Source organism: Patiria miniata, unplaced genomic scaffold (genome assembly GCF_015706575.1).
Source record: "Patiria miniata isolate m_02_andy unplaced genomic scaffold, ASM1570657v1 HiC_scaffold_3, whole genome shotgun sequence".
Lineage (NCBI taxonomy): Eukaryota > Metazoa > Echinodermata > Asteroidea > Valvatida > Asterinidae > Patiria > Patiria miniata.
The window spans coordinates 31,741,790-31,793,432 of NW_024037069.1; the positions used below are offsets into that span (position 1 = coordinate 31,741,790).

Consider the following 51,643-nt stretch of genomic DNA (forward strand, 5'->3'; position numbering starts at 1 on the left):
ACAGTTTTACTCACAGGCACGACGGTTTTACTCACAAACACGACGGACCTCCCCATACGCACGACGGACCTGCTCTCAAAGAGGGAACGGTTGTTATCGTCAGATGTACACTGGCGCAGGTCGGGATAAAACTCGAAATGAAACACCACAACTTTGGAACAGAAGACGAAAGCCTTCCAGGTAGTGACGTAACTAGGGTTAACATTCCGAGGGGGTGCCTGGGGCTGCGCACATTTTTCAAAGAAAGGGGGGGGGGGCACCCGAAGGCGAGTGATATATATATATGGTGGGGGAGGGGCACCCAGGTAGGGGTAAGTGGGGTGGTTGGGGTCACGGAAAGCCGCTGGGGAAAGCGTGCCCCCCCCCCCCCACACACACAGGAATGGATGGTTGATGGCAAATTAGACACGGCATGGTTGCTGACAAAACTAGCAACCAAAAGTGAAAAACAGATATTTTGCTGTCCGAGAAAAGACTGGAATGTTTCATCACGGTTTCCGTCAAACACTGGAGTGTACTTTCCGTTGGTTTCAGTGGAATCAAATTACTCACAGGGGTCTACTTTCATGACAGTTTATTCAATGCATGTTTCGAAATTCTCAGAAACATATTCGCTATAGACTGTTTTTAGAATTAATGTAAAATACTTGTGTTTTGAATCGGAAAGTGATTATATTTTCTACTCGTATTTTATATACCATTTCAATTAGTCAAAATAAATATTCAAACAACACACTAAGCAAAATACCGCATAAATGTAGATTAGAACCCTTCATAAATGCCCTTATACGGCAGCTGAAAGGTTAGTGACTTTGGTTGTTGTTTTTGTGTGTGAAACAGCCACTGTACCTAACTTCGGTATAGGATCTGATACACCGTGCCCACTGGACGGACATGTAAACAATAGGGAACAAAAAATTGTATCCGAATTTCAGCCAAGGAAATTAATTCTGGTTAAAATAAGAGCATTTTAAAACTGTACTTTCAAACTCGAAAACTTTAGTACACGAGAACAAAGAAATGTCTCCACAAGGATTCAAATTTCAGTATCTTGGAACAACAAACATTCTTTGTAAATTACGTTTATATCAAAGCTGACGTGTTTGTGTTCTACAAATAAAGTTGCTGAAGTAACATGTAATTTGCAAGTTAGTGCTCATAATGTAAACCTCAAAAAGCCTTAGAATAATTGAGGTGTATACGATCGTTATATGAAGATGTGAACCACAATGCATCAAAACTATGTTCATTTACTGCATGTTTGTAAAGCTTGATATTGATAACATGAATTAGTTGTAATGTAAAACTTTTAGATATAAACATTTACTAATTAATTCACCAAAAATCTCTGTGATATCAAAATTTTCCTTTGAGACACTCCAAAATGAACAACACGGATATACCAAGCGCTACCTATACGAATCCGCCGAAAGCAGCTATACTATGCGCTTTAAATTTTAATTGTCGAATAAACAGCAAGCGCAAATTGATTATAGGTGAATATATAAGAGACAGCTGACAGGAGCAGGGTTAACATGCGACCTCCGCAAAGTCGTACCAGTGCTCTGCAAACTTGGCTATCAGGCCCCATGTTGGCGGATACACGTTATTTCAATATTTATGTTCGAGGGTGCTAGCTCGTCAAAATCGCTTCAATCTCTCACAGTCATTCCAAAAAGCACAAATGCTCTAAGATAAATGTACCGTTTTCCGATTTTGTTTTGAAAAGAAACAACCAGTGATGTAGTGCCTTGATGCTGGGCCTTGGCCTTAAGGCTGCCTTAAGGCTGGATTTTAGGGCCTTGGCCTTGGCCTCGAGGCTTGAGGGCAAAAGCCTTGGCCTTGGCCTTAGCCTTGAGAGTTCAGGGCCTTGCAATTTTGAGTCAAGGCTCCTCAAGGCCCATAGATTTTTGCATTTTCAAGATAAAGCTGTTCGAAATTTTGCTGTTACCATTTTAATCGTATTACCATGGAGGAGGGAAGCAACCTATAGATTTGTGTGTTGGGCACACTTTCACTTTTGTAGCATCACATTTTGTTACCATTGTAGTAGATTTGCTGCAAAAATATTCCGTACACTTGTGGGGCTAATGAGATGATCACTTAAATTGCATATAACTATGGAATAGATCTGATTGGTTGTATATGTCTCCCTGATAAGTGCTACAGATTTGCATGTATCTGTTTTAGATAATGCTGATATTTCTGACCATGTTGGGCCAGCAAATAAAAATTTCCCAAATCAGTTTCTTGGATCCCCCTTTTGTTACACTTGGGAGAATTGTGTGTCAATATAGAAGTAAATCATTATTTTGTTTAGTTAAACCATATTGAAGACCTGAACTTATACTTTATTAGATACAGTGCAGTCATAAAATGGTGTAGGCCTACATGTATGCTAGCATGTTGATTGCAATTAAAGAAATGTTGTTCTTCGTAACGAGCAATTCGTGATGATAAGGGCGGATCCAGGAGGGCCAAAAGGGGCCATGCCCCCCCCCCCAAAAAAAAAAACGAAACCCCGAAGCCCAAGCCGTAATTTTTTGACCCACTTTTTTTGGGGGGACCAAAATTTCTTCCCCCCCTCCAAAAAAAAATTGTGTTCTGGATCCGCCCTTGCGTGATGATGTGTCACTCATGCGACTATAATTACAAATGTAGTTCTATATCAGTAGTCATTTCATAAAACAGGGCCTTGGCCTTGGCCTTGGCCTTGAGGGTTAAGCCTTGGCCTTGGCCTCGAGGCTTTAGGGTCAAAGCTTTGGCCTTGGCCTTGATGGTCAAAGCCTTGGCCTTGGTCTTGGCCTTGAGGGTCAAAGCCTTTGCTCCAACACTGGAAACAACAGTGTACCAGGGATCATTTTTAGGTTAATGAATGTCAATCCACATGGAATTAATCCATTGGACATTGAATCAACTCAAACCGAAGCACAGGTTTACCGATGTATACAGTAGGGTGAATGCGCACAGTAGACGCCATGAGGGACTGGTTGAAGTAGTTAGTGTGTGGGGTAGAAGCAGAGTTGACATCCCCGCCATCAAACAACTGAAAAGAAGAGAAAACATTTGAAAACGCTGTGAAAATTAACTGCTTAAAAAATCTTATAAGAACGATGAAGTTACTTTTCTATTCCACTTGGGATTGGGCGTTTCACAATGCAGTGTGCGACCAAGAGTTTGCCATAGAGAGTCCACTTTTCAAGTTGGACAAAACACGGCCCGGTGGACAAAACACGGCCCATTTTAACGAGTACCAGTAGACAACTTGAGCTAATTTGTTAAAGATTGGGGCATAGCGTTCTGCCACGTTACAAAACAACACCATATTGATAAAAAGTGACAGAAAAGGGCAAACAGATACTCGAACCATACGCTCACGAAACTACTGGCCGGGCAAATTTGTCGACCATCTCCCACAATGCACTGGCAAACTCTTGGTGGCGCACTACATTGTGAAACGACCGAATTACTTCAGGCTTTGCGATGCATTTGGAGGTGGATTGTTGTTAATCAAGTAGCTCGTGTGGTGCATATTTTTTTTTGAAGACACTAATCTCATTTTTTCGAAACTCACATAAACTGGATCTAGCTCAATATCAATTAAATGATTCACGTAATTAGTGAAGGACTTATATACTGTAAGCCTATACCTTGATATCACCGTTGGTTTCCTTGATGTACTCGTAGCTAGATGAAGGTGTAGGCTTGTAAGACACCTGGAATTCTGTCACCAGATGTGAGGCCCAGACCAGTTTATTTCCTTGTGTGATGACGCCAGAAACCCTAGTCGTTTGGAGGAGATCCACCCCAATCCAACAGGACGTTGGACGAAGGCTATAATGGGCATTAAAACAAAAACAAACAAAAAACAAATCAGCGTCATCAAAAAACGGGGGCACATTTAGTTATGAGAATGGGTTTTCCCGTGAAATTACTGCATATACATTGATAACCACGTGATATGTAAACCACGCAAGTGGAGCCGATTTTACACCATTATTGTTTCAAAGATATTTTCTGCTTTCATGGTACACATAATGTATATTATAATAATTATAGCGTTTATTCACAACATGCGGGCCCTAAATTGAGAAATGAACAGAATCACTAAACAAAGCGACGCTGACGTAGTAGCGAAACGTTATTACTAAAATTATTGAAGTCGGTGAGGATCCGCTCAAGTGGCAAAAGCTTGCCACCAGCTTAGTCTTGGTCCAAGGCTAAAATTGCTTTTTCGTTCCTCATATTCAGCCAGTCTGATGCAAAACGCCGTCAAACTGCGGCGGTGGTAGACGGTATAGTCAGAAGGATTAATCAAAGAAAAGAGCTACATGGACATTCTCAGGGTCTGAGTGTCAAACTTCCCAAGACAGAATTTGATCATCTTGTCGATAGCGCCCCAGCGCCGAGGTGGTTTAACGGCGCTCGTCACGGATCTGGACTATGCTTGTTCCCTGACCTGACAATAAGCCAGTTTTGTATTTCAATGACCCGAGGACATTCGGGATCAACCTCGTTCCCATGGGTACGAGATCTTGCTACGCCATCATGCCTTACGCGATCTCAAGTGTAAGGAACGCGCACGCGCCCATGGAGTCGAGGCTGCTTCGGGATAACATCGCTGATCAGGTGCGTTCGAGCATGCTACTCGTTTTAACGCGAGTATACTCCTGAGCGCACGAACGGCAGGAGTACGACCCGCGGGTTAGCAAGAGTATGCTCTCTGTCATACCGGGCATACTCCTGCAGCGAGAGAAAGGCCAAAAAAAGTCTCTGGTTTCTGGTTTGGAGCTTGCCCAAAAAGTGGTGCGGCGACGCGGCTTTTGTTTTTTTACCTGATTTTTGGCTTCAAATGTCGGCTGATGACTGCAAATGGTGCCCGACTAAACTTAGTGCGAATATATTGGAGTCCAGAGAGGCCACATAAAGCTTATTCTCGACCATAACCCAATCTAAAAACACGTTAAAATTGTGCAGCAGCAGCATTCCAGTCAAAACAGTGGGTTGGCGGTTTTGAGACATCATCTTTTATTGAATTTTTTTTTTTTTTGCATTTTGCTGACGTGCTTGGCTACGGCGACGTGCGCGCAAGCATTGACACTACGCACAGGCGCGCGCGGTTGCTATAATTCTTCGGATCAGCAACTTTTGATTTGAAATTAAGATCCTAGAATGTTGTTTTTCTCGGAAAATACAGCTGAAGCTGATCTGAAACTTCATCAGGTTAGTTGTTCAGTATGCTTCAAATAAACAAAATGCACAAATTACAAATGATAGATTATATCTTTAAATACACAGAAACACACATGAAATATGAACATTTAAGACAAAACATACACGGTACAATATTTAACCAGCTCCCGCTGGTTTACCCCAAAAGAAACATGGTTTCTGTCGAGGGGCTCTCAAACTGATTAAATATGACACACTAAAAACAATGTTTAATAAATCATAACTATGTAAAACTTTACAGAAATAAAACAATAAAACAAGTCCTTAAATGAATAAAACTATGAATAAAACAAAATACTGCATTGTGTCTTAAATTGAATTTATTACAGTCAGTGAGTAAAAATAATAAAATGATTTGTTATTTGTTGTAGATCAGGCAGCCTGCGTGTCTAAAAACATAAACATGGCGACACTGACAGCCCTTTTTAAAGCTCGGCTTCGTTACCGAATTCGCTTTATCACTTTCAGCTTTTAATGTTCCGATCGAATTTTCAATAAAATCACTTGCTTCATTTATCATACAGTCATCACATGCAGTTTGATATTTCTGTAAAAAAACATAGACTAATGTTGACCTGAAATCCGAAAGTTAGGCACCCGAATAGCACTGTTGGGCAGGCGGCGTCGAATGGAGACCACGCCAAATTTGGGCAAATTCCGGTAATGGTCGTTAAATTCAAAATAGCACATGACGCAGTAAAACGTTCGCCCCTCGTGAACGATCCGAGTGCATACTTGTTGCACAAACTCGTCGTTGAATTTCAAATTTTCGAAATGCAAGCAATGAGTATATATTATCAAATCATTTTTCAAAGTTTCAATTAGCAATTAGGCAGTTCATAAAACCTGTATTAGACTCAACAATACCCGGGCGCTATCCGATTGTCGACGAAACGAAATTAGCAAACTTTGGACATTTTCGGGAAAAGGAGGCATTCCTTCCGTTTTAGTCAAGTGACGTATAGTTGTAATACAATGTATTACTAGCTGCTACCTGACCTAAGCTTCATCAGGAATAGTCAGAATCTATAGAAACCAGCCTTGGATCGAGACCGGCTACAGGGAAAAAAAGGGCAAATCTAGTCTTTTAGACTTAGACCCAACCCAACCTCGCAATGAACCCATGGGAACAGTGACCTATAGCATGATGCGACGTTCCAATCAAGTTTCCAAGATCATGAGATGTCCCTCAGCTAGCTCAGGGGAGGGCCGGCGCTTGTCAGGGATCGAGACCGGCTGAATGAGGGCGGAAAAGTCAAAATCCATTCTTTGACTAAGACCCAACCTCGCAATGAACCCAGGGGAACAGGTACCTACCAGTATGTCGGACTCCAATTCGACGGGCCATTCAGTCGTCCCATGGCGGCAGGATTAAAGTCACCATCACTTGATGCTCGGATGCGCTCATCAGGAATGGTGCCGTCTTCAAGACCCAGTCGCTGACAACTATCTGATGTCAAGATCAACATAAAATCATGGATGAAAACTCATCATTTGGTAACACTTTCAATAAAGACAGCATTCACTCCGAAAAGGTGCACTTGTGCTTAGAGGTAGCAAAAATGTGAAGTTTAAATTTAGTGGTCCCGGAAAACCCATGTCTTATATTTAAGAAGGACTAGTGCAGGGCCAGTCGAAAATGTGCCTGTTTGGAAGGGGCAGTTGAGAATTATAGCTCGTGCAAACAACGCACATTATTCAATGATGCTTCCACAGGTTGAACGCACACTCGCAGGTTAAACGCACACAATGTCGCCATCCCCTGGCGCTGATATTTACCCCTACTTGACAATATGGTATCGCCCTGCAGTAAGGTTGCTCAGCCGACCGCCTACAATGGTCGCGCAGTCGACTGCACAAATAATGTGCCCGTGTAGCCACCACGTACGTGTACATACGGAAACAGGGTATGCAGTGCTATTCATCCATACTGGACAATGGTATCGCCCTACAATGCACGCGCGCGTGCCCACATCCTTTTTCCATTGTTGCGTCATATTGAGCACGCGCGCTTTAGCTTTACATGACGTAAACAATTGGAAAGAACGGCAGAGCGTGGTGTTACTGTTATGTCCTAAGCTATATACTGTCACGTTAGGACTTAGAAAATATTGGGGTTTTTTTGGCAGCTTTTTCGAGAACCGCTGGTCCAAACCACTTCAAACTTGCCACTGCACATTCTGGTATCCCGAGCAATACACCCGCCGATTTTCAACTTCATACGGCGCCCGGTTCTGGAGATAATCGAAGTACAGACAGACAGACAGACAGACAGACAGACACACACACACACACACACCCACCCACCCAGGTTTACGTTACATACCTTGTGTGGACATTCCTTTATTTTCGTGTAGTTAAGAAATTCTGTACAAAAAATAACTTTACTTAAACTGTGAAAACTCTTTTAACCCAATTTTTTTCCCTATGATTCCCTATAGTGTTTCTCTTCATTCTGCTACGGATAAACCTAACCAAAAATGCCTCTAAACCTGTTTTCCAGTAAGGGCAAAACGTTATGTGGCCACGGCTTAGTCCACAAAACGTTAACACAACCTGCATTATGTGGACATCTTTTGTTCACAAGTCCACATAGGGAATGTAAGACAAACTCACACGCAGTCGTGTTTTACTATACGCCTGAGGACAACCTATTGTGTTTCCCTTTGTCCCTCTAATATAACACTTTCCCATTGACTAAGCACATAACCATACGATCGAGGACCGGTTTTAACAATAGGCATCATCGTCCGAGGATCAAAGGCCCCTTTGTGCTCCTTTTGTTGTCTGTCCTCGAGTGTAATACAATACAAGAGCAGTTAGAGCACACACACAGACAAGTTTAATTTGCGATAACATGCCTTCTTTGGCGAAATGATCATCATTTGATGCTCCAGATGCACTGCATTGTCTCGGGCATCCTTTCCATACTAACTCCATGAACTGTGCCGTCCATTGGTGCATGTCTGCTGCATCCAGCTCCGGTGGTTGACCGAAGAAACAAACCCTCGCCTTGCTCTCCGCACAGTCCATGAATACTAGAACTATCGAATTAAGCACACAGAACACATTCACTGCAATATTCTTGGAGGTGATAATTTTGTCTTAAAATTAAAGTTAAGGAGTAAGATATTTCTATTGAAACCACACGATACAGAGACAGGAAACTTGGATTGTCGAAAACCACATTTTTTTTAAACTTGGCATATCAAAGTTTCATAATCAGAGTGTAAAATTTCCTACAGATTCGGATATGACTGAGTGACCGATAATCTTGGCAATCTTCAATACTTCAACATTCATTTCATTCTGAAAATCGCAAGGATTTCCTGTACTATAATGACCGCTTATATGAATGTGTTCCCAAAACTGAAACGAGAAGGCAACCTGAGGGGGGCTTTGTGGGCACACCGCCCCCCTCCCCCCTCCCCAGCCCGCAAGAGGCTTTGCTCCGTTCCCTTGTGCAACGGCCCCTCCCGCTCGCAATTATTTTTTTCTGCAACCAAGTATAGCCAATGACCACAATGTGCAGTTGGTGTATCGGAATGGTTCTCGGACTTAATTTCCCTTAAAAAATATCCTTTGGAGCCATGAGTCAGCCAAAAAATAGGAATTATTTTACAAATCAGTCAGACTTGATAAACACAATTCAAGAAAACAAATTGCTCAGACACAAACCCGCAACCTTCAGCATTGTGACCACCATCAACGCTTGTAAGCAAGCCATAGTGAAGCCACGCTTCCCACCGTGAAATCTAACTTACAATTCTCATGACATCACGCGAAATGTTGGCATACGTTTTAGGCCTAAGGTGAATGGGCCTTATTCACGAATCGGCCATATTGAATTGAACATTAGGTAAATGGAAACAAGTTAATGTTTGATAAATTCCAGTCTGCTTCAATGAATAATTTAACATTATTTTGTAATTAAACGTTCCCTAATGTTTAAAGCCATCTTAAAAAAACAAACAAATGACACTAAAAAAAAAAGGCTGCATTGTGCCTGCATAAAAAGTCTGGCGCCATCCCATTCAACAGTTAACAATTAATGAAATCAATTAAGGGAACTCGACAAAAATGGCCAAATCGTGAATAAGGGCTATGACTGTACTAGCCTGCAAAAAGAGAAATCTGTTGAGCAGCGGCAGTAATAGTTTAATTAATTTTAAACGAAAGGGGAAATATCGGATTAAAAAGAATGGCCCATGCAGACTGCGGAGAAGAGCGAAACTATTTTACAGGGAAACGAGCTGTAACTCCTATTATTGTTAATCGATTCTGCATGACCCCGTGAAAAAAAGACCAAATAAAGAGGAAAAAACAATACAAAACTCCTAGTTTTACAAGAAGGGGAAATTTTCAAGGGGTCTTGTCGAAAAAGGGGACGATTTCACCGACTTGAGCAAACTTACCACTGATGGTTGCAAAGAATGACACAATTGCCACGAACTGCGACATGATTTTTCACTTCCACAAATCTGGTCTACTAAATTTGCAGACAAAATTCGTTGGCTGTGCTCATCTACACCAACCGAGAAACAATGCTGAGTCTGTTTACATAGATTCGCGTCAGACTGAAACTTGCTACGAGAGTTGAACAAGAGTACTGACATTTCGATGTTACATCACCGGGTTTTTAACGGATTGCATAGATTGGGTGGACAAAGTCACTTTAAATAAATGAGATTTTTCACCAAAAATAAAATCGGTTGCGACATTGCAGGAAAAGAACCAGAATCAAATCAACGTTTGAGTGCCTCGCACTCAAGTTGATCAAGACAAGTCTGTTACCAGCTTGAGTAAACCAAGCATGAAGAACGTGGCGCCATACCACTAGCCAATGAGTGAGTAAACTCAGATAAGGTACGGTATACCCTAATAATCGACGGCGACATTGCGCCCATAGACCAATCCTGGCACGCTATCACTTATATCACGGAGGCCCCCCTCAGTGGCGAAATCTAGCTATTTGTTCGGATAATACGTACGTCATCGAAAAGTCGCTTTGTACAATAGCTATATAGAACGCCTTCGCCTGGTAAAGGGGGCCGTGAGAGTATCATGTGCCAGGATTCGTCTATATCTTCCACATGATGATACGCGACATAACTAATTATTACAAATACACACTATATGTGTTTGATTGTAGGCGATTTTTAAAAACATTGAATTTGGACGACGTCGCGTCCGGATGAAAATATTCAATTATTAAAAGACTTAGTAAGCATCTTCATCCAGCCTTTCAAAGGAAGCTGCAGTTTAGGAAACAACTGACCTTATGAAGAATACTTTGAACTGAGAGGAAATTAGAAAAAGAAAAAGAAAAGAAGAAACAGAATCATTATTGAAGTCATGGAGCTCCTTTCAGTTTATGGCGCGGCGAAATAAAACCCTCCCTCATGCGAGTGACAAGTTGGAAGTGAAGCGTGAAGTAAGGTCTTACAATCTAAGGTGAATGATACCCATTGAGACCAAACCTGGGAGATGCAAACAAAATAACCAACTCTTCATTTGTATGCGAGAGTTGAATGACTGGCCATCAGTTTGGCTACTTCGATGCGTGCCCGATGGATGATAAGCCACATTAACCTAATGAATGGATAGTGGTAGAAATGGCGTAATGGTTATTGGAATTACGTATGATCGTAATACCAATTCTGGTATGGACTCAGTAGCTTCGTTCATCAGCAGAATGGACGCTGGTTACCTCCAACTTTCTCTGATTAAGTTCGATTATCTGTACTGCACTCTCCGGTTTTTTCCCCTCGTTTTTTACATATAATTATGCGTCGTGTTTTATGTTTGCTTACTTTTTTTCGGGGGGGGGGGTGCTAGTCAAAAGTGTTTTTTTTTTAGGGAGGCCCCCCCCCCCCCGCGCATAAGTTAGCTGCGTATGACCGCTCAATATTTTACTGGAAACTCGGTTGAAAAGTTGACTGTGAACTCGGGTGAGTGGTTAGACTTATGACTTGATTTTCAAACGAGAATAGTTTTATGATGTAAAGGAAATGATAACATCTATATTTTCTGAGTTGTGCACAACGTTGAAGTAAACTCGTTAGGCAGGCCCGCACCAAGTGGGGCTAGACTGAGTAGCTAGCCCGAGTAACTTGGTCCCTATAGTCCGTGGGACGAGCGGCTGAAAACGCTTTAGTTTTCGAGATAGGCGATCAGCTCGGCCGAATTTTATAAAACTTTCCAGACAGGGAGATTATGACGTACCATATCTAAACAACGTTGTTCCCCGATCCACAGTTTGTTTGGGAATGAGAAAATCTGGGATAAAAACGCCGAAAATTCTGCATGAGGAAAAACATAAGAAACAGCGCCCTCTATTGATACAGTCAGAAACCTTTTCACACGCAATGAGTGCTTGCCAGATAATACTTCTTTCATATCACATGCATATTCTAGATTTTTGTTATTATTTCTCATCAGGATGCCAAATCATTTTCATTACAGTTTGTCCAACTTGAAATGATTAAGATCGAATGTCATGTATTAGCTACATGTACATAAAAATTGATTGGTATGGTTAAAACCGTACCCCGGATGAGATTTTCAGGGTAACATCTTTCAGTTCTGCAACATCTTTCAATTCTGTTTCCAATATTTGTATTTATTTATTTTATTTTTTTCGGGGGGGGGGGGAGATTTGTAGAAAAGAAAATGGCCATATATAGGCGAGACTTTCCCCCCTTTTCAGTAGCAGTGTTGCAGAATTTTAAAAGGGGGTTTTATATACATGTATCAGATAAGTTTAAGCGTCTTAATTCGAAACCACTCAAAAATGACATCTCAAGTTCTCATACATTTTTTGTAATCATTTGCTGTATGTTTATCCTTCCACCTTTTCATCCATGTCTTATTTTGATCTTGACAGTAGATAGTTGTCAGCGACTGGGTCTTGAAGACGGCACCATTCCTGATGAACGTATCCGAGCATCAAGTGAGGGTGACTTTAATCCTGCCGCCATGGGACGACTGATTGACGTCGTATTGGAGTCCAAAATACTGGTAGGTCACTGCTCCCATCAGTGCATGCGCGGTTGGGTTGTGTCTTAGTCTTAAGACTGCACTTGCACCTTTTCCTGCTACTCCGGTCCCGATCTTGCAAGTGTCGTTAATCCATCTCGGCGCTAGGGGGCGCTATCAAAAAGATGATCACATTTTTACTTGGGAACTTTGGCACTGAGACCCAGAGAATGTCCAAGTAACCCTTACGCGCGCTTGAGATGCTCGGAACCTCATGAGTCCCACTGCTACTGTTCCCATCAAGACTGCATTGGATTCATCTTTCTGATTGCGATGCCTACCACCGCCGCAGTTTGACGGCGTTTTGTAAGTCAGAGACCGGATGCCTACGTGAAAAAAAAACTCCAGCCTTGCACAAAGACTAAACAAGGTTGAAATATTGGCAAGCTTTTGTCAGTTTTTGTTTTAACTCTTGCGATTCCGTCCTGTTTGATCTGAGAATAATGTCTAATTTTCAAGCATAAGGAACCTAAAGGTCGTGAATGAACGTAATAATTGTTATACCATGAAAGAAGAAAAAACCTTTTAAACATTTATTCATAAGTGCTTGAAACAGTTTACCTATTCCTATTGGTCGAGAGCCCGTCACGTGGTTGATTTTAAACCAACGGGGAAACACCGCTGCATTGTGCGCCAAATCGCGGAGTACGCGCCTATCCCCTTATAAGGATATGTTTAGCACTACGCGCGCGAGGCACATACCATCGACATGTCCAGAGGGAGGTTCACAAAATATGGAGAAAAGATGTTTAGCCAAATCGTTGACATTTTGTCAATTTTTTACCTATTTGGACTCTTCACCCAAAAAGGTCAAGCGGTTTGACTATTAAGTTAAACAGTCATATAGTTAATTAGTTATCGCAACCGGATCAGAAAAGCAATTACAATTTTCTTGCAAACATTGAATTGAAACCACAGACGTACTTCAATATCCGTGTGTACTTTTTGAGGGAAAAATGTGATTATTTTGTTTTTACGTCAATTTTTTTGCACACTGTTGTTTCTATTTTCTGTTCTTTTCAGTTGTTTGATGGGATGTCATCTCTGCTTCTACCCCACACACTAACTACTTCAACCCGGCCGTCATGGCGTCTACTGTTCGCATTTACCTTACTGTATACATTGGTAAACGTGCGCTTCGGTTTGAGTTGATTCAATGTCCGATGGATTAATTCCATGTGGATTGATATTCATTATAGAAAAGATTCCTGCCACACGATTTTAAAGAAAAAGGAGGAATAAATGTGAGAAATTAAAGCGATTTTCAATAGCACCCTTGAACAAAGACATTGAAATAACATTGGACCACCAACATAGGAATGGGTAGCCCGGTTGGTAGCGCACTAGAGGTCGCAGGTTCAAACCCAGCCCCAGACAGGTTTTGTTTTTGTTCAACTTTCTACTCGTTTTTATATGCACCTATAAACAATTTCACTTTGTGGTTTATTCGAAAAGTTAGAAATGAAAGAACATAGTATCTTTCGGTTGAATCATATAGATAGAGCAAACAGATGCAGTTTGGGGTCCGTGTTGTTCATTTTGAATGTACATGACAACGGTGAATTGTTTAAAATCGCAGAGATTTGGTGGTTTGATTTTTAATTAAATGGTTGTGTCGATAAATAGTTCAACAGAACAAGTTACTTTAATCAAGCTGTACAAACATGCAGTAGTGCTATATAGTTAACTCTTCATTTGGGATCGTAGGATTAATGTAGGATTTTAAAGCATTTCCATGCTTCACACTGCACGCTTCCTCGCACTCATGAACCCAGTGATACCTCAACAACTTTATCTTTAGCACACAAAACACGGTATAGTTGATATAAACTTAATTTACAAAAAAACTGTGTTGTTCCTAAACTTCAATAGCGAATACTGGCTCTCAACAACAACAGCAGCAGCAGCAGCAGCAGCAGCAGCAGCAGCAGCAGCAGCAGCAGCAGCAGCAGCAGCAGCAGCAGCAGCAGCAGCAGCAGCAGCAGCAGCAGCAGCAGCAGCAGCAGCAGCAGCAGCAGCAGCAGCAGCAGCAGCAGCAGCAGCAGCAGCAGCAGCAACAGCAGCAACAACAGCAACAACAGCAACAACACCAACAACAGCAACAACAGCAACAACAACAACCGGAGTCGATATTTACGCTGCCGTATATATATAATGACATTTTATTATGGACTGTCATCTAACTCATTATTTGCTCAGTGTGTTATTTGGATATTTTTTAGACTAAAGTTCCAGTGAACAAAATTCAACTTCACTTCGCGGTTCATAACAGAAGTCTTTTACATACTTGTAAATAGGCGATCTAACGAATGTGCGTCTGAGGATTTGAAACATGCACTAAAAAACTGATATGAAAGCACTTAATAACGCACAGAAAGTACACTTCAATGTTTGACGGAAAACATGGTGAAATGTTCCCAGCTTGCTCACTTATGTTGATGCCAACCACAGCCACCGCTATAAGTTATGTGTCTACGATGGTTGATTAACCCTTTCGCTTCACTGCAAAATCTAAACACTTTCTTGCTATCACTTCATAACAATTTGGTATAAATACCAAACATGTATAGAGTATTGATAAACAGTATTTAGCAGCTGTACACTGATGTTCAGGCATTGGACACGACATGTTTAGCCTCTAAACCTGTTCACAAAGTAATAGCAAGATCATTTGTGTTTAATTTCTCAACGCAACTTAAGGAGTGTACTCTTGATTAAAATAATTATTATTACTCAAATTGTACCATTAAACAATATTTAAACAACATCTTGAGTATATAAATAATTAGAGACTTTGCTTAATATGTCTCGATTTTATGCTTAAGATTAGCGTATAAGTATTTCAGTGAAGTCATCATTTTTGGAATTAAAAGCACTTATCTTAACGTTGACTAGATCCAATGGTTCGCATTTTACGACAAAGGCTTTGTTTTCGATAATATAAATGTTAAATTAATAATCTTGTACAATGAGCACATTTTATCAATTGTATTAAGTTTGACATGATTCAAGTTTACAGCATAGTTTACATCATTATGCCCACATGGTGTCTGGGTAAATGTTCATATATCAATTACCGCTTGTTTAATTAGGCATAAAAGTAATCAAATAATGATATCATTTGTGACTGCATTGGTCTCGTCATTTCTTGAATAATTATTATACTAAGGATTCGTTAAACCAAAGCGGGAAAAAACACGAAGATGATTATAGGACAGCTGGAGACGGCAAAGAATGTCGAGTTGAAAATATGGGAGGACAATTCCCTGCTAAACAGGGACAAATCGCATTAGATGAAAGAAGAATACTAGGTAAGCCTGCTTAATCTCACATCAGGCCAAGTCAGAGCGCATATTCAATTGATTTACAATGGATATTCACTGACAGACGTGTCAAACATCTGTATGGGGCCAATTTCACGGCGCTACTAAGCACAAAAATTGGCTTAGCACAAGATATAAAAGCAGGTTACCAGCCAAAACTCCATGTGATGTATATTGCTCTGGATTAGCATTCAACTGTTGTTTACTTAGCATGAAAACCACATGGAGTTTTGGCTGGTAACCTGCTTTTGTATATGCCAGAATTTTGTTGTGCTAAGCAAATTTTTGTGATTTTTAGCAGCGCCGTGAAATTGGGCCCTGGTCTATACACAATGACTCAGATTTAGCACATTACTGGATAATCCTATACGATAACACTGCCCAGCGCTCCGTACCACAAACAGTCTTGTCAGTCAGTCAGAAAGTCAGTCAACGAGATAAGAACAAAAAGGCTAGCAGCCTGGGCCCCCAAGACGAATAGAAATTTGCTGAGCTAGAATTGAAACTAGATTTCATACTGAGGTAGAAGCGAAACCTACCTTTTAAAAATCCTGTCTGACGTTACAAAAACTTTAGGTATCAGTTACAAATTAATGGACATGCAAATCTGACATTTATGATGTTAAATAACTTGTTCCACACTGGTGCATCAATAGTTCTCGTAGATTGAGTCCGAATCCAAGTAGGTTTGGATCACCTGGTAGCACAGTTGGTACTGAGCCTGAAATTAAGAGCAAAACATAGGTATGAGTTGATTTAATTCATGTTCACATTTAAATGTGACAATTACATGGTGACTGTCTTTAGTAAAAAAAAAAAAAAGTCTTCTGTTTCTGGTATGGAGCTTGCCCAAAAGTGGTGCGGCGAAGCGTCTGTTTTTTTTTTTACTTGTTTTTTTCGTTAAATGTCGGCTGATGACTGCAAATGGTTCCTGACTAAATTTAGTGCAAAATGTATCGGAGCCCAGAGAGGCCACATAAAGTTTATACTCGACCGTAACCCCATTTAAAACACGTTTAAATTGTGCAGCAGCAGGATTCCAGTCAAACCAGTGAGTTTGGCGGTATCATCTAACATTGCAAAAAAAACTTTTTTAATTTTGCCGACGCGCATGGATACCACGACGCACTTGCAGACCAGAAACCGGAGCCTTTTTTGGCCTCAGTATCCATTTATGAATAAAAGTATTGCTTCAGTTATAATAACCCCACTGTTTTGGCTACTGCTCTATTTTTTCACCAATGTTGAAGCAACAAAACATCTGATTTGGCCACGAAGTAAGAACCCGATGCACACAAAGCCAATCAACAAGACAAGGTTTCGAAAAGTCCTAATACCACATCGCAAGATTGTGCTTTAAATCACCCAGCACACCCCGGTACGTAGGTGCAGTAATAATGACTTGAAACGTACCAGAGAGTTGACCATCCCAGCCCGGGTGATGCGGAGTTTCTTGACGGCTTGGAAGACGTCTACGTCTTTCTCCACTGCGAGTTGGTCCAGGAGTGTGAGTATGGCGCAGAAGGTTCCGCTGCATCCAACACCGTCACTGAGACAAGAATTAACAGTTTGGTGAAGAAAATTAATTCAATTTAAATTATTAACATTAATTTAAAATGGCAGAAACACATGGAATATGATTTTGTCTAAGTGAGTCATTCTGGTACTTCATAAGTACAACGTAAACGCATGATTGTGAATGATGTAAATCGAGGACATGCCATCGGTCTTCCTCTATTTATACCTCTCATCGGTTTTATACACGTATACCAATCGAGGACTGTCCTCACTTTGTTTCATGATCCCCAATCAGAAATGAATTATGGGTGTCCTCGATGAAGAACAGGAAAGGTGATGAAGAAACCTACAGGAAGAAAGTTTAGCTCAGACTGTTCAGACAGAGGGGAAAAAAGTTCAAGCTTTAACGACATTTCAGAGATCCCATGGATTAAAATATGCATACCTACAACCCCGGCCAAAATGGTTGGGACACTTCCTGAGCCTGCTACGGTCACCCACTCCCCCGCTCCCCCGGTCAATGTTGTTCTCTCCAGCTGATAGAGCACACACCGCGCAATGAGAGACAACATTGAACGGGGGCCGGGGGGTTGGGGGCCCAGCGAGATTTGGCCAAGATTGCAGGTAGGGAAAGTGAAACTGCGCGGCTGCCACGGTTGACAACTTTAGATTGTGTCTCCCTGTGGAGTACTTACATGCAGTGGACAGCGATGGGTCCATCAGGGTGGTCGGTCGTCCACATCTTAACAGCCTCCAGCACCTTGAGGAGACTAGACGGAGATCTTGGGACCTCTTTCCCAGGGGGCCATCCCAGGTATTGGATCTGACAGACGCTCTGAACCTCGTCATTCTATTTGTCAAAGTAATTGGTTGAACATATTGTTTGTTTTGCTTACTAGCAACAAAACCTACAGTATTTAATGGCAAAATCTGACATCTAATAATGATTCGTGTGCTTCGTGGGTATACAAACATGTACCAAAAGAACGAAATTTTAGGCATCGGACTGTTTCTAATGACATAATCTGTTTCGAATAAGCTGCAACTTATATACAATATTTAACAAACAACATTCGACTTATAGCTACGGTCACCCATTACTATAGAAATACCCAATCAAATCGAACGCACGTATAGTCGACAATAAGTGAACAAGTCTATTCGACCATTCGGGTTAGCCTACCTCAGATTGGTCATATCGCTGGTTACCAAAAAAATGCGGGCACTCAGCGTGATGCAGGGAGCCAGGACATTAACGTTCGAGCACAGTTCGACGCGGAATCCTGATTCTAAGTTAAAAGTTAGCGCGCAGGCGCAAGGTGCGTCACGAGTCAACGACAAATTGATGAATGGTCTTTGATAGAACTTTCTCATTCGCCTACCTTCCTAGCGGGATAGCTAACATCAAACTGCCGTATGATAATGTCCTCGCAATATCGGTCCTCATTCGTCAGTGTAACGGTCAGTGGTCCAAACTCCAAACTGTCCTTCTCTGGCCAATACTGGACAACGCTCTGGAAAAAAGAATAACAACAGTCACAAGAGATTTAGGCTTATGGGAGGAAAGTACAGTGTATATCAGGCCCTCCAGCGATAACATTGGGGATGGTAATGACGTATCCTATCAAGGAGCTTGTACTGTATATTCAACAGATGCATGCAGGTACCGTGTGGAATATCACCATCTTTTGTGTTCGTTTAATTGCCATGTTCCCGACAAATTTTCAGCCGATAGCCTTGTTTTAATAATTCATACGAGTGGAAACTAAGCTACCCCTTGAAATATAAGGAATTGCCTATACCGGGTCATTGTCCATAGAATTGAGCATGACAATGCAAGATGCTTTGTAGTCGAACACCATCCTCCACATATCACCCCGTGTGTTAGGCAGAGGTGCCTGGGTGGCAAGGTAGGCATGCTTGCTGTTATAACCCTGTAAGATAGAAGAACACAGACAATTAGGTTTCTATAACTCCAAGGGTATTACAATTTCTGCATAATAACTACGCTATATCAAATGTTTGCTAACAGTAACCATAAGATATCAAGCTAATACTAAACGTTCCCTTATTAAGGTGTTACGTCATGGTTATGGGCACGATATGGGAGGTCGTTATAGTTAAGCTGTACGTTTTGAAGAAGTTTAAAGAGGGTTACTCGAGGGGTTGACGGGTGACGTATGCATTAAATTTGCTGTCGATGTTTTAGTAAGTTTGTACGACTTACATCCAGGAATGTAGCGTTGATGTAATTGGTACTTCCTTCGTCACCTTTGGTCATCAGATACGGTCGGGTGCTGTCTTCTGTTAGACAAACAGTTTCGATGAAAATTGTAAAATGCATGTCGTACAAGGCCTTGATATTTATAATCCAAAGTCAGTGTAGAAATAAACAAAACATTATAAGCCTTCTACACTTGTCTTTTAAACGAATGCTTATTGGAATGTGGTTGGAACACCAAATTTTTGAAAAAAAGGCAACATCACAACAACAATAGTTCAACTTATGCTAAAGAGAAAACGAAAAGTGTTTGCTGTATTGAGCCAACAAGCTGACAGAACCTAAACAAATACAGGAAAAGCGTTTATATTAACTCACCAAACTCTGTTACTGTACACCGAGAACTATGTACCTATATTCTCTAAAAGTGAAGTGAACTTTCAAGCAGTTTTGAAAATAGGTAGTAACGGTAACAGTGGGTTTGCATGTGCCAGTAATATGTGCCTGTTTTGGATACTGACTTACTAGGAATGCAGTCTTTGAATCTGTTCTTGTCAACGTTGGCGGCGCTCCTGCCTCCCATACACTGCTCCTCGCTCGGTGAGGCAGTGAACGACTCCAACATCTGTGAAGGTATCACAGAGGAAAAAAAGGCAACCGATCAAAGATAATCAGCAGGGTTGAATTACTTACTGTGGGTCTATCTTCTTCTATTCGTCGTTACTTATTACTTCAGATTATACCTCATTTAGGGTTCATAAAGAAGTTTCAACTTGTGGGGCATTCAGGCTCGGGACAGACGGGGCAAAAGTGTTTGTTTTCCCCAGAGGCAGTCTCCCTTAAAAGTGAGCTAACAGATTAACAAGTAAATCCTTGAATATAAAGTACCCACTGCCGCTTTATTTTATTTTACCTTTAACTTTTTGGGCTTCTGTGCGGTATTTCATATAGCTCCATGGGTAGGACACATGACTTTTATGTACGTTACCTTTAAGCCATCTTTGTCACTAAAAGGGTAATATGGAAACTACGATTCACTGCTTATTACGAAGCCCTTCCCAAACTGTGTAATGCCCAGTGTTTAAGAGTTTTGTCATCGTTAGCAATTTACCGGAAATATTAATTCAACTTGCCTGGAACTGCGCCTCGATGCCAGTAGTCCCTGCTTTCTTGTCCCGTTTCTTGAGTTTAGCGAAGCTCTGATGAAAGCGATCAGCACTGATGGCCGTGTTCTCTGACAGACTTGACTCCAACAGAGCATCGAAGATGAACTTGTATTGATCCTGGAAATACAAACATGCAATATTGAGATGTTACATACTATATGAACCCTTATCAGTGTGTTTGCAGACATCTTTCACCATAGTGTTGTGGTCTATCACAAGTCCAACAAAACTTCGCAAGTGAATCACTAAAGTCAATCACAAGTCTTCCATTCCTCATGCAAGTCGCAGGCTATTCATATGAACTCACACAAAGGCATTCCTTTGCTATTGTTCATCTCTTGCTACGTATGACCAGACTTGTGATTGAGTTTGTGATGGACTCGACTTCAACACTGACTATAAGCTTGTTTTTGTATCGTCAGTTTAGGTTTCAATTTACAAATTCGAGACTGGAAGTTTATCCGAGACCAAAAGACTCACCAGAGTTTGGACCATAAGGAAGCGCTGATTCCTCATATCGCGTACAAACTTCAAGACATCGACTTGGCCCTCTGCCTCCGCCATCTCAAGCATGGAGTCCAAAGTGATGAAGGTTCCTGTGCGGCCAACTCCAGCACTGAATAAGTTAATGCGACAGAATACAACAATAAATCGAGTGTGTTCAAGACTTTTCTCCACAAGTTGTTACCTGATCAAGGGGAAACGAGGAACTTTTCACCCCCAACTCAGTGTGAAATTTGAGGATAATTAAAGTTTTTTTTAAATGTATAGACATAAAAACGTACTGTATATTTTACCTGCAATGGACAACGATGGGTCCATGTTGTGAAGCGTCTGTTGCTCGGACCGTTCTGACAAACTGAAGTAGCGGAGATGACTCTGGTGGTTTCATGTCTGGCCAGGTGGTGTAGTGGAACTGGGTTAACTCACGGTATTCACCCTCAGGCTCAGTGCTCTAAGAGACCCCCCCCCCAAAAAAAAAAAAACCCGCCAATTAATATTAACATTTCTTACTGCAAAAACTGCATTGTTGAACTATGTGCACACGGTCGGTGTTGCTTTATCATGTTACATTTCTGCTGTGTGGAAAAGAAGGATACGGCGAAGAGTGGCATCGAAGGGTACTGCAGGCAGTTTATTATTGTAAGTGATGCCATGTTTTAATTCAATGCCTACTTGTTACTTTTTTCTTACAACTATAAAGTACTCAATATAAACCCAGTATCACCGTTCGGATGAAATATGAAGACGAAACGCGCACCAGCATTTCAGCTGCAATTTACTTCTTTCACATAAACTGTGTCTTTCAGTAAATTACTTTGGCTTTGCAAAACCATTCTTGCACTCTGGACTTACCTTCGACACGTGAAAAGTCCTCACAATGAAATTGGCATGTTTTGTTTCATCAACATTACGGACAAACAGTTCTCCGTAGTCGGCAATGTCATCGGGCCAGTACTGCTCGCATTTCCCCTAAGTAATGCAGTAAAGACCAAAAGGTATCAGTTAGTTAAAGAATATCGGAGCAACCATGCAAGAGCTCCTGTGGCAGCATTTGTTTATGAGCTTGTCAGGGCAAATGGCACTATTGTGGCCAGAATAACTACCCGTGGCATGAGCCGGGTTCTCGGAGAACCAGTAGATGAAACCTTACAATAATTGTGCATGAACAAAATTAATCATCTTAATGTACGATATACTATTTTGAAAAAGGAACTCTCCCAAACAGAACAGACAAGGCTTACTTTACTTTATGCTATTTAATCTAGTCTTTGGCTTTTTAAACTCGGTCATTTCATTTTTTTGCACTTCCAGAATACGATTGCACGTCTCTTCAGTATTCTCAAAGACCTATAGCTAGTTGAAAGACAGCGAGAAAGAGGCATGGTTCTGTGTTTCGATGAGAAAATTACGCACAGCAATTTGTTTTATATTATTATGAATTACCTTGCCATGTTCGATCAGGTTCGTCAGCATGACGATCTTGCCCACTCGCTCCTGCCACACCATGCGCCACATGTCCTTCACTGATGCCTTGGTAGGACCTTGAATTACACGTTAAAACTTTGTTAAAACATTAAAACATTCAAACATTCAAACACGTTAAAACATTCTCTTTGTACTCTCTAAAGGATGTATCAATATTCAATAATGTCTTTAAATTTGAAACGTTGTCAACTTTTAAGTTAATTAGTGACGTGAGACGATCCACTTTGAATTAAATTTAAGAAATTAACCAGAGTTTGATTAGCGTCATTTCTCAACTTATTCTTTCATTTTATATTTTTGATAACGGAAAATGGTTTGATTGCGCCCACTTTACAAATGTTTCAGTCAGTTTGAGGATTTTAATTTACAACTTTAGTTTTTGTTTTCATTTTCACTAAGTGCTTACCTTGACTGGCAATGTACTTGTAATCTTGCTTGTATCCCTACGTGGAAGAAAATATAAAGTATCCTGTTTAAAAGAAAATCAAGATCTTTCTACTTTTTTCGCCAGAGTCAAATAAGGCAGATAAAAATGTGTTAACCCATTTTGAAGATTGCGGCAAAAACTTACATTGATGTAGGAGGCATTGATGTAGTCTGAGTGTGGGTTATCCTCAAGACACTCCAAGACCACGCGAGAGTGGTCATCTGCCGAGACAAGGTATTGCAGATATTTAGTCTTTTTAAATCTGTGTTTAACCCCTCCAAGGACAAATGTGTGTGAAAATCATATCAAATTTTTGAATACAAAAATTGAGGTTTCAGGAATTTTAAGGGAAAGAATGGCAGGTTATTCTTGTGCAAGCATAATACTAGCGACATACGTAATTATGGCCTCCACTTTAACTCCCTTGATTACTTTTGACACCATTCCTATTACAACTTGCGGGACATTTACTGAATGAAGAGTAGAGGGTATTTCTTGCAGGATGCAATAAGCTGTTAGCGTCAATGTTGAAAATGTGAACGGCGCACATTTTTTACCAACAAAACATTACAAAATAAAAGGTGATAGAGGATGAACAATTAGACTTACAGGCCAGGATGTTATTGTATCTGTTGTTCTTCTTGTTGTGATCCTGTTTGGCCACATTCCACGGGTGGATTGGTTCACCTGGAATCGACTGTAAGAGATGGGAGATAATCACAAAATCGCAGTTACGAAGACACATATCTCAAACATAAAGAACATTATGTAGCAAACGTTTTGGTCCATTCCTCTCAGTGTCTTTCACTGACTATTTTAGGTCAGACCAAAATAACATTAAATCGTGGTAAGAGAAATCAGAAGACTCACTTCGTAGTCCTGTTGGAATCCGTTGACCTTCCCAGCTGTTCTACTCTTGATGTATTCAGCCAGGTGAGCCATGGCAACTGGGCCGGCTTGGGGAAAACTCGGGGATGCCTTTGCCGAAGCCTTCAGCTTGGGCTTGGTGGAAGGATTGACGAACGGTTTGGGCTTCACGGGAGCCTTAGTGGATGTGGATGGACCAGATGCTGATGCTGAATCAGTGGATGGTCCCGCTTTTGGCAACACATCAACAGCTACTTGATCGGTTGACTTTGGTGGATTAGTAGATGACACCACTGGTTCATGACCCTTTGTAGCGTATGGCTTGTAACCAGAGGTAGATGGCAGATTCTTCAGCTCAACTGAAATAATAAATGCCAGTTTCGTTTTCAGACCAACCATTCTCACGTTACTGAACTGCCACTTTCAAAAACGTTTTTTTAAGAGCTATACCAAATTATCATCGTTTGAATGGTCTTGCTAGTTCTTTCTCTGCAGATGGATTGCAATAAGGCCTTTTTTATTAATATTTTTTTTTTAATTTGTATATTTACGTGAACATGCCCAAATAATAGACAACCATACCTCCACCTTGGTCTCCTTTCCCATAAATATCATGGACACCATCGCCAGTGCTGTCCTTGCTCAGTGCCTTGGTCCTCTGCTTTCGTCGTTTCCTTTGATAGAAAATGCCAACAACTCTTTAAATACATTCTTAAAAGATCGCATTGTATTTTACTCTCGGTGTCGTGATTAAGGTGACTTACTTGACTACGATAGCTATCAGGAGAGCAACAATCAAAGCTACCAAGATAAAGACGACCACGCCCAAAACTGAGCCCGCAGGACTACTCCCAGGCGGAGTAGGCGGAGTAGGCGGAGCAGCATCGTCTTAAGAAAGACAAAATAAAACCGACTCGATTATTACATACACATATGATGGGCCTGCGAAATAAGATTGTACCATTTCGAAATAGGTAAAAAGCTTTGTTATGACGCATACAGGCTTCATGAATATAGTTTCCACACATTTGTGTTCTTTCAAATAGATTATCAACAAATGCAATATCTATGACATTGACGAAGTCCTACATTTCTTCGATTTACATTTCAAGAGCATAATTTGTTTATTGTAAATTGGAAATACACCTTTGTCGTGATAGTTGAATAAACATTCAAGTTATCAGTGAAATAGGAATAGCAAAGTTACTGATTACTCTTTGAGTATTTTATACCTTTGGGAATCTCAAAATCATCTTCCTTCCAGGGTCCTGGTCCTACACGCGTGAACGCCCGCAGCCTGAAGGAGTAGGACGCCCCCTGTGACAGACCATCGACTTCAACAGACTCTGCCGTGGTGTCGGCTGTTTTTACCATGGACCCAGATGCGTCACGCAGCTCGTACGTGTAGCCTGTGATGTTACCGCCTCGTTTGCCGCATGGAATGGGATGCCAAGACACTCGAACGCTCTGATTGGACAGGAGCATTGTGTCGAGTACCGGAGCAGCCAATGGCACTGTAAAGGAATGGATTAAAGTGCTGTGATATTGAGTAAAATCTTTTGCAATGTATTGAAAAGACTCGTGTGATCTGCATATTGGCGTATCATTGCAATGAACTGGATTTCAATATTTTTGAAGTGCTGTACTATATTAAGTAACATTTATTGCATTACATTAAAAGGGTCATGTCGTCATGCATAGGTATCATGATACATGAACACATACCTTTGTCCGACAAAAGATACGTAGCCCACTTGCTACCCATGCATCAGTACCTTGATTTGTACAACAGAAGTATAACTTTAAAGACATAGTCCATCATTTGTAATTCGTGCATTTTGTTTCGTTTGAAGCAACAAAAGCGTTTAAAATATAATGAAGGATACTGAACAACTAACGTGATGAAGTTTCAGCTCAGCTTCAGCTGTAAATTCCGAGAAAAGCAGCATTCTAGGATCTCAATTTCAAATTAAAAGTTGCTAAATCATGTTTTGAGTCGTTTTGAATTGCAGCTTTACGCCGCGATTTCGCGCACTGATCCGACGAATTATAAGAACAGCACGCGCCTGTGCGTCATGCCAATGCTTGCGCTCGCCGAATAACAAAACGAACTACTAATTTAAATTTTTCTACGGTGCTTCTTAAGACGCACCGTTGGAAATGCCTTCTTTCGTTGATCTCTTCAAAATGAGAGCTTGCCAGAAAGAATAATTTCACAGGGAGTTTAGTCCCCTTACTATCTTTCAACCATAATGTTTTTCAACAATAATTACGCCAGTTACTTTTTTGGATAGCTGCAAATGATGGACTCCGGCTTTAAATAGAAATCTAGGCAGCGCACGAATCTCTTGTCTAGATCTATTGTCTGGGTCATCGGCAATTACAACGACTTTGAAAATGCTGACGTAGCTGTAGCTCTGGAGGCCCGATTCAGACATGGCCGAAATGTCAGGAGGGGTAAAGCGCCCTCTTGCGTTTAAGTGCACTTACCTCCCTCGTCGGTCGTAACTGTCTTGTTGTTCATGTATTTCGCGCCAGCATTATTCGCTGGTACGACTTGCACACTGTACGTGGAGTAAGCATGCATTGATGTTATGTTGACGTTCGTGTCATTTACTGTCGTGTGTATCTGGGTATGCTCGGTCTGCGGTTGGCACTGCTCAAAGTTGAGAAGTTGGTAACTAACGCGGTACGAGGTCACAGGGCAAGGGTTGTCCTCGTTCCCAGCAGTTATCCAAGAGGCCTTGATTTCATTGGTTGAGGGCTCCAGGTTGAGGGATTGGATTTCATCTGCAAAAATAACATCACAGGCGATGCATTTATTTTTTGTATGCTTAATTACCTTTCTTTCAAGGATAAAACCATTAAAAACCATTTTCATAAAATTATTCTATTTGTCATTTCTATGGCGCCGATCTAATTATGTGCAATGTTATCCCTGACCAAAATACAAGAAACCTTCTATTTGTCTCTTTACATTGTGATCAATACGTGTACCAATAATGACGAGTTGATTCTTCTTAATTTTAAAATATCGGGGAAATGGGTCCAGTTATTTGTCTATCAGTGAGTACACACAGCGGGGTAGAAAGTACAACCTCCCATAAAGATGTTTTCAAAAGATAAGCTTACCTACTACAACTGTATCCTTGTAGTACTCGTCAGTCCAAGGTCCCGCGCGGTTTCCTTTATTATTGAACGCGCGAACTATGAATGCATACGATGTACAAGGTGATAAACCGCGAAATGTGACGGACATCGCAGTTGTGGTTTCTTTTTCTATTACAGTCGTGTTGGCTCTCTTCATGAACTTGTACTGGTACTTCGTAATAGCGCCTCCTCTACCGCCACAAGGAACTTGGGACCAGGTGAAAGTAATGTTGTCAGACGATGCAGAACTCTCGACGAGTATTGGAGTTTCCGTTGGTTCTTGGGGAAAAGAAGTTAATTAAAAACAAATGTGTTGCTCATTTCTGGTGAAATAATATGCACATTTATATAAGGTACAATGGGTCTTAATAAAAACATTGACTTATGCGGTGTGGTTATAAGGAGATGTGTCATTCCGTTAATTGAAGAAAATGTATGGTTCCTGTGCAGTCGGTTAAAATCATATTTTAAGGAAGATTGTTTTCGAAATTCTAAAATATTATAGGCATATAGATTTTATTGTGGTGTAAAAAGTTGAATGCTAATAGTGAAATTAAAAAACAAATTGCACATACTCTTTTCTCCAGTTTGAACTGTTTGATACAGCATCGGACCGTACCCAGCCTCGTTTCGCGGTGTCACCGTCACATTGTACGACGAGTACGCATGAAGTCCATTTATCACGATGTTGGTCACAGACACATTCATTGTGCTCACATCATGACTTGACGTCTCTCGACACTGCTCCAAGTTGATGAGTTCATAGGTCACGTGGTAGTCAGTTGCATTGCAACTGTTGTTTGTATTTGACGAGGCATTCCATTGTACGCCCAGTCGATCATGGCCAAGAGGTGTGATTGTTAGTCCTTCAACAGGGTCTGGAACTGCACGCAAGAAATCAGATATAATACATGTATAACAACGATACAATGAAGGAAGCTCAACAAACTTTCTCAACGAGAAGCACTTTTTTTAACACCTAGTTAGCTGCTTTAGATTTTTTTCTTTGTACCTAAATCAACGTAGGGGCCTTATTGATACGAACAATTATCAAATAGGTAAGTATATTGATATCATTGCAAATTCGCTGTCATAAAAGTCGTTAACTTTGCTGTTTATAATTCGCTGTTATAAATTGAAAATGTCGGGTAAATGGGTCCTGCACCCGATTTCATCAAACTCTTCGTAACTTACGATGTGTTGCAGCGCTGCGACGCGCCGTTTCTCCTACGATGCGTCGCAGCTGTGACGCGTCCTGCGATCCATTTCACTAAACACGTCGTAAGTGCGACGCGTCGTAGGTGTATTTATAGCACAACTCGGTGACTGTTTTATGTTTTTAGTCAGCGTACAGTAAATAGTCGTCTGATATTCAACAAAGAGACGTCGGATCTCAGCTCGAAAGTTGTTAAAACGTAAAACAAAATGGCGGCTGTGCAATGCAATTTTTGAAGGAAAACAAGCTCTCATTGGACTATAAAGCTACTTTGAAATTTCAACTCTAGTATTCCGATCTAATTCATAATTATTCAATGAATTTTCTATTTACAACACATTGCCCCGCTATTCAATAATCTCGTTAATGTAATGTTTATGGCATAAAACTGACTTAGAAATGACTCTTCTTATTTTGCGATGATCACTAGACACGTCGTAACTTGCGACGTGTTTTAAGCCGTTGTCAAGGAACTTACGACGCGTTCAAAAAATCGCAACTTTCGTGAATTGGAAGATACGACGCGTCGCGAGTTGCGACGTGTTACACGTCGTAACTCGAGTTGCGACGCGTCGCAGCGCTTCGTGAAATCGGGTCCAGCTGTCTATTGATGACACATCGTAAGTAGATATGACTTGCGTAAAAGATAAAAATGTGACCCGTGGTGCACACAATGATACTGGGGGACAAAACTGTTTGCATTATTTTTGCTTTTTCAAATGTTAACGTGTACACCACAACCACATTTAAAACTTCTTATAATCTCATGAAGACGTTTTTCCAGAGATACATTTACCTATTTTAACTGCATCCTGGTGGTGCTCATTAGTCCGAGGTCCCTTCCCTTTACTATTGAATGCGCGGACTATGAATGCATACGATGTACAAGGTGATAAACCGCGAAATGTGACGGACATCGCCGTTGTGTTATCTTTTCTTATTGCAGTCATGCTGCCTCTCTTCGTGAGCTTGTACTGGTACACCGTAATAGCGCCTCCTCTGCCACCACAAAGAACTTGGGACCAGGTGAAAGTAATGTTATCAGAAGATGCAGAGCTCTCGCCGAGTATCGGAGTTCCCGTTGGTTCTTGTAGGAAAGAAGATATGTTTTAATCTCAAATTTGTGGCTCAGTTTTAGTTTCCGATAAAACTTTGTGACGTAAATTAATGGCTTTAAGATACAACTGGTTTCAATAAAAACCTCTGAAATTTTAATTCAAGATAATGCCAGACAGTCGGTTGAAATGTCTATTCATAATTGGATTGAGAAATTCTCAATATTCTTAATATCTATTCATTACTTATTTATTGCAGTGTATCAAAAAAGGTTCAAACTGAAAAAATTGGCCAAAAAAACCCATCGCACTTACCCCTTTCTCCCGTTTGAACTGTTTGAGACAGCATTTGGCCGTATCCAGCCTCGTTCCGCGGTGTCACCGTCACATTGTACGACGAGTACGCATGAAGTCCATTTATTGTGCTGTAAGTCATGGACACATTCGTCGCAACAACGTCGTGATCCGGCGCCTCTTGGCACTGCTCCAAGTTGATGAGTTCGTAGGTCACGTGGTAGTCTGTTGCATGGCAATTGTTGTTTGTATTTGACGAGGCACTCCATTGTACTTCCAGTCCATCGTGGCCAAGAGGTGTGATTGTTAGTCCTTCGACTGCGTCTGGGACTGCCAGAAATCAAGTTAATAACAATAAAGGAAGCTCAAAAACATGTGCATTTCCCACGAGGAGCGCAGCATATCTTTCAAATTCTCGTCAACGGTTTTGTTTATACGTCAACTTCATTTCAGTGATTCGATACCGAAATTATCAAACTGCCAAGTGTAGGCCTCAACGTATTTGAAAATTCATAGAAACGTTATTGAAAATGTTTACGCTAGTGGCTTAGCCTCTATTAATCATAACACACTTTTTAAATATGTAACTATCCGGTGAAGGGGATTCTTTCCCCGTGTCTGTATGATCAAAACATTTTCCTACCCTTCTTCCCATTTATGTCATTATATATATCGCACACTGTGCATTACTCACATACCTATCGTTTGTGTGACTGCTTGCGTCTCATCTGTCCATGGTCCGAATTCTTTTCGTGCAACACTGTAGGTTCCGACCTTGAACCAATATGACGTACACGCAGATAATGAAGAGAATGTTACGGAATCATCCTCGGTCATTTGGTTCTTGGTAGGTTGTTCACTCCCGCTCTTTCCGAACTTGTACCAGTATTCTTTGAGAGGCCTGCTCCCCCCGCCACACGGGACGGGATCCCATCCAAATGAAATGCTGCCTGACGTTGCGACACTGGTAATATTAACAGGTGTTGCTGTTGGTGCTAATTGGAGAAAAAAAATGATCACTTTTACCTTTGTATTTCAAAATTTGAGAAAAAATGGTGACGTTTGGAAAATACGAGTACCTGTCCATCCAGTTCGCATTTGTTTGGAGAGTGGCTGGCCTAACCCTGCTTCATTTCTTGGTGTGACAGTCACGCTGTACGTAGAGTATGCTTTTAATCCTTGTATACTGATTGCAGTCGTAGTCGTGTTTCTAGTCTGGACGTTTCCCTGCATCTCCTGACACTGCTCCAGGTTGATGAGTTCATAGGTCACAAGGTAGTCTGTTGCAGGGCAAGAGGTGTCACGGTTTGTCGAGGCTTTCCAATTAACATTTAGTTGCTCATGACGAATGACCGTGATAGACAATTCTCCAACAACATCTGGAACTGGGGAAAACAAGATATATATCCAGTCTTCAAAGAGCAAGGATGGGACAGTAACGCTCTACCACTTAATACTGAGCTCAGCTCAGAGTTAGTTGAAGACTACCTAAAAAAGTTCATAGATCACATACGTCTGTAATAAAAAAAAAACAAAAACAGGATGTTATTTTGACTAGCAACGTGATGATGTTGTCTAGTGACAGTGTCACCACTTTTCCCTCAAAATGCCTTCTTCATTAACCACATATTAAGCTGCATAGGCTATATAAAGACAGATACATACCAATAGTGTCTGTACTTTGTTGCTCTACCATTGGTGGACCTCTTCCGGCTTTGGTACGAGGCCACACTCCTAGGGTGTAGAGAGAACACGGCGACAAGCCATCAAAAGTCACAGACTCAGTTGTGACAGTCTTACTGCCAATCCATCTTCCTGATGGCGTCAGACGTGTTTCATACGACGTGATGCTGCCACGTGTACTGCCACAAGGGATGGGGTTCCAGTTGAACATGATGCTGTCGGGGGCTGGTTCACTCGAGTGGAATTCCGGAGCAACTAACGGAACTGAGTGAGAAATCGCCAAATTGTATGTGTAATGATTAATTATGATATACATTTTATACATTTGCTCATCCTGCCATTCATCATAGGATGACTTTTAATTCTTCAGGTAATGACCCAATAGACAATTATAATGATTATTTTCATTCAAATCAGCGTAACCAAAGCGAGGCTTGAAGGGAAAATAGCATGGTTCTTGTGTGCACCAAAAAAACAAATTTATTCACTACTGTTATTGGATACAGGGAACATGACTGAAATGGTGGCAGCATAATGAAGGTCTATTATAGGCTCTGAGATGTTCAGCTTCGTATTCAGGAGAAAACAGTCTATTTATACAACTTCTCTTTCCCATCATAGTGCTTTGAAACAATCATCAACTGCGGTTCAAGTTCAAAGACATAAGGCATCAGCCTGAAACACAATACACAAGAGTGGGAACAAGAAAACGTCTTGCTTGTAGTGCATACCTGTTTCGCGAGTTCTCCCGACGCGTGAAACTGTTGTGCCATTTCCAGCCGAGTTTCTCGATGTTACATTTACCCTGTACGTCGAGTATGGTTCCAGTCCGCTCAGTGTGATGCTTGTTTGTATAGTACTATTGATTCCGTAGGGTTTACGATCCATCATACATTGGTCGCGAAGGAGGAGTTCATACGTCACCAGATAGTCCTCTGGTCCACAAGGGTTTTCCGGACTTGTTCTGGCTCTCCATGATACAAACAACTTATCAATAGAGGTACCTGCCACAGCGAGTTCACTGACAGGAAGTGGAACTATCGAAACAAAAGATAAAAATTATTTTGAAAAAGGGATCTATTTTACAGGGACACTATTTTCGTTTTCAATACAAATTTCTGATGTTTAGACTACCTTGCAATAATGCAAGACGTCACCTTGTCAAAATTAAATCTGTAAAATAATTATGGAGCAGGCATAAAATAGGCAAGTAAAACCTTCCATAATATGAATAAATGTGACTCTTGGACGGATATTTCAACGGCATTTCGGCAAAGTGGTTAATGTAGATAAGGTTTCAGGCACACGGCATGCCGATTACAAAGTAACGAAACTGCGAAAGGAATTCTAAACCAATCGTTTCCTTACTACCCTTTTTAAGCGAAAATGTTGGAACTGATAAAGGATTATAGGTAACTTACGTTTAGTTGCATTCATCAACCGGATTTTCTTGGTGTATGGCCCGATGCCTTTGGAAGTTTCAGCAGCAACTTTAAACGTGTGTGCGCAGGGTGACACCGGTATGCTGCCTATCACCAGAGTGACCGAAGTGCCTTGTACTCGGCCTACTTGCTCCTCTCGATTATTGTCTCTTCTGGATAACCTGTACGCGTAGTTTGTGATGTTCTGATTACTTTCAGGACAAAGAACATGATTCCATCGGAAAATCACGCTGCTCGTGTCATTTTGGAAAGACAACCTCACATTCTGTGGCTTTTGTGTCGTTCCTGTATAAGAGATTGATTATACTATTAAGCTTGTGTTATGTTTGTACAAGTGACAATCAATCTGTACTTTTAATTTTACTCGATATGCTGCTACATCTTTATTTTGAAAGTACTGAATGAAACAGATAATCATTCTGTACAGTACTCGAGTACCAATCAGAATTGGCCCAGGTGTATCTTTGAGGAAAGAGATAGTGGCTCTCTCAAGGCAAACAGTATAACTTAAAAACACTTTTTTTTCCGAATGAGACGGCCAAACGAACGTAGAAGAGGAAGCAAGTGGCTTTTCATGACATTACAAAAGGCCAGATCTTACTGATTGAGCAGAAAGCATCGCGACCATGAACTCATAGCAAAAAAATGTTAAGCCCAGCACCACACCTGATCCTTGAAGAAAAATCGTTTTAGAGCAGTTTACCTGGAGGCGAAGTGCAGGTTTTGTCGCATGATGAGCTGCTTTCTCTGGATGGGAGACACTTTTCTAACAATGAGAACAAAATAAAAAAAATACGGTTCCTTAATTACCATTAACATGCAGTAATTATGTAAGTATCTTGAGTTCAGTTTGGCACTTACATTTTAGGACATGGGCATTTTAAGTTGTGCGGTGAAAATGTGGCATTTCTTGGTCATACTGCAATGGGGAAAAAGTGCTTTGTAATCTGGACTGATTCTCGCCGCTCCTTTTGATGTTCAAAACAATTCGAGAGCCGGCACCTAACCCATCTGACTTCGCTGTTGACTGGACCCCTCACATTCCCTAGTGACTTTTAAAGCTACTTTTAATTCGCCACACGTCCTATCCAACTTCCAAGGGCGATAATCTCCTCCACAAATGTTACTGGGACACGCAAAGCATTGTGGGTGGCTTTTACGTCCGCGATGGTCAATCCAGTTTACCACGTGCGCAACTGTTTTTCCTGGATAACTTTAGCTGAACGACATGTTTTAAACGACAGCTCGAAGAAAAAACAAGTGAGGTCACCAGTTGACTAGCGCAGTCGCAGCCCTGAACTACGAGCGTATGGTGCTACGAGAGTATGCAAACATACATCGCTCGGTAACAGTAAAATGCTAGCGTCATCCACACGCCTTCGTCTGTTCTATGAAACGCAATCCTTTTTTCGCATGTGGAGGCCGTAAACCTTCCAAAAACCGAAACGAAGGGTAAACTTAACCTCCATTTTCGAAGAATTACCTTGACAGTTGATGCCCGTGAATCCAGGTGCGCAGTCCTGGTCCCCTGGACACTCGCCCGTAGTGTTGTTGCATGCGACCCCGTCCTTGCAGTGGCATGTCTGTGCACAGTCTGCTCCGTAAGTATTATCCCCACAAGCTACACACAAAATTGAGAACAAATACCACTGAACGAAAGGATTCTTTCAAACTCGAGACGCTATATCAGTGTATTGTAAACTGAGTTATCCTGGTTAGTCCTACTTGCAGTCTCCCATTTTATTGCCAAGGTTGTGTTTGCCTCGTCTTGTATATAGCTAAGTTTCTAAACCAATTTGGCTACCTTTGTGAATTACTAATAGTTAAAGGAGTATCCACTTTTGTCTTTGGTTTGTGGTACGCCATCAGTGGAAGTCAGTTTTGTGATTTCCGAAAAAAAGGCTGTAAATAGACTGTTAAACAATTTACTTTCATTGCAATCGATTCCTTGGTACCCTGCAGCACACGAGCAGCCATAAGGATCTGGTAAACAGAACAGCATCCCTGCACACGTAGGACCGCCTCCTAACTCAGGTGAGTCGCAGCCAACACTTCCCGATTGACCAAAACGGTTTGGTCTTAGAACTGAAAAATAAAATAATATAATGAATGCGAATAAAATAAAACAAATCAATCATAGAATTTGTGAAATTTCTTTAATTGAGAGGTGTCACATATTTAGATCAATTCGTCACCGTTTTCACGAAGAGCCACATATGTCAAAAATTACCATTTTTTCGACTTTGATTTTTTTCAAAATTTTGCTCTAAAACAATGTACTTAACCAATTTGACATATTTTTGTAAGCAAAACATCATTAATTTCCAAGTTACATTAATGTTGCAAGGGGCCAAAATCTCGATAAATGAATTTTGCGTTTTCAAGAAGAGCCACATACATTTTGGCCCTTTGAACGCGTACAAAACCCATTGCACGAAAATACGTAAAAGTAGGTCAAATGAGATTTGTTTTTTCACGAAGAGCCACATATCTTTGTTACATTTTTAGCTGCGCGCGCGTACTCACGGGCGCCTATGGAAATACACATTGAACAGAAAGGGCCAATATGTCGGAAATCTGAATTTGCGTTTTTCACGAAGAGCCACATATCTTGAATAATTAATTTTCACTAATTGTCTGCTGAATTAAGTCTTATTACTGGGTTTATGTAAGAATTCAGCTCACACAGAATAGTGTGATGGTTTCCTTGCTTCACAAAGTTGTTGCAAAGTGGTATTTTTTGCAGTTTTAAAATATGAGAAACGTCTTTAGCGATTATCTCGAAAACACTTTTTCTTCAAAATCGACATATGTGGCTCTTCGTGAAAACGGTGACGAATTTTCAAACTCACGTATTACGCAGAGAGTTCCACCAAAACCGGGCGGGCAGATGCAGACGCCGCTCCGGTCGTCACATATACCGCCATTCAAACAGACTGGACAATCACTGTCACAAGAGGGAGCATTCCAAATATTTTTTCCGCAACCTATGATAGATTGGGTATAATTATATTGATCTTGTTTAAGTTGCATATGTACATTCCTTTTTTAAAAGAATATTCTTTCGACAGCTGTTTCAAATGATGACAAAAGCCGGCATTACTAAGAGGTGAAGCCACAACGCGAGTTGAGCGGAGACCACACAGGCTGATTGTCACTAGTGGGTGTATACCCAATCAAATACATTTTCATAGACAACGGTACCAAAACTAAAAATACCCAAAACTCTCGCATGTGTTCAAGCTGCACAGAAAACTGATGATCAATATGGGATCTTTCATTTTCTTTTCAGTTTTTGGTGGTTTGACCGATGACTTTTCGAGAAATTTCACCCAAAGAAGACGACCCCTAAAACGAGTGATGTTTTTCAAAGCGGAAAAGTATAGCCATCTTGAAAAGGATCCCTCCACAACATGGCTAAATAGCCCCACTTTCGAGGCGATTGCATCTAAAATGCTCTGAATTGGAAGCGCCAAGTCCAGGGCAGAGGCGTATTGCCATATCTCTTTAAACTTCCAGTTTCGTGGCTCTCAGAACTCTCGAATATAGAAGAATTTGGGTGTATAACTTAAAATGAGCTCGGCGGACGGATTATTGGCCTATTTACTTGGCTGCACCTATATATAGTCACCCAGGCTCAATTCGCCTGATGGCTTCGCCGGTCGCCGGTTCTGTCCTTGTGGGTCATGGGCCCAGGCCTACCTCTGACAATCAACCGCATAAGTGCCTGGTTTCCATGGTTACGTTCCCCCTTAAAATGAGCCTCATAGATCCCAGTGTCTGAGAGACTAGGACTGATGAAATCAAAGTATAGATCGTCGTTTCTGTTCGTATATACTCCACTGCCATTCTTTCTCCATCGAGTGTAGTTACGGGCTGGGTCTGTTGCAGTGACGGTCAGATTGACTGCATCGCCCTGGTTTACCGTTTGACTCACTTGAGTGGGAAGGAAGTCAGCTGCAATGCATAGTACAAATTAATAGATAAATTATGTCAGGCGAGCCACACAGACCTTATGCGTAGCGGCCATCTTAGGGCATCTTTTGTTATTCTAATTCAGTAACAATGAATGCACAAAAGCTTCACTCATGCATATCCCAGCAAAACAAAGGCATTACCCTCTAAGATGGCTGCTACGCATAAGGTATATTAATACAAGACCAACTTGATACCCCTATATCATCAGTTTATCCCACCAAACATCTGGGAAAAAAAAGTAAACCACCAAACATCCTAAGCCAATAAAAGACGGCACTACAAGGGAGCCAATTTATATTCCAATGCATTTCTTGTAAAGCCAACAATAATATCAAGCAACAAAATTGAGTTGCCCTCACATGAAAAATATCTGGAGGGTCGGTCGGTTGGGGTCTGGGGGGGGGGGGGGTGAGTGGGGATTCCAAAGTTTTTGGGTCGGTTGGGAGACACAACAGTCTTTTGGAGTTACGACGCTTATGATGTGATTTTGAACAGTTAAAGGGAAATATGAATTACAATCCTCTTCTGTTATTCTTCAATTGACCTATCGCCGTTTGCGAGTTAGCCACGCCTCTTTGGCCTGAGACAGTCTAAGATTTTGCGCGTTCTGCGTCCATTTGTATATCATGTACATGTGATTGGACAATATTTCACAAGCTGCGTTGACGCGATTCTACCGCGATAGGTTCAAGGGTGGCCTTGAGGCCAACAAAAAAATATTCGGTCTCTGGTCAGACCAAAGTTCCGGAATTGACGCGGCCACGCGGCTTTTTTTTTCTTTTTTTTTGCTATTTTTTTCTTTTTCTTCAAGCTTGGATTGTACGGACAAGGTGGGTACTATTTTGCTTTTTGGTGTCCTCATGTACATTGGTGTCCTCCAAAATTTGCCTTGGTGCTTTCGATCATTTGCCTTGGTGCAATTTCCCATTCCTTATTGCTTTTTGGTAAAAAAAAATTGAGGAGGTGCGGAAATAGAGGGTGCTGTTGGAGCTACCGCGGACCATTTTGGAAAAAAAAAGATCGACGCACATGATTAAAATCGACGCACGCGCTGACCAGAGACCGACTTATTTTTTTTTGGCCTTAAGCACACAGCACAACCCTATATTATTCATCCACCATGCCACATAATCACCGATTTGAATGCCCACCCATAATGGAAACAGATATAGTCGCACTAGAAATTTATACACAAGCTATTTAAACCAGTTTCAATATTAATTTTTGGGGAGTTAATTTTCGTTGTAGCCCGGTCCCACTTACCCTTACTGCTCATGATGACGGTACCAATGTTGTATGGATCAGTTCCCGCTGTCGTTGCTCTGCAAGCGAAAGCCCCAATCCTCGTCTTCCCCCCTGCCGCTGGCAATCGGAGAACAGAGATCTTATTTTCCGCAGATGACGAGTTTGTTTCCATAGAGTTGGTAGGTAACTGTAACGTCGCTGGGGGTACTGGGGGATTGGGACTTTCACTTCCTGTATATGTGAACATCGTTCGAGCGAAGGACAGGTTGGCATTACCGCCATGTAGATAGGCTGCGATGTAGGTGTATTCACTGCCGATAGCAATACGGGGCTTGGTGATACAGGTGAAATCATCCACGGTTAACTTGACTGATATGGAGAAACATTCACACGCTCAAAGAAATGCAAATTACACTTCGCCTGAAGTTAATGACTATACCTTAACGAATTTGAATTACTAATAAGGAAAAGCAAATATAGAATCACAACCGCTGTCGCTAGAGGTTTTTCCAGGGCCGTCACACAGCCCCATGCATCCTTTCCGTCGGCAAAAATCTTAAGTCCTTTCGGCAAAATCGTTTTCCGTCGGCATATCCATGCACGTACATGTAGGCCTATGCCCAGCGGCATAGCCAGGGTTTTCATCCTAGGGGGCGTGTGTGGGGGGGGGGGGGGGGCTTGAGGTTACATGGCAGGGCGCCCAAACATTTCATTTGTGCTGAAAGGTAGACAGGTTTTTTTTTCACCGGACTCCCGCCCTCCGTAAAATCAAATAGTGGGGCTGGGATGGTGGTGGGCGGGGGGGGGGGGGGGGGGGGGGGGCTGAACACCATCTTATAATATAAGACAATAACTACCACTATTCGCGTCACGTCATTCGCGCTAGGGACGTTACAATATACAGCCACTCGCAGGGGCAAAACGTTTTGGTAAAGAATACGCCCAAAATTGCGGAAAAAAGGACTTCACATTCTTCAAGCTAATCATGGTAAATCATACGGCTGTGCTTTTCTCCGGACGCCAAATTTTCAGTGGGGTGAGGGGCGACTGGGGGCGCAAACTTTTTTTTATGGAGGGCGTGTGTGTGTGTGGGGGAGGGGGTACGCGTCTGTGTTAGTGCCACCCATCGTCCGATACCTAGTGCCCAGTCCCACGGTCTGACGCTTTGAACAACTTCCCCCATTAGTCACATGGGGTCCACAGCAACCAGCCACACACACACAACAAATTATGGCTATACCTTCCATTATGAAGTGGCCTGTAGACAGTTTTCAGGAACACCCCCACCCCCTTTTCAAATTGGTCTGGCGACATCCAACCTTTTCAATGATGTCACAAAATTTCACTGTGTTTGGCAAACCTGGGTTTGAATGGTTGAAAAGTTCAGTTGTCTGCACCACAAGAAAGATGTAGGTTCGAGCCTACAATGATTTTTTTTTTAAATACGATTTCCGAAGGCATAGATTTAACCAGTTGAAAGGATAAATTATTGGTAAATTCACACTACATCGACTCGAAATTCCTTTGGCTCAAGCTTTCAACAAACTTACCCTGACAGTTGATACCCGCGAATCCTGGCGCACAGTCCCCGGGACACTCGCCCGTAGTTATATTGCACGCGGCCCCGTCCATGCAGTGACAGGTCTGTGCACAGTCTGCTCCGTAGAAACCATCATCACATGCTGAAAAAAAAATAATTTAAGTTTAAATTGCCTCAGTTGTTTTAGTCATTTTATGCGTTGACTGCAATGCCTCATCCAGCTCTGCCTTGAAAATATTAGACTTCAACAACCCAGCCAACCTTCTATGGGAAATACTGGATGGACCACTGACTAACACCTCCCAGAAAATTACATGCCAGTGAGAAACTGCCCAAAAATGTCACTAACTGGATCAAAAACGAGGCCTGCATATTTTTACCTTGTGAATTTGGGAATTGTTTTGGTGTGATCTATATTACGACCGTTCTTACATGATGAAAGCTAAGATTCATTAAAGAAAATGACTTGCAATTTGATGTGGTGGTTGTTGAACCAGGTAAAAACCTACCGTGAAAAGTGTTCACCTCAGCTTTTTGTATTAAAACTTAAAATATGAAACTGTTCGCCATGTGAAGGGTATTCAATATAATTTTTGAAGGTCTGACTTACAGTCATCACAGTCGATTCCTTGGTACCCTGAAGCACACGAGCAGCCATAAGGATCTGGTAAACAGAACAGCATCCCTGCACACGTAGGACCGCCTCCTAACGCAGGTGAGTCGCAGCGAAAACTTCCCGATTGTCCAAAACGGTTGGGGCCTAACACTATATACATGTAGTACAAAACAGGAGCGTAAATCCGGGGGAGGGGGTGAATGGGGGTATATAGCTCCCACTTTTTGACCATGGGGGATGGGCTATTGAATCATCCCCCCCACCACTTTTCCGTGATGAGAAAAACAAAATGCGGATTTTGAAGTATTTGTCGAACATCCCAACAACCCTTAATGTATTCAATAGTACTGAAAGTGGAGAAACAAAGTACAAAAGCTTTTAAAATGCGCCGTGTCGATGTAAGCGCGAGTATACATATTGATCCTGAAGAGCGCCCCCTAGTGTAATGTGGTGTCCGGAGTCCGACCCCCCCCCCCTTCGAATTTCCACGGCAGGGCAATTTTTGGATTTTGATACTCCCCCCCCCCCCACACACACACACACCCCCTCGCCGGCACAGATTTACGCCACTGAGTTCAAACAACAGAGAAAAACAAATTGTGGAGCTGAAAAAGAAACAAACGCAGGCTATAGAACAGGAAACTCTGGAAACTGTTTGAACTTTTTAAAGGCGATCGCTGATTATGTTTTGCTTAAATGAATAGAAAATAATTCGCTTGAATAATCAATGTTTGAACGTTTTAGCCCTTTCAATGTACTATTAAAAATTCGGCAACTCTAAATTAGAAAACTTTAATTGGGTGGTTTGGATATTAAATTCCTAGGTTAAACACGCCCTTTGGCATTGACAGTGAGAAGGTAAATGGTAAATAAAGGTATAGAATCAATGGTCTCCTGTCATTGAATTTGTCGCTGCAGACAATTTATTGAACTTTCATTTAGGCCGAAACATCCCGAGAGTATTAGCGATTTGGTTTGGGAACTTGTTTCCTAGATCGTGTCGCATCGCCATCGCATGGCATTAAAACAGGGTTCAACTTTAGCGGTAGCCCGCCAAATGCTAGTCAAAACAGCGGCGGGCTAGTCAACTATTCCGTATAAAGTAGCCCATCTGGCGAGTCAAAAATTATTGGGCTACGGCAAAGAAGAAGGACAGGAAGAAATAGATCATTAAATTCAGAAAGCAAACCTGTATCAATTTTTGTCTTATTTTATTTACTATTTAGAGTTAATTATCAGATCGGTTTATTTAAAACACTGACTGCAAGATTGCCTCTGGATACACGTTTACATTGTATGCACATTGTTCTTTATGAGACACTCTTTAAAAGAAAAACATGCGGGCTAGTGAAAGAGCGACACTACACCCTCAGAGTTCAATGTCTCAAGCGATCCAATCCAGCAGCCTGGTTTGCGAAATCCACGTGATGACAACCGGTGCTAAAACGAAACGACAAATAGCTGTGGAAAATGTTGATCCAGAAAACCACAAGTCCATAGCTCAAGCGATATGCTCCAAATTCATTGCAGTGAGCGATGATCTTGACCCACTGGTCAGGGCATCTCTTCCATCTTATTTGCCATCGCAACCCATTTCAGAAGTTCAGCCGTGGGACGTGTTCCGTGAACTGAACAAATAAAAAAGACAAAGGCATGTGGTCCCGACAACATTCCAGCAAAACTTATCCGTGAGTATTCTTACCAGTTGGCTAAGCCCCTGACACATATCATCAATGCATCATTCGCTGAACAGGTCGTCCCAGAACAGTGGAAAAGAGCTACCGTTGTTCCACTCCCTAAATCATCACCTGCGACTATTGAGAACCCTACAGAATCATACTTGCTTCCCAATACCATCACTACTCTGAAGCGTTGGATGTATGCAAGTGGACCAGTTGGAAAATAGGAGGGATCATCTTTGCCAGGTGTTTGCAGAAACACTCCCAACATCCATCTTGAAAGGTCGACTACCCGCTAAACCTCAGCACAGCTACTATCTCAGACATACTGGGCAGGTAGGCAAGGTCAGGTGTAGAACTGAATGATTTTTTTAAAAAAAACCTTTGCCTCACCTGATCCGCTTACTGAATGGATCCTAATTGATTTTAATAAACTAAGGCCATACAGCTTTGTTATCTATTTTATTACATGCTTTTTAATCTCTTTTTTGCATTGGGGTTCTTGAGTCTGATGTCCTGGAGATTCTGAAAATCATCTTGGAATTTTTTTTTTTTTTGGGGGGGGGGAGGGGGTTGCATGGGAGCCACTATCATGCGTATTATGTTCTGAGCAGTTTTCTAGCTCTTGTACATTTGTCGTGTATTCGGGGTATTTTTTGTCAGTTTCATCTGGTACTTCTTAATATTTTAATGTTAATAATGTTTTTTTTAATGGGATTACTATCTGGTACGTTTTAATATTTTAATGTTAATAATGTTTTTTAATGGAATTACTTTTTTTCTTCCAAATACTGTTTATCATATTCAATTCAGCCCTTAGCTGCGATTCATGATTGATTCAATAAACCATTTAATGAATGAATGAATAAATGAATGAATGAATAAATGCCCGCGGGCTAGTTTTTCAGTAGCCCGGCTGGCTCGTGAAAAAAAGTTAAGGTTTTACCTTGATTAAAACTACTCTTGCTATAGTTTTAATTTGTATTCTCACATTGTTCGCAGACATCCCCGCTAAATCCAGGCGGGCAAATGCATTCTCCACTCCGGTCGTCGCATACACCACCGTTGAAACAGACTGGACAATCCCTGTCACAAGAGGGCAGACTCCATCTGTTTCTTTCGCATCCTTCGACAGGAAAATGTGAAAAGAACAAAATTGAGTGAAAGCTCGCATACAAAGGCACACACAGAAACATTCACCACAGATACAGTGAAAAAAAATTAATGTCCTGGTCTAGAAATGATGAAGGATAACTTATCAAAGTTAATTGGGGTCAATTTTTTTTTCCAAATATAGCTATATTCTTTTGTTTATGCTTACCTCTAACAACCAACCGCATAAGTGCCTGCTTTCCCTTTGCACGTACCCCTTGTAAATGGACTTCATAGACGCCGCTGTCTGAGCTTAAGGTTCTCGCAATATTGTAGTGGAGGCTTTCAAAAAACTTTTCATCAGGTGTAGCTCCATCTTTTCTCCAGCGGGTAGAAGTACTGGTTGGATTAACTGCAGTAACCGCCAGACGCGCAGGTTCACCTCGGTTGACCGTGAGACTGATCCGCGTTGGAGAAAAGTCAGCTGCAGAAGTAAGATGCAAACACAACTTTATACATTTATTCTCTTGATAACTGATTCCGTTCTAAATGCGAACTTGGTGGATACAGGGGCTCAACAGAGGGGTGGAGTGTAGGAATGTCACACTCTTCATCATTCGTTGTCCTGTTATATCGGCAACAAATCATGCTGAAATGAGAAAACACCCCCCCCACCCACTCATTTGCACTGTAAAAACAATGTAATCCATGCAGCGCAGGCCTAATGTTGAAATAAACGTGTTCATGTAACTTTCCTGTATCGGGAGATTCTTGTTTACTAGCAGCATTTGTCTTGAAATTGGCAGTGTAGAGTAACATATCCCGTATGTGGTTTGACGTTAAATAAATGGACAAGAACTGTGATATTCTAGATAAACATTGTTTAAAGTTCAATTCAATTCAAATCAAACTCACATTTATTTCCATATAAAATGAGAAATATAAGCAGAACATGCACGAATGAAGTAAACTAATAAGCATGGAATTGTCGAAAACGTGTAAGAAGCGAAAAAAATTGGTATGGAGGCATCTTCCTATTGAAGCCTAGACTTGTTGCAAGATGCCTGGGACGGACTAACACAAAGCAGAAAGACGAACAAGTACACACGCACGGACAGTTGTACATAGACCCTACCATGAAAACTTACAGATAAACTTGAAAAGTATTTGTTAAAAAAAAAACAATTGGAAAACAGAGATTTTGATGTAGACCATTGTAATCTGTGATGTAAATTATAGGTCTTCTTGTTATTTGAATCAACTGTCATGTTGGACGGTTACACTCTTGACGAAATGTTTGAATACAAAAGCAGAGCACTTTCTTTGAGAAAGGACATAGTATACCTGATTTTACGGTTTATTTCACAAATCAATCCACACTTTTTACAACATTATTGCTTGAACTGTCTCGGAAAAAAAAAGAACAGTTACAGGAATTTCCTGTAAAATTTGTTGTCGGACGCATGCTTGCATATTATGCTGTCACAAAAACTGGACATTCGTAAAGTAGTGTCATGTGCTCAATGCCTGTACGCGCACCGCTTATATGGGCGGAACGCTCCGGTCCCAACCCTTCATTTTCTCTTACCTTCACAGCCGTATAAAGCTGTTGTTCAGTTGTATACGTGTCTAATGCGTCACAATCGCAATGCTTTAATTTTCTGTGGAGGTCGAGGCAGGAAGGAGGTAGGGAGGTAGGGGAAGGCAGGGGGACACCAATATGTAAGGGGGCATGCACCAAGGACAACATTTTTCTTGATATTTCAGGGCATCGACTCGGCCAGAACATAGCTGCAAAATCGAAAGGGGGAGCTAAACCTCTTTTTAACGCTACAGGGCGCTCTTTTTTTATCAATTTGTTCATAAAACCGACAAAGGGAACTATATAAGGGAATGGAATCGAGTAACAAATAGTGATCTAAATTCCTCTCCTCGGTACCTTTTGCTCAAAAATATACTTTAACACGACACCTCCTTGGCACCCCCTGCCCCCTTGGCTGCGCCACTACCCTCAACTGCCTCGGTACTGGTACAGTTTCAGCTACACTACCGCTACATATTGCATATTAGTTGTTACTGATAATGTAGTAACCAACGGATAACGTATCACCAACCGATAATGTATCACAACTTGACCAATAAGGTATCACTAACCGATAATGTAGCAAAAGTTGACTGATAGTGTAGTAAAATTTGTATCCGATAATGTATCACGTGTCGACGGATAATGTAACTACAAAATAATTGTATCCGATAATGTATCGCCTCGGAACGGATACTGTATCAACCGATAATGTATAAAAAAATTAACCGATAATGCATCAGTATATTTGGAAATGGAAATATTGCAAATTAATTAAAGTCTAATAAGTGCCTTTACTATGACGAGTCCCCACTCGGGAAAGTGTATCATAAAGATTTTTTTTTTTTGAATTTGGGAGGGAGTTGCTCTGGTTTGGAGACGCTCTACTTCCAAGTGGGCCTAGGCTTGTGGCGCATCCAGCTTTTGATGTCGGGTGGGGGGGGGGGGGGTAACCGCACTCGCACATTCGCGCCGAAATTAATTTCTCCGGACTCTTGACCTCCGTATGAGCTCCGGGCTCCAACACAAGAGGGCGCGTTTTACCACTTTTGAGAGAGCCATGGACGCACGGGACCATGGACGGGACTCACCCACGCTTACATAGGCACGAAGTGGGGTACTTCCTTTGTTCTCGTGTACTAAAATTTTGCAACGTCGCACACTTATGTCAAAATGCTTTTATTTTAACCATAGTTAATTTCCTGGGCTGAAATTCGGACTTAATATCCCTTTTCTAAAACTCTTCCATTTGCGACATATCAACCCACCTTGGAAATTCCTAGTTTTTGAGTAAAATCCATATATCTATTTCGTGAAAAACTTGTGGGGTACCAAAACGGTAAAATCAAACGGGGGGGGGGGGGGGGGGGGGGGGTGGGGAGGGCTCGTGCCATATTTTCAACGGGGAGCGCTGATAAAAGCCTGCAATCATGTACACTATATTACTGTACCGTACAATTGCCCCAGCTTTTGATTTAAGGGGGCACCGTTCGCATGTGACGTCATTTGTTACTTTGTCCACCCACTGACTTCAGTTTGTTGACCCCATGCAGTTTGCAGTCCACACGTCAGCCTACCGCACCCTTGAGGCCAACACAGGTGCGGATCGGGGGGGGGGGGGGTGTAGGGGGGGTCAACCCCCCAGCTGTGTCCCCCATTTTTTTTCCAGACAAATCCCTAAAAAAATAATGCGAACACCCCCCCCCCCCCCCGATGTGACACCCCCCCCCAAAAAAAAAAATTTACCGGTATAATATCCGCCTGTTCAAAATACGGAGGCAGTTTAGATAGGGGATAATTTCGTACACCATTATGTAATCCAGTGTTAATAATCGTCGAATTTGAACAGCGCCCCCAACTGTTTTTGATTTTACGGAGGCCAAGTGTTCGGGGGGGGGGGGAACCTGTGTACATTTTCAGAATTTTCATTGCTGAGGACCCCCCCCCCCCCCCCAAAAAAAAAAAAAAAACTCCTGGGTCCGCACTTGCAACAGTGGCGAAAAATCTGTGCCAGGGACTGGGGTATGGGGGATAGCTAAAAAAAAATTCCGGCCGTGAAATTCAAAAAGATGGAAAGGGGGCTTGCTGGAGACCACATGACACTGGGGGCGCTGTTCATGATACAGATGTATCAGCGCATTTCAAGCTTTTTGTACTTTTTCTCCCTTTCTCAGTACTATCTAATACATTTCGGCGGTTGGAAAGTTTGAAAAATACCTCAAAATCTGCCTTTTTTTCCCTAAATACGAAATAATGGGGGGGGGGGGGTGATCCAATAGCCCAGACCCCCCTCGGTCAAAAAGTGGGGCGGGATATACAGGACATTTGTGTACACCTTTTCCTCATACTGATACATTATTATATCGGTTGATTTTTGATACATTATCGGTTGATTTTTGGTACTTTATCGGTTGATACAGTATCCGTTCCGTTGTGATACATAATCGGATACAGTTATTTTGTAGTTACATAATCCGTCGACACGTGATACATTATCAGATACAAATTTTACTACACTGTCAGTCAATTTTTGCTACATTATCGGTTAGTGATACAATATCGGTCAATTTGTGATACATTATCGGTTGGTGATACGTTATCCGTTGGTTACATTATCAGTTGTAACATTAAGTGTTCAAATTACGAGAAATCTATGCGAGGTCAGCAGTATTATCCGCTCCCACTCAAGCGTCTACATTAGTCTAGGGGCTAGACGTACTATTGTCTGATACGCGATAACCCGCCGCCGCGTGGTTAAAGAACTGGTTGAACATAATACCATTTTTAGGAGTTCTTGCTCGTTGTAAAAATTACAGGCAGAGTAAAAAAGACAGTGAACCAGAATAAAGTTTAACTTTGTTTTCGTAACAAGCAATCAAGTTTGACGTCAAGCATGTCTTTAAGAGCATGTTCTTCCAGTCTTTTGAAAAAAAAGTAGCCTGGCTGTCTTTGGAATGTCGCTGGAAATTCGAGCTATGTGACACCACCCAATCGCCACCCATTCTTGAGCGGAGTTTCGCAGCTTATACTATCCGATTCTCCTGCGGCGCTGAATACACTATTGAATGCGTCTATTAAAGTTATGGAGTATTATTATCATTATTACTTCTTCGCTTCGGCTTTATTGTAAACTTACGGAATCGTCGCTCTTCATACATGCATATTATTATCCGCGTTTCATTTTCCCACTGTATCTTTAATACACTTACCATTTCTGCTCATGATGACGGTACCTATTTTGTGATCACCGTTTTTACATGCAAAGATTCCAACCCTTGACTTTCCTCCCGCAGATGGCAACCTAAGAATAGAGATGGCCGCATCACCAGACTGAGTTGTGTCAATGCTGTGTGTAGGTAACACTAACTGGTTGTTCTTCTTGGCGCTTGTAAACGTGTCAATCGTTCGAGCGAAGGACAGCTCAGCATCACTGCCATTCAGATAGGCGGCGATGTAGGTGTCTTCACTGTCGATATCAATACGGGGCTTGGTGATACAGGTGAAATCAACGACGGCTGAAACACCTGAAAGCAATGTAGTTTTGTACAACATTAAAAAAAAAACCATTGAAACGGAGTCTTCGGACGCCATTCAACGCGGACAATAAACAGCATGGGGTATTGAAATCCAAATCTGATTTCAAATTATTTATGCCGGCATTCGAAGAAAATTACATTGAATTGCATTTTGTTGATGAAGCGCATTTCAGACCCTCCAACACCAGTAAAAACAGCATGTTTTTCTACAGGTAGTATCACAAGAGTTCCTTGTAGAATGTTAAAAACTAAAAATTCGATGGCTAAACAGTCGATTAGGGCCTAATACAGAAAGGATTGTTTTTAACTTTCTCTTTTATCATATTTTATACACTTATTATTTAACATGCTCAAGCTAAAGATTCATTGGGAGACAAAATTCAAACGGGAACTATAGGGTCCTACCTGTAAACGGGCCCAGCAGAAGAAATAAAAAGATGAAATGGAGACGGTCCTCCATGACGACCAAGCTGCTCCAACGATCAAATAACTGAATATCTCGTGACATACAGTTAATTAAACGAGTTTGTAAACGAATGAGGAACTTGAGGTTAAAATAATAAAGGAAGTGACGGAGATCGTTTCTGCATTTCCCCAACGTACTGGCAATGAAATCATAATGATCTGCAGAATGAATGCTGATTTGTTGATTCTTGAAATATTGGCTATTTCCTGTTAGACCCATTATTATATCCAGAATATGACAAGATCCTTATTTTCTTCGTCGACCACAATAGCTGTCATTATTCCTCTTTGTACTAGAGGAAGGAATAAACTTATAAAATAGGCCTACATGTTTGCTCCATCAGTTACCACAAGATGAATTCACTTTTTTTCAAAGAATCTTTTATCACGTCTTTGATTTTACTCAGATAAAACTTTGATTTGAAAGTACCATCAGTGTTTCCTTAACTCATTATTGCTTCCTAAATTGTCTGAGTGGACCAATGCAACGGCGCAGTATTGTGCCAAATGTGTTTGATGTTCGAATTTGAAGGATAAATACAAATCTTCAAAAATACTTTTGAGATCAGTAAAACTTATACTTCTGAGTTGAAAGAACGTCAGTGAATCAGTAAAACAAGAGAGAAATTTCATTTCAATGAAAATACTGCATCAACGAACATTGTGTTGCTCCTTTAAATTTAATGGGAAAAGCGCATTATCGATTAATACAGGCTGCCCCTTTCTGATCAGAAAAGTGTAGCTCAGACCGGACATTATAGACAGGGAAGGAAATAATTTTTAAAAGGCTCCATTTTGATCGGAGATAGATTACACATTTATGTTGAGTTTTTTTCCTGATCCCGTCAGGCCTCGCTCATGAATAAAACATAATTTTGAACTATTTACCCTAAGGCCAAAAAAAAAGTCTCTGGTTTCTGGTATGGAGAAAAGTGGTGCGGCGACGCGGCTTTTTTTTTTTTTACCTGATTTTTTTGCCTCAAATGTCGGCTGATGACTGCAAATGGTGCCCGACTAAACTTTAGTGCAAATATATGGGAGTCCAGAGAGGCCACATAAAGCTTATTCTGTATCATAACCCCATCCAAAAACACGTTAAAATTGTGCAGCAGCAGGAATCCAGTCAAACCAGTGAGTTTGGCGGTTTTGAGACATCATCTTTCATTGAAAAAAAAAACGTTTTCATTTTGTCGACGCGCATGGCTACGGCGACGCGCGCATACCAAAAACTGGAGACTTTTTTTTTGGCATAAGCGCAAGGGATGAACTACATAAATTCGCCGTCATTCATTAAATACATATAAACAGTCTGATATTTATGTTTTATAACCTTGTTTATTTGGTTGTTCGTTATTATTTAGCATAATCGATGGTTGATAAGTCATGATAGTTGTGTTATCTCTCTAGTCTCAGATTTGAATTAGAAAAGTGGAGTGAGGACATTTTAGTTTGAGAAGTCTTTTGGGAAGTCCTGCAGGCTGCAGATTGTTTCTGCGGGCAAGGGCGGATCCAGGGGAGGGCCAAAGAGGGCCATGGCCCCCCAAAAAACGAAACTATTTTATTTTTATGTGACATCGCAATAAAGGCAGGCAATGGGCACACCACTATTTTTTCCTCAAAAAAACATTGGTTAAAGTGGTCAGCAATTGCCTCAGATCGCACCACAAAGCATCTAGAATCCCAAAAAAATTCGGGGCCCTAATTTTCGGGGCTCCGAACCCCACGCCGTAATTTTTTTGACCCACTTTTTTGGGGGGCCAACAATTTTTTGGGCCCCCCCCCAAAAAAAAATGTGTTCTGGATCCGCCCTTGTCTGCGGGGGAGGGGGGGGGGGAACCATAGATAAATGACCTTTCTCCATGGTCAGACATAATGTGACCTTTATATCATCTGAAGACACTTGTGACGGAGACAAATGACATCGCAGATAATCGGCGACCGTCTGTGACTCTATGCGTATTGCAAATTCTCGGGAACATCAACTACGGTCACCACGTCCTGCACGATGACTAATAAACTTTCCAGAGTTAGCACCTAACGTATTCTGTTGGCTGGGATGAAGCTTCTTGGTCTGGCAAGACTCCAAAAGGGCGACAAAGATGAAATTGTACTGATCCAATAATAATCCAAAAGTTGATAGAAAGCTTAAGGACAAATAAAATTCTATATAATCCGTTAAGGACACTGAAATTGAAAATATTGGGGACATCTCGATCAACTCAAATATTTGATTCTTTGGGAAGTAAAAAAGAATAGTGTCATAATGTACAACACAAGGAAGTAAGCATTTTAATAACAAGAAACCCCTCAAAAATAATAATTAAATAACATGAAGAAACAAGGGAGATGATCGCGAGAGTGGACGAGGATGTTTAAATGTTTGCAAATGATTTCGATTTTCGCAATTAAAAGTTCATTAACCACAAGTTTTACCTCTACACAGAAAAAAGCCCGCTAATGTGCATATAGCTGGACGCTAACAAAATGTATTAATAAGGGAATAGCTGTGTGAGGAGCCGGTCTTCACTGCAAGATAATGACCGCGGGTTTGGTAGCCTTGACCAATGCTGTCAAGCCAAGCTTTTTCCCTGAACTGTCCAGGAACCGTTTTACCCTACTTGTCACGGCAACGTACGCCGCTCGCAGCCCCCTGGCTAGCTCCGCTTGCCTGTACTGTACTTGTCACGGCACACGTACGCCGCGCGCTTTGCCGGTACGTATACAGTACCTACGTACGTACGTACTACGTGCACCCCATGCAGTAACCAATACGCAGTCGCAGTCGAGGCGTGTCTTCCGTGTGACTCCCACGGCATGGTTACTGTATACTGTACATGTACACGTACTGTACATGTACATGTACGTGTACGTACGTCCGTGTGCGGATTTATGTTAGGAGCACATCGCGCGCGCAGTACAGGCAAGCGGAGCTAGCTAGCCAGGGGCCGGGGGCTGCGAGCGGCGTACGTTGCCGTGACAAGTAGGGTAAAACGGCTGCCGGACAGTTCAGGGAAAAAGCTTGGCTTGACAGCATTGGTCAAGGCTACGGGTTTGGGGGTGACCGCTGTTAATGGACCTCGACTTCGTCTCGGTCCATTAACAGCGGTCACCCCCAAACCCGGTCATTATCACGCAGTGAAGACCGGATCCTCACACTGTTATTCCCATTAATACATACCTTTTTAACGAAATAAACAGTTAAAATGCTCCAATTTTGTAACTTTCTTTGGGCGATATTTCCAGACTTTTTTGTGTTCATGTTCATGGGCCATATTTTAACTTTTGCGTG

General features: G+C 41.5%; 3 protein-coding genes across 3 annotated transcripts; 1 reads left to right on the forward strand and 2 right to left on the reverse strand.

The window, feature by feature from the left end:
- Window positions 1-2,818: 2,818 nt before the first annotated feature.
- On the reverse strand, window positions 2,819-8,959 carry LOC119736682 (inactive carboxypeptidase-like protein X2). Its single transcript, XM_038210698.1, has 5 exons — window positions 8,911-8,959; window positions 8,094-8,276; window positions 6,550-6,682; window positions 3,651-3,834; window positions 2,819-3,046 (listed from the first exon to the last, which is right to left on the reverse strand). The coding sequence occupies exons 1-5, from the start codon at window positions 8,957-8,959 to the stop codon at window positions 2,894-2,896; spliced, it is 702 nt and encodes a 233-aa protein (XP_038066626.1). The 3' UTR covers window positions 2,819-2,893.
- Window positions 8,960-9,433: 474 nt separating this feature from the next.
- LOC119736683 (ataxin-8-like) lies at window positions 9,434-14,453 on the forward strand. Its single transcript, XM_038210699.1, has 5 exons — window positions 9,434-9,487; window positions 9,959-9,982; window positions 10,538-10,584; window positions 13,507-13,540; window positions 14,172-14,453. Exons 1-5 carry the CDS (start codon window positions 9,434-9,436, stop codon window positions 14,451-14,453), a joined length of 441 nt encoding a protein of 146 aa, XP_038066627.1.
- A 1,429-nt stretch (window positions 14,454-15,882) lies between these two features.
- Window positions 15,883-48,349, reverse strand: LOC119736684. The gene is made up of 40 exons (XM_038210700.1): window positions 48,295-48,349; window positions 47,563-47,877; window positions 43,001-43,255; window positions 42,671-42,805; window positions 39,995-40,150; window positions 39,395-39,526; window positions 37,863-38,213; window positions 36,324-36,578; window positions 35,458-35,608; window positions 34,551-34,699; window positions 34,105-34,242; window positions 33,325-33,387; window positions 32,601-32,906; window positions 32,073-32,216; window positions 31,162-31,443; window positions 30,684-30,881; window positions 29,518-29,826; window positions 28,944-29,234; window positions 27,507-27,815; window positions 26,914-27,210; window positions 26,272-26,571; window positions 25,014-25,295; window positions 24,546-24,669; window positions 24,364-24,455; window positions 23,785-24,140; window positions 23,524-23,611; window positions 23,059-23,135; window positions 22,894-22,930; window positions 22,446-22,543; window positions 21,855-21,971; window positions 21,296-21,453; window positions 20,979-21,114; window positions 20,466-20,615; window positions 19,858-19,957; window positions 19,339-19,415; window positions 18,914-19,045; window positions 18,494-18,625; window positions 17,807-17,961; window positions 17,007-17,142; window positions 15,883-16,314 (listed from the first exon to the last, which is right to left on the reverse strand). The coding sequence occupies exons 1-40, from the start codon at window positions 48,347-48,349 to the stop codon at window positions 16,243-16,245; spliced, it is 7,110 nt and encodes a 2,369-aa protein (XP_038066628.1). The 3' UTR covers window positions 15,883-16,242.
- Between the last annotated feature and the right edge of the window lie 3,294 nt (window positions 48,350-51,643).

What these genes read in the sequence shown, in the direction of transcription:
- LOC119736682 (XM_038210698.1), bottom strand. Translation starts at nt 8,959, where the DNA reads ATGGCTTGCTTACAAGCGTTGATGGTGGTCACAATGCTGAAGGTTGCG. An exon ending in TGATCATTTCGCCAAAGAAG is followed by an intron (nt 6,683 to 8,093) that starts GCATGTTATCGC and finishes TCTTGACATCAG; the next exon opens with ATAGTTGTCAGCGACTGGGT. An exon ending in AAACCAACGGTGATATCAAG is followed by an intron (nt 3,047 to 3,650) that starts GTATAGGCTTAC and finishes TCTTCTTTTCAG; the next exon opens with TTGTTTGATGGCGGGGATGT.
- LOC119736683 (XM_038210699.1), top strand. Translation starts at nt 9,434, where the DNA reads ATGGCCCATGCAGACTGCGGAGAAGAGCGAAACTATTTTACAGGGAAA. An exon ending in AGAACCAGAATCAAATCAAC is followed by an intron (nt 9,983 to 10,537) that starts GTTTGAGTGCCT and finishes TTGAACTGAGAG; the next exon opens with GAAATTAGAAAAAGAAAAAG. An exon ending in GAAACAGAATCATTATTGAA is followed by an intron (nt 10,585 to 13,506) that starts GTCATGGAGCTC and finishes AAGAAAAAGGAG; the next exon opens with GAATAAATGTGAGAAATTAA.
- LOC119736684 (XM_038210700.1), bottom strand. Translation starts at nt 48,349, where the DNA reads ATGGAGGACCGTCTCCATTTCATCTTTTTATTTCTTCTGCTGGGCCCG. An exon ending in AGTTCAAACTGGAGAAAAGA is followed by an intron (nt 27,211 to 27,506) that starts GTATGTGCAATT and finishes CTTTTCCCCAAG; the next exon opens with AACCAACGGAAACTCCAATA. An exon ending in CAAGTACATTGCCAGTCAAG is followed by an intron (nt 22,544 to 22,893) that starts GTAAGCACTTAG and finishes GTGTAATTCAAG; the next exon opens with GTCCTACCAAGGCATCAGTG.